The following is a 72,089-nucleotide window of genomic DNA, read 5'->3' as shown; positions in this document are numbered from 1 at the left end:
GAGCCACAGGAGCCATAAAACTTTGAACAATGGCATATAGTTCCCTAGCGTTGTTATTTGCTGCTTCAATATGAGTTGAAGAGAATAGCCCCTTAGCCTGTTTAATTGAAGAATAATAAACCTTCTGCTTATCCCTGAGCTTCCTCTTATCCTCCAGACTATATCCACCATTCCTCCGTGACCGTTCCAAGACCTTACAGTCATGTTTCAATCCCTTTGACAAGGCATTAAACCAAGGTTTAGACGGGGATTTTCTCGTCAACCTATTCGGACAAGGAGAAGTCACCCTTGCCACTGCTGTCGAAACCCAACTGGAAAGTTCTGCCACCTGACCATTAAGATCTCCAACCAATTTTGGCTTAGAGGCTTCCAGGACGGTGCTAAGTACAGAAGGGTAAATTTTCCCAAACGAAGAATTATAGCTTGGAGGTACTGTGGGTTCAGTTCCAGCTACCTCCCAAGAACAGTATGTTATATAATGATCTGACCAAGTCACCGAACAGGTCTCCACCTCTAAAATCGGAAAATTGGAACAAATAGGATCAAGTACATGTCCGGCCTGGTGTGTAGGGAGGCTAAGATGTTGCTTAAGCTGAGCAAACAGCAACCCATCCAGCAAATCATGTGTGTCCTTGCTATCTATACAATCCAGATGTATATTTAAGTCTCCAAGGATCAGGAAGTTAGAAAATCTGATCGCCCTGGAGGCAATAGCATCACCCCATTCTTGGAGAAACGACCCTGCCGGTCCTGGGGGTCTATAAATCAATGACACTCCAAGAGTGAAGTGTGCAGACATCTGAATACTAAAGTCAAGTGCTTCACAGCTACTCCAAGATGAAGTCTCTATCCTGTGCAGCTTCCATATATCTGTATATATAACCGCCACTCCCCCTCCTCTTCCGACCATCCGATCTGCCCGAGTGATTTTGTATCCCGGGGGTATGGCTAAGGTGACTATCGGATCGGAAGAGGAATCAAGCCAGGTTTCTGTCAAAAATAATAAATCAAGTGAGCGTTCCTCCAAAAGATCAAACACTTCCGCATAGTGTTTTCTAAGGGACCGAGCATTAATGGAAGCTGCCCTGATCAGACCTGCTGGTGGCTGTTGTTCCCGACCCATAACAATCCCCTCTTTATGTACCAGGCCTGACTTCAATACCAACCCACAGGTGTGGCAAACATGCTCATCAATCCTACTCACATCCCAACGTTCCGCCTGACAGCTGTGGATGGGGGCCAAAGCCAGCAAAGAGGCCGCCGAATACCTCCTACACCGTCCAGCAGATCCGCGGGCAGCATATCTGGCCCTGGTCGCTTCCGGGGCGCTGACAGGTGCAGACGGGCTTGCCTTAGGCGCGCCTTCGGCGTGTCCGCTGCACTCATCCGCTGTGCTCCCGAGAAGCGTGCAAGTAAATAGGCTCTGGTGCAAGACAGCTAGACCGCCAACTGACCAAGATGGCAGCACCTCTCGGCACCAGCGGGAATACGGAAGCTCCGCGTACAGTCAGAGCAATGTGCAAAATGGAAAATAATTCCTCAATTTTAAATTGCGGGTATGCGGGCAAATTAGATATGTTAAAAAGCGCAACACAGGAGGCAAAGTATAAAAACGAGATGAGCAGCGAACAGGTTAAAAAGTAACACACATACGATAACAACAAAAGTTTGTGCCAGAGCAGTCCTACCCCAGTATAAAGGATTTGTAATGATTAGCCCGTACAGTCCAAACCCCACCCACTCTTCACAGTTCCCCTAGAAGCTCACAATTACGCCAAACCTCAGCAAAAGGTAGACCCTCAGGTGAAAGTATTTGCCGGAGCCTCAATGACTCCTGGAAAGGTTGCGACATGGTTCAAAAAAAGGAAGTCGGACCAGCTATAAAGAAAGGGGTTCCAAAAGGGACAAAACAGATGTGTTTTACAAAATGTAGTACCAAAAGAACCCTAATGTATTTTTGACTCAAGCATTGTGTTCCTCCAACATCTAGTAAGGACTATAAAAAAAAATATAAAGCAATAGTTAAACAGGCGGTTACAATCATAAGGCTGTAAAGAGTCATTTAGGCCGTATTTTTTCTTTTTTCTAATCTGTATTTCTTTTTATTTGTCGTAGAGCCAACACAAAAGACCGGCGCCGGAGTACCTCAAAAGGTTAAACGTACGTCAATGCCACTAAATGATATCACAGAGATCTGTCAAAACGACCCTACAGCCAGTGAAAGATGCCCAGTGTGTCATAAGAAATCATGAGCGGACTGCAAACGCAGGACTCGGAGACACTTGTTACTCTAACCCCCTACACTGGTTTACCAGCAAAACCCACAACCAGTACAGGAAACGCGCATCCAGGAAGGCCATTTTTAGCTAGGGTTGTAGACCTCAAAGGGTGAACACTTCCAGTCACAGACACACAACAGCCAGGGTCATGTAAAAACAATAGAGGCGAGCTCACTCTAAAGAAAAATCTAAATCTGAAAGAGACTATTAGTTATAGATTCCTTACCTTATGAATTACTGCCAGGCGTCAGACTGGATCCAGAGAATTTTTTCACCAGCAGTACCCCTGTGCATCGAAAGGACGGCGTCGGTTGGCTCCACGTTCGTCATTGGCGTCGTTGTCGCTGGGATGACATTGCGGCAGCTACTTAGACGCCGCCCTTGCGCGCTGTCAGTTCTTTCTTTTCCCGCTCCAGACAGCGCCGATCCAGAGAGAGTGGTACCTCCAGTCACTTTTTGGCTGACTTTTATCGATGCCGTTTTTGAGTCTTCGACTCCTGGTGCACATCAGGGATGCCCGGTTTCAAGGCTTGCGGTTCCTGCCGAAAACTGATGTCGGTGACGGATCCGCACAGCGTGCGCCCTTGGTGCCTGGAAAGCGACCACAATCCCAAGTTGTGTTCCGACTTCCGGACCATGAATCTGAAGCCCCGGAAGCTTTTCGAGGCCCATCAGTTGGCTCCGTGCCATTCGAGGTCCCGGTCGCGCGTGAGGCCGAGGGACCGGTCGTGGAGTCACCACCACTCGTCTTCAAAGTCTTTGCACTCCTCAGGTAAGTCGAAGCACAAGAAGCAGTCGAAGAAGCATCGTCGCATTTTGACTTTTCCCCGTCCGTCGGCTGACGCGATGAGGGATGCGGGTGGTGCCCCTCCCGCCGCTCTGTGTACGGATCCCGAAGGGTTGGCTCCGAGTTTCCCTCCCTTTCCGGGACCCGGAGCGACCCCTGCCCAACTTTGAACTTTCTACAAAGCGATGCATGCCACCTTTGGGCAGTCCGACTCCGCTGGTGTGCCCTTGGGCCCCACACACTCAGCTGGGACCCCCGGGCCTTCGACACCGGACGCTTCAGCCCCAGCACCGCAGGGTCCCCTTGGATTCAGGGCTGGATCCAGATTGGCGCCAGTCGACCTCATAACACCTCCGCCGGCGTCCATTCAACCGGCACCACACCCGCAGCCGATGCAGGTTGTGTCCCCAGCCAGCATTGACCCCAGCCTCCATCCCGACGTGGGCATGGAGTCAGACCGACATCGACCGACGCCAGATCCGGTGCCGATGGGTACTTTTGTACCCCTGTTCAACCCCGGTTCTTTTCGGCCAGATTGGCAACCAGAGGAGGGTGTGGAGGACTGCGAGGGGTCTGGGGACCCTTTAACTGACCAGTTGGAATATGATCCGGACTGGAGAGAGGAGTTGGGGGATGCCAGTGGTCTGGACACCTCCCCAGACCTTGGCATGTTATCTCCTCCTACCGTGGCTACGGAGGAGGGAGCTTCTTACGTTGCGTAGGGCGGCCAAGGTTCTCAACCTCGAGCTACCTATGGTGGCAGTCAGAACTAACCTCCTGACAGAGGCGCTTCAACCGGCAGCGAGCACTTCGGATCCCCTGCTGCCATTTAATGAGACCCTCACTGACCTCCTTTTGGGCACCTGGTCCAGGCCCAACACAGGGGTTTCTGTGGATAGAATGATTGCCTGGCGCCACTGCCCAGCCCCGGGCGACCCCACTTTCCTCTCCCAACACCCCACCCCTGACAGCTTGGTGGTCCAAGCCTCTACATCCAAAGACGCATTCCCTAACGCACCACCTGATAGAAAATCCAATAAGTTGGACCATCTTGGTAAGAAGATGTTTTCTGCGGACTGCGGTCTGTGAACACCGCATGTCTGTTGGGCCGTTACACACATTCTGTGTGGGATACAGTAGCACTAGTCCTGCCACAGTGCCCGGAGGAGGCCCTGACCGTGCTCTCCCGTGCAGTTGCAGAGGGGAGATACGCAGCCAAGTTCACCATCAGATGTGGACTGTATACCGCCGACTCGCTAGGTAGGACAATTTCAACATCGGTAGACCTTCGACCCTACGCCTGGCTGAGGTCGACTGGCTTTTCCGGGGATGTCCAAGCTACCCTTATGGATTTGCCTTTTGATGGTCGTCTCCTGTTCGGGGACAAAGCAGACAACACACTAGAGCCATTCAAGGACTCTCAGGCTACGGCCAAGTCCTTGGGCCTCTCCACCACCCACTCTGTGCAGTCTGCTTTTCTCCCCTTTCGTGGCTACAGAAGGGGTACCCGACCATGTTCCGCCCAGAGCCACAGGCTGGCGCAAGCTGTTCAGCCCCTGCACGGGACCCACCGCTGTGGGTCTGGGGGCCAGCGAGTGGGCCAGTCCACCACCGCCCCCTCTGCAGCAGCCTCCAAACCCTCCTAGTCCGACCTTTCAGGGCCGCCAATCACCAGTGGGCAGAAGGATTTGCCATCACCTCCCCCTCTGGCGCACCATCACGTCGGACAGGTGGGTTCTGCAAATAGTCCAAAGGGGTTACTCCCTCCCCTTGGAGACTACCCCTCCATCCATGCCACCTCAGCACCATCACATGTCGGAGGATCATCTGGCCCTTTTACAACAGGAAGTTTCGGCTCTCTTGGCCAAGGGAGCCATCAAGCGAGTTCCTGCCCCAGAAGTAGGTCTTGGTTGCTATTCCCACTACTTTCTGGTGCCCAAGAAGGACAAAGGCCTGCGTCCTATCTTGGATCTCAGGAACGTCAACTGCTTCCTCTGGAAGGAGAAGTTCAAAATGTTAATGCTAGCTCAGGTCCTGTCTGTCCTCGACCCTGGAGACTGGATGGTAGCGTTGAGCTTGCTTACTTTCCCATCCCTGTCCTGCCGGCCCACCGGCGTTACCTGCGGTTCACGGTAGGCCACGAGCACTTTCAGTTTATCGTGCTCCCCTTTGGCCTTACCAGCGCCCCTCGGGTGTTCACAAAAGTGATGGCGGTGGTCGCAGCTCATCTGCGCAGATCGGGGTTCCAGTCTTCCCCTATCTCAATGACTGAGTGTTGAAGGCGGGTTTGCCCCAGGCAGTCGTCTCCCATCTCCAGACTAAGGCAGACCTCCTGCACTCACTGGGGTTCACCATAAACGTGCCGAAGTCACACCTGATTCCCGCTCAGAAGCTCCTTTTCATCGGAGCAGTTCTGGACACGACGCAGTTTCGGGCTTATCCTCCCAAGCAGCAAGTCCGGGATATTCAGGCTATGATTCCAATCTTTGAGCCTCTATCCTGGGTTTCGGTCAGAATGACCCTGAGGCTGCTGGGCCTTGTGGCCTCCTGCATCCTGCTGGTGGATCATGCCAAGTGGCATATACGGGCTCTACAGTGGGACCTGAAGTTGCAGTGGGCACGGCATCAGGAGAATCTGTCCGATTGCGTTCAGAACTCTGAAGGCACTGCACGTCAATTGCAGTGGTGGCTAACGAAACAGGGTTGGGTCACTGGCAGATCCCTCTCACTTCCCCAACTGGAGTACACTGTGGTGACGGATGCACCACATCTAGGGTGGGGTGGCTACATGGGAGAGGCGGCGATCAGAGGCCTCTGGTCTCTGGTGGAGTCTGGGCTCCAGATAAAACTTCTGGAGCTTCGGGTGTCCATCTTGCCCTGAAAGCATGATTTGCCATCACCTCCCCCACTGGCGCACCATCACGTCGGACAGGTGGGTTCTGCAAATACTCCAAAGGGGTTACTCCCTCCCCTTGGAGACTAGCCCTCCATCCATGCCACCTCAGCACCATCACATGTCGGAGGATCATCTGGCCCTATTCCAACAGGAAGTTTCGGCTCTCTTGGCCAAGGGAGCCATCAAGTGAGTTCCTGCCCCAGAAGTAGGTCTTGGTTGCTATTCCCACTACTTTCTGGTGCCCAAGAAGGACAAAGGCCTGCATCCTATCTTGGATCTCAGGAACGTCAACTGCTTCCTCTGGAAGGAGAAGTTCAAAATGTTAATGCTAGCTCAGGTCCTGTCTGTCCTCGACCCTGGAGACTGGATGGTAGCGTTGAACTTGCTTACTTTCCCATCCCTGTCCTGCCGGCCCACCGGCGTTACCTGCGGTTCATGGTAGGCCACGAGCACTTTCAGTTTACCGTGCTCCCCTTTGGCCTTACCAGCGCCCCTCGGGTGTTCACAAAAGTGATAGCGGTGGTCGCAGCTCATCTGCGCAGATCGGGGTTCCAGTCTTCCCCTATCTCAATGACTGAGTGTTGAAGGCGGGTTTGCCCCAGGCAGTCGTCTCCCATCTCCAGACTACGGCAGACCTCCTGCACTCAGTGGGGTCCACCATAAACGTGCCGAAGTCACACCTGATTCCCGCTCAGAAGCTCCTTTTCATCGGAGCAGTTCTGGACACGACGCAGTTTCGGGCTTATCCTCCCGAGCAGCAAGTCCGGGATATTCAGGCTATGATTCCAATCTTTGAGCCTCTATCCTGGGGTTCGGTCAGAATGACCCTGAGGCTGCTGGGCCTTGTGGCCTCCTGCATCCTGCTGGTGGATCATGCCAAGTGGCATATACGGGCTCTACAGTGGGACCTGAAGTTCCAGTGGGCACGGCATCAGGAGAATCTGTCCGATTGCGTTCAGAACTCTGAAGGCACTGCACGTCAATTGCAGTGGTGGCTAACGAAACAGGGTTGGGTCACTGGCAGATCCCTCTCACTTCCCCAACTGGAGTACACTGTGGTGACGGATGCATCACATGTAGGGTGGGGTGGCTACATGGGAGAGGCGGCGATCAGAGGCCTCCAGGTAAAACGTCTGGAGCTTCGGGTGTCCATCTTGCACTGAAAGCATTCCTTCCCTCTGTCCGGGAAAGAGTGGTGCAGGTGTTCATTGACAACACCACCGCCATGTGGTACTACAACAAACAAGGCGGGGTGGGGTTGTGGACCCTATGTCAAGAGGCTCTCCGTCTCTGGACATGGCTGGAACATCAGGGCATATCCCTGGTGGTTCAACACCTGGCAGGTTCACTGAACGCCAGGGCGGACAAACTCAGTCGCAGGTGCATGATGGATCACAAATGGGATCTTCACTCAGAGGTGGTGCAAAGTCTCTTTCAGCAGTGGGGAGAGCCTTGGTTAGAACTATTCGCCACTGAAGAGAACACGTAATGTCAGCAATTCTGCACGTTGGAATTCCCAAGGCAGCACTCACTAGTCGACGCTTTTCATTGCGAGTAGAGTTGCAGTCTTCTATACACTTTTCCGCCTATACCACTTCTGCCCAGAGTGCTGAAGTAGTTCAAGCGCGACCGGGCCCAAGTTATCCTTGTGGCTCCAGATTGGGCACGAAGAGTCTGGTATCCCGAGCTGTTACACATGGCTATCAATCCTCCTGCCTCTTCGGGAGGCTCCTCTGTCGCAGCAGCGGGGGACGGTCCTCCACCCGAACCTGTCCAGTCTCCACCTCCTTTCATGGAGATTGAGCAGCGACAGTTGACAGCTTTCGACCTTCCTCCTGAAGTCTGTGATATTTTGATATTAGTCCCTCCACTAAGACGGTATACGCCTGCAGATGGAACAAATTTGTGGCATGGTGCGCGGCAAAGGCTGTGGATCCCCTTTCTGGCCCCCTTTCTTTCTGAGGTTCTCTTGTTCCTCCTGTCTTTGGCCCAGCAGGGCTCTGCTCTGGGCACTTTGAAGGGCTACCTCTCAGCCATTTCAGCCTTTCTTAGGCTTCCTGATCAGCCTTCTCTTTTCAAGTCCCCTTTTGTAAATCGCTTCCTTAAGGGCATTACTCATCTTTTTCCTCGTGTTCCCTTCATAATGCCTCAGTGGGTCTTGAATTTGGTTCTTACTTACCTTATGTGTACTCCCTTTGAGCTGCTTCATAACTGTCCGCTCAGACTTCTTACTTTAAAGACTGCCTTTCTGGTTGCCATCACCTCTGCTCGCAGGGTGAGTGAGCGCCAAGCTCTTTCTTCAAAGCCTTCTTTTCTGGCTGTTCATCCGGACAAGGTCATCCTCAGAACCAGGCCTTCCTTTCTTCCCAGGGTGTTTACTTCTTTCCACATTGGTCAATCCATCACTTTGCCCACCTTCTTTCCACCTCTGCATCCTTCTAAGGAGGAAGAGTGGCTCCACAGTCTGGATCGAAAACGTGCGCTTTCCTTTTATTTGGATTGCACCAAGCAAATCGGGGTGAAGGACCAGCTCTTTGATGGCTACATGGGTGCCAAAAAATGTTGGGCCATACACAAATGGACCATCCCTTGGTGGGTCGTTTTGTGCATCAAAGCTTGCTACTCTTTGGCAAAGAAGGAGCCTCTAGTGGGATTGTGCGCCCATTCCACCAGGGCAACAGCAGCTACCACTCTTTAGGACGAGGAGTCCCACTCAATGACATCTGTCAGGCAGCTACGTGGGCATCTCTGCACATGTTCACAAAACACTACTGCCTGGACAGCCAAGTCCGGAGAGATGGCTTCTTTGGCCGTTCTGTTCTCCAGGACTTTCTGGTGTGAACTTGGTTCGCAGACCCACCTCCGGTGTTGGTATTGCTGGGGTATCTATTCACAAGGTAAGGAATCTATAACTAATTGTCTCTTTCAGATGAACACGTTACTTACCTTTGGTAACAATATATCTGTAAGAGACATAGATTAGTTATAGATTCCTTACCGCCCCACCCATCCTCCCTGTTCTGCGAACTGACTTCTAGGGTCAGGCAATCCCTTTCAGGGCCCTAGTTTTGTGCACCAGTGGTTAGTGTCTTGCATGGCTCTGCGCTTCTGGCATGGAATGTCGTCTAAAAGAACTGACGTCAACGTGCGAGGACGGCGTCTAAGTAGCTGCCGTGACGTCATCCCAGCGACCACGACGCCTACGACGAACGTGGAGCCAACCGACGCCACCTTTCGATGCGTAGGGATACTGGCGCCGAAAAAATTCTCCAGATCCAGTCTGACGCCTGGGGGTAATTCACAAGGTAAGGAATTTATAATTAATCTATGTCTCTTACAAATATATTGTTACCGAAGGTAAGTAACTTGTTCATCGAGTTGCTTTTCCTTAAAGAAGAAAAACCCCACGGTCTCTGACCTACAAACCGTCCCTTTAGATCTATCCTTGAAAAAACAGTGTCATCACACAGCCATGTCCCTATAATCTTCATGCAGGTAAATGTTCACCGTCTGAGAGGGTGAATGTCTATGTGCTCCCCAGAGGATCCCCAAAACTGACAATAAATATCTCACATAGCCTTTGGTACTAAGGGCTTCAAAACTGTCATCCAAAAGAGGACACACCTTTACAAATCACACATACTCTATTTGACGAAAGGCTTGAAAACTATCATCCAGACCATGACCCGTTTTCTGCTTGTATAGGGCTTCTCAGAGGGCTACCCGGGGAACCACAACAGCCTATAAAAATCTCACAAACCCTAGTTGACGAAGGGCTTGAAAACTATCATTCCCAAACGGCCACATTTTGTGTAGGTGCCGTATTTCTCAAGTGCCTGCCAGGGGTGCTAGCAAGTTCTGAAAAAGGCAGCTGCTCAAAGTGTTCCTTCTAATGCAACCTGTTCCTAGCCCCAACGCTTCCTACACCTCTACTGCACATAGCTATTATGACCAACATTTAAATTCAACATATCCTATGTCACCGGTTACACCTCCAGGTGCGTATGATCCCACCAGACCTGTGTCAAGTTTAAAAACCTCCATCACCCGCTTCAACATACCCCGATGATAGTACAGGATGGAGCGAATGTCATAATAAGATCTTTGAAAGAGAGTATAGTGGTGAGGCGTCCTCAGGCGCAGCCAACGGATATTCTGGTGGCTCTTCAGATTAGGAATTGCTTTTATTAATCCCCCCAATTTCCAGACCTTCAGAACGGTGTTAGTGGCGGTAGCCTGAGAGTGGTGCTCAGAGAGATTCAGAGTAATCTAAGTCCCACCCTTAATGTCACAGATAATGCCCCAGAATATGGGTTTTTAGCTCAACAAGCTGTACTATGATATGAAAGACAGGTTGTCAGAGAACTTAAAGCCAATCTGAACTCTAACGCCATAAAAATGTGAATGACAGAAACTGAGAACCAATCCTTGAGGGATGTACAGCGGGAAAGAGGTATAGAAGAGAGGTGATACAATCTTGTGAATCAGCCGCTGCAGATGTATCAGCCGCTGCAGATGTAGAGGTTATTTCATCTTGAGGTCTATGGAGCTCCCTAAAGAGCGGGTGTTCCAGCTTTGTTAATAACTCAGTCCAAAGTTCTAAATATAAAAAGAAGGTACAAGACATCCTTACTAAAGGGCAACGTTTCTTGCGAGTCTGCATTGTCAAAAAGAAGTTAGAACCCCGGAGACAGGGCCTAAAAGTTCCAAATACCATGTCAGTGCATCCGAAAATGGCACAAATTGGACCCCCAAAGACAAATTTAGAAGGACAAAGGCACTCCAGACATTTCAAGCATTTGTGGGTCAAAGCTGAGAGACCCGGAAACATCGAATACAAAGACGGTCTAGACGTAAAGGTTGTAGCGGGGGGATGAGAAAGAGCATTTTCAGCAATTATTCCTGAGAACGTTCAATCCGGCTCTGGTGTGCTGCCTAAAAACGGGTGAGCCGGTAGGAACCAAAAGTGGGCTAAAAGCGGCAAGCAGCGTAGGCTTTTAATCAGTAAATTAAAGAGAGCCAGAATTTGTGCTACAAGGAGGCTTAAAAAAACACTGCTTAAGAATCGGAGTCCCCTCCCCCAAAATTATTCACCAGTGAGTTCAACATCCAATGGAAACCAAACCCTCAATCTGAGGATTCAGATATGGTGTTTTTAGAGAACGTCCGAAGGTATCAGTGAAATGTAGACAGATTCCACACTACACAGTATTACAACAAATTCCGGTTTGTTAACGTAGAACGCATAAACTCATCTGATCAGGTTTTTTTTTAGCTATTTGGCAGTACAAACGCTCGTAGAGCGGATGTTACACGATGGGCCAAATGATTTCTTTCAGCTCTCCTTTCAGGGACAGGGTATTGACTGCCTTTTTCTCACCAGGGGAAAGCCCCACGATGTGTTTGACACTGTGGAATTTTTAGAAAACCTCTCTGAACTTTTACTGAGTAAAGCAGAAATAGCAGCATTTGGGCCTTTTTAAGTAGTCATCCTCATTGTTTGGGGTCATGAGGGGGGCATTTCCAGACCTTTAAGTGTATCTTCTACAGTAAAGTAATTGTAAAAAAAACTGTGGTTGTTGCTCAACTTTACCACCAGCGCGACCAACACGTGTCTGGCGGCTAGTTACTAATGGATTGCAGAACTACCAACGCAGTCGTCCTGTCTAGAGTGGTTGAAGCCTATGCTGTGATCAAAATACCTCCCAACAGACTATTAGGCTTTGGAGAGCTGGGTCTTTTTGAAAACTAATTTGCCATCACTGTAAAAGTTCTTTACTACAGCAAATCATGGAAGTACTTCACATCCAGAGAGCCTGTGAAAAGTAAGACTGTTTACATTCTTCATCATGAAAATCACTTTTATTGTATCTTGAGCCTGAAAGGTTTTCTAGGACATGTGCACCCATTGCCATCACATCTATAACACACACACAGCTCATCAGTTTGAAATGCACCGTAAAATGTGTCAAAGGGGGGGGCGTGGCTTGACACGGCAACATGGCGGTTGCACTTTAGGAGTGCTCCCCACCCCTTCTGCCATCCACTCACCATCCGAGGTCATCGATGCTCTAAATTCTCGCAATTACCTCTTCTGCAACCTCAGCGCTGGCCGCAGAATCTCCTGACCCGCCGCCGTCCCCCTGGAGTCCCAGGAGAGCGGCTACATCTCCGGTGTGGCGGCCGGCCCTTTGGCGCAAGATGGCGGCCCCACCCGCATCCTGCTAATCTCCCTGGGACCATGGCTGCGCCCGACGGACGACCCGCCTGAGAGGTTGAATTCCGGACTCTCCACTGCTGGCGGCGAACGCTGCAGCCTGGCCCGAGTTGCGGGCTCTTCCTAGATGCCTGTCGGCCCCCTCGGAGCTGTCTCTCCTCTCTGGCGGATCCCGGATCTTCGCTCTCTACAGTGCGCCATTGTGTTGACCCGGGGCTCCGCGGAGCGCTTCCATCGGATCTCTGGGGCTGCAGCCCCCCCCACCGCACATAGCGGCTGGTGGGGACCTTGAGGCGGGCCATACCCTGTGGGACCCATATTCACACTATACCCGCTCTCTGTGGCTGAATAGGCCCCAGGAAGTTCCGAAGTTCTACACCTTGGGCCTCCGAAACTGTGGTCTTGGTCTAGGATCGTCGCTCCCTTCCCAGGGTTCTGGCCCTGCCGCTTGTCTGCCAACTCCCCTCCGCTCTGAGATTGGCCAAGATGGACCGATATACCACCGCAGAGCATGGCTCCGGAGGGGATCCCCCTGACACCCCTTCCGGCCCAGGGACCGACCTCTCGGCCATCTTACAGGCCATCCGCGCCTCCCAGGCCTCACTGGAGGGCAAGATCGGGGAGGCCCTCGTGGACATGGCCCTCATACGCCAGGATCTCCGCAATGACACAGCGAGAATCACCGAGGCGGAATCCCATATTTCCAACGTGGAAGATGAGCTAGGTCAGCTGAAGACCCAGATGTCCGCCCTTCAGAGCCACACCTCCGAGTTACACCGGCTAGCCGAGGACGCTGAAAATCGCGCACGAATAAATAACCATCGCATCATAGGCTAGGAAAGACGGTGTCCTTCATTGAAACCTGGCTCAAATCATGGCTGACGCCCTCTCCACTTGGTTCTCGGTAGAGCGGGCCCACTGCTCCTTGGCCCCCTGGCCCTCCACCGGTGCCTCACCCCGTCCCATCATCCTCTGCCTCCTGAACTTCCGAGACAGAGACATCATCCTTAAAGAGGTGCGGCTCCATGGCCCCCTGAAATTTCAAAACCACACCATCATGCTTTTCCCCGACTACACCAGGGAAGTCCAGGCACAGCGCCGCACCTACTCGGAGGTCAAACAAAAGTTCCGCAATCTCGGCCTTCGATACAGCCTCCTTTTCCCGGCTCGTCTCAGAGTGGTCTTCCAAGACAAGACACTATTCTTTGACTACCCCGAGGCGGCCCGGACATGTCTAACGGAGGAACGACCCCTGAGGACCCAGCCCCCCCCCCTCATCCCGGATGTCCCCCCCCACTTCATCCTTCTCTCCCTAAGCCGCAGAGATGGCGTACAAGGTCCTGCAGGAGGAATAACCGCCAAAGAGGAATCTCACACTCCCCCGCCCTCTGGATCCTCCCTTCCTCCAGGACTGTGCAGTCGGGCTGACACTCCAGATCCGTCAGAAAGACGGCCCGTTTCACCCGTCTCCTCCCACCCCCACGGGTCTGACTCGGACCTCTCCAGAAGCCCTCTACTGCCTAGCCTGGGAGAACGTGCCGCACTGAACTCTACAGGCTCCGACGGAACTGCTGCCACCTCTGGTTCACTCCACTCCTCGTAAATTCAAGATGCACCGATGATAGTACTTTATCCGCCATATATAGAAGGGGTCGCCTTAGCCACGCATCCCCCAGCTAAATGTTTTAGATTAGCCTTTGTTATAATGCTTTCATTCCAGAAGTGTAGGGAGGGGGGAGTTGGGGAGGGTTGGGAGGGCGTTGGAGTTTCAGCTCCATATTTAGGTCAGCTCACAGTTCCAAGCGAGCCACAGTTCATTGTTTTTATTCAGCGCCATGTTGCACATCCAAGTCTTCACCGCCTCCAAGGTACGCAGCACCCAGCGCGCGCCCCAGTCTACCTTTGGCCAAACGCATACACAGCGCTCATTAGGGGGTTACTCCTTCCCTGACCCCATCCCTCTTGCCGCACAAGTAGGCTCCATGGCTAACTCCTGTGGGTCGTTCCATGTCCTGTCTTGGAACGTAAATGGTATGCTAGACCGTGTCAAACGCACTGCGGTCCTCAAATGCGCCCAGCGCCATGCGGCTGACGTCCTCTTGCTTCAAGAGACCCACCTCCTAGGTAATCAATGCCCTTTCCTCACCCGATATGGCTTTGACAGGGTGTGGCACTCCGGCTTCAGCCGCGGTGCTCGGGGTGTAGCCATACTTATACGCAGGGGTCTTCCCTTAACCCCTACACAGATCACTACTGATCCCCAGGGACGATTCGTGGTTGCCTCCAGAACCCTCGAAGGACAAGTCTTTAACTTTGTTTCTGTCTACGTTCCCCCTGCTACCCTCTCTATTACCCTACGCTGCCTCACGGGACTCATCTCCGCTCTACCCCAAGGGCGAACCGTCATTGGGGGCGACTTCAACGCAGTCTTGCGACCGCAGCTTGACTCGACTGGGCCCCCCTCCTCAGCACGCTTATCTCAAGCCTCCAAACTATCAGACTGGACAGAAGCCCTCGGGCTGTGTGACGCCTGGCGGACCTGGCACCCCCGTGACCGTCAATTTACCCACACCTCCGCAGCCCATCACACTCACTCCCGCATAGACTTACTTCTTCTCCCTGCGCTTGACTGTCTCCTCATTTCCCATATCTCGATTCTCCCCCGTGGACTCTCTGACCACTCACCTCTATCCCTACGCATGGGAGAGCCCCAGGGGGGCTTCCGGCCCGTATGGCGACTGAACGTATGGTTTCTCCAAGACGAGCGCCATAAAGAGGCGCTTGGGCTGGAGCTCCACCATTACTTCCAAACCAATTGTGGATCGGTCCCCTCCCCGGACGTGGTGTGGGAGGCTGGCAAAGCAACCCTCCGCGGGGTGGCAAGAGGACTAGTACACGCGAGACAGGCAGATCAGACCGCCCGCCTAACTTGCCTCGAGGCGCAGGCTATGAGATTGGAGAGGGCCTCGGCGAACGCACAGAATGCCCGTTCCTCGAGGCAGCTTATGGCTCTCCGGGACGAAATCTGACACATCTCCCTCGAATCTGCCAAAACGCTGTGGCGCTCCTCAGTAGCCTGTGTCTATGGATGGGGAGATAAAACAGTAAGCTCCTACACAATCTGGTCTCTTACCCAAGAGCCCACAGAATAATCCCTGAGATCCACGACTCGGCTGGCACCCCAAAACGTGTAGCGTGAGCTATCGCACAGACATTCGCCCTTTACTACTCCGATCTGTGCGCGGCTCAGCACCCCGTGGCCTCCCTCACGACACTGTTGGAATGTTCTGATGTCCACCTTCCCAGCCTTACCCAGGCGGAATCCTCGGACCTGGATCTTCCTTTCACCCCGGAGGAGGTCCATAGCACGATATCCCGACTGAATACCGGACAGACGCCGGGCCCCAATGGCTTTCCCTTAGAATACTACGCTGCCTTCAGGGACTCCCTCGGTCCCCACTTACTGGAGCTCTTCCGTTGCGTGGTCGAGAAGGGTGCCTTTCCCCCCCGAAACTGAAACTGACTTAGCCACTGTGGTAGTCATCCCAAAGACCCAGCCACCCTCCCCTTCCTGTGGGGATTACCGCCCCATATCTCTTATCAATACCGAGGTAAAAATCTTTGCCATGGTGCTGGCACAACGCCTGCGCCCCTTTCTCCACAAATTGGTCCACCCGGACCAATGTGGCTTCATGCCGTCACGCGGTACTCGGCACTGTATACGACGTTTGCATGTGGCCCTGGCTCACCGCCAACATCTCTCCCCATATCTTCCCTTATTACTCCTCGACTTCGAAAAAAGGCCTTCAACACGGTCGACAGGTCCTATTTAATGGAGGGTCTTCAACTGATGGGCTTCGGTCCCCTTTTTCTACGAGCTGTTCAGGTTCTTTATTCGAACCCGCGGGCTAGAGTTCTTGTCAACGGGGCCCTCTCTGACGTGTTCCCAATTAGAAGAGGCACGCGGCAGGAGTGTCCACTTTCACCCTTGTTGTTTCGGCTGGCTATGGAGCCCCTTGCCTGCCTCATCCGCTCTGACGTGGAGGTCCGGGGCTGGTCCTGGGACCCCCATCACGAGGATTAAATAGCCCTTTACGCGGATGACGTCCTTCTCTTCTTGGCCGACCCAGAGTGTTCCGGCCCTCGCTGTTTGCAAATACTTCGAGACTTCGAGGACGTTTCTGGTCTGCGCCTCAACCCGGCCAAATCCACTCTTGTTCCCCTCCACATATCGAGAGCTTGCTTTGACTGGCAATCCACTATCCCTATCAAACGACAGTCCTTTAAAAACCTAGGAATTTGGATCGCCCTCCTCCCCGACGTGGAGTGGGCCCGGAATCTCACCAAAACCAAAACGGATCTGAAAGCCTTACCGCTAAATCCCCTTGGCCGTAGCGCCCTGGTCAAAATGATGATCCTCCCCCGTTTCATGTACATTTTGCAAGATACTACCTTCCACCTTCCGGGGAGTTGGTTCCGAGACCTTGACCGGGCCCTTACCCGATTCCTATGGGGACAGGAGAGGCCCCGCATCGCCCTGGCACATTGTTGGATCCCAGCCTATGGCGGCGGCATGGGTGTGACCAACTTACATCTCTACTATCTTGCCACCAGACTCCTTGTGGTCCACGTTTGGTACACGGGTGGCTGGTCCGACCCAGCCTACCAGACGGAGCTAGGACACATGGACTTCCTGCAGTTACATGCCTACCTGTACGGCGCCCCCATTCCCTTAAGCACTCCCCTCGATAACCAGATCTGTCCTAGTGGCATGGCGCACTGCCCTTAGACACACCCACTGGGACAAGAAACTCACCCGACAAACACCTTTATGGCAGGGCTCGTGGCTCTCTGAGACATCTTCCCTCACAGGCTTCCAGTCCTGGGACCGCATTGGGATTTCGCTCTTGGGGGACGTTTGGGCAGGCGATCATATCCGATCCTTTGCCGAGCTACAGGCCCGCTACTCCCTCCACTCCTCCCAGGTTTACCGCTATTTGCAACTCCGTCACACGCTTGCAGCACACATTTCCACCGGGACTTCACTGCCCGAGTTTAGCCCCCCAGAGGGGCAGGTACTGATGGGGAATCTGGGGAAGGGAGGGGTCTCCAGGATATATCGCTCCCTGGTCAACAACACTCCTACTAATTTAGATGCACTCCGAGCCCGTTGGAAGGGTTGGATAGGTCCCCTGGAGGAGGCGGACTGGTGTGACGCTTTGATGGCCCCGAGAACCCTGATAACCTCCTCCAGGCTCTGCCTCATTCAACTCTACTACCTCCACACAGCTTACCTCACCCCGACACGGCTGCACAGAGCTGGTTTGCGCCCTTCCCCTGCATGTGCCCAATGTGGTCTGGCCCCAACCGACTTCTTCCACTTGGTGTGGACCTGCCCGGTCCTCACCTACTTCTGGTCCAAGATAGAGTCCGAGCTTACACACACTTTAGGCTGGCAGATCCCCCATGATCCCATGCGCCTGCTACTTGGAGTCCTCGATGGCTTGGACGGCTCTCGAGCCGATAAGCTCTTCCTGGGTACAACCCTTGCTGTAGCCAAGCGCGACATAGCGGCTGCATGGGCAAGCTCCAACCCTCCCTCCCTGTGTAAGTGTCGACGGGGAGTGGACTGCTGTGCTGCTCCAGAGGAGCCCTTGTTTGCGTCGAGGGGCTGCCCGAACAAGTTTCAGAAGGTGTGGGGCAGGTGGCTGAATTTAATCCCCCCTTGATGTGTCTGCTATCCTCCAAAGATACGGGCAAATGTAATGGACCATTATCAAACATTGATGGTTCTGTAATTTGTTCGCTCCCTCTTCTGGAGTTGCGATGCTGTGGTTGCTGCTTATGGCGATTATGTACCGATGCTTATGTGCGCTGAATTTTGTTTTGTCTCATTCACCAAATGCCAATAAAAATTTGATTATCAAAAAAAAAAATGTGTCAAAGATGATCAAAAGGTGAGATGTTCTAGATGTAATCTATTCTGTTGCTCGCAAAACTGCTTGAGCATACACAAGGGTTTTTCAGTGCATCTCTGTTAGACCTGGCACCTTGGCGTGAGTCTCCCTTCCACTTTTTGTCGCTGTGCCTCATGTGTTTTGCTGGTGTTAGCTGCTCAGAGCACTGTGCCACTGCCAACCAGTGCCACAGTGCAAGTGTCTGGTTGTGTGAGTGACAGGGCTGGGGAAACCCAGAGGGGCAGGGCTAGGTAGCCTGGTGGTGAATAGGAAGATTGGCAGTCAGATGGGTGGGAGGAGTACACCTGGGCTCTGAATAGGGTTGTGCTCTGCTACCACAATGCTGGCTCCACCTCCTGCGGAGCGGCTGATGTCTCTGCCCTGCACCCTGAATAGAAAGGCAGAGTCATGTCAACAGAGTGCTCAAGAACTGGTTTGGACTGGGCAAAGGCCCCTCTACCCCAGAGGAACAAAGGAATTAGGGGTATAAGTATTGGGACCCTACTCCCTAGAAATGAGATCCTGCTGAAACAAGAAGAACCTCTACCAGAGGAGAAGGAACTGGGAAAGCTGTAGGAGGAGTACTGTCCCTGACCTGGGGGATTGGCCTGCAGTGGTTGCCTTGCTGCTGAAGGAGAGGAGAAAGACTACTAAAGACTTTGCTTCAACTTGTGCTTTGAAAAGATCTCTAAGGGCTTGAACTGAGCTTGCCCCCTGAACCAAGTCCCAGGACCAGTGGACTTCACCCCCAGCTCACCAGAGTCTTTTGGAAGTGCCTGCTGCTGTTGTTGGGCCTTCTGAGGGACTGCGTGTCGCAAGGAGCTGGAAGCGCGACGCAAGGAAGAGAAGCGTGCCGCCGTCGGAGCCGCTGTCGTCGCATCTCGCAGAGAGTGTCGCCGCTGCAGCATCGCATCGAGCGGAAGCGTCTCGCATCATTCCGGAAGTGTCTCGCAACGCCGAAGAAGCGTGTCGCCATCGCAGCCATCGTAGCTGTCGCATTGCACCGCATCGAGAGAAGAGTCTCGCATCGAGAAGGAAGCGTGTCGCCATCGCAGCCATCGTAGTTGTCGCACTGTACCGCATCCAGAAAAGCGCTTCGCATCCACGGAGAAGCGTGCCGCCGTCGGAGCCGCTGTTGTCGCATCTTCGAGAAGGGGTGTCGCCGCTGCAGCATCGCATCGAGCGGAAGCGTCTCGCAACGTCGGAGAAGAGTGCCGCTGCCAAGGCCGTTGTCGTCGCATCTCGTGAAGGGTGACGCCGCTGTAGCTGACGCATCGAGTCGAGTCTTCTCGCAACATCGGAGAAGCGCAACGCATCTGGAAGATCCCGTCTTTATTTCTTTTGCACCAAGAACTTCAAGGCATCTGCATCGCTGCAACACTTTTGTTGCCCTGCGTGTCGCATCTGAGGTACATTGACTTGAAGTGTCGCATTTAAGAACTTAAGAGAAACTAAGCAATCTTCTACCAACTAAGCAACCGTATTGTGTATTTTTAATCGTTTAATGGTCTTGTGATAATCCTATATAAAGAATCCTTATTTTTAATATAAATACCTGTGTGGTGTCCATTTGTAGTGTTGTCACTTGGTTACTGTATGTGTTCACAAATGCTTAACCTATAACGCTCTGAGATAAGCCTTGTCTGCTCGCGCCAAGCTACCTAGAGGGTGAGCAGGGGTTGTTTTAGTAGTGTAACCCCTTACCCTTACACAAGTACCTACCTGTGCCAACCAGAGAACCCGGATTCTAACAATCTCTAAAACAGACTGTGTGGGGCGTGGGCGATACAGAGCAGCCGATCACGAATGCAAAGGTATGAAATGCCCCTGGTGTATGGCGTCTTTTCCTCCAGGAACAGAACACGTTACATGAAGAAAGGCTGGACCCAGACCAAAACAGAAGACCACGTAGTCTTCGATATAGAGTGTACCCAAGAGACCAGAGTACACCAGCCTAACTATTTTTTCGCATGCCATTGAACTTCTTAGGAAAACTGTGAGTTTGAATGGCCTTCTTGCGTGAATAAATTCCTTAACACATGACTCGTTCTTTATTTTGCAAAATATGATTTGTGAAAATATGCCTATAAAACTCATCACCCTGGTCTCTAAACTGATACTGCTAAAGGCTGTACCTTTACATATAAGGTTCATAGTTACTTTGAATTTTCTGCCCATGAAATTGAGCCAGTTGCCAAAAGCCTTTGGTTTTCCAGGTTGTAAAGATTATTTCCCCCACTTTTTTAACACCTGGGTAAATCAGAATTATGAGGGTCCCTTGCCTCTGCCTGACCGTAATGGTGTTGAGTATATGATGCCAAAGGAGAAAGAGATTTCTACAGTAGTGTAGAGAAAACTGTAAAAAGAAGTTTCATTTTCAAACCAAGTAGAAAGCTTACTGTCAGGCAGATGTAATGATCTTGAAAACAGCTTACAATCTCTTCAGAGATGTTGTTGTAGAGATGACAAGATAAGGTTCTGAAACCCAAGATGACAAACTCCATAGAGTACATCGACCCTTTTCAATATGTCAAACTGGCTTCGGTGTGTATGTCTATCTGCAAGCACATGTTTTTACAACCTGAAAGCATAGCTCTAGTGCTGCCCAACCTCTATAACGGTAAACTGAAGCGTTATTCTACCTCCTCTAATCAGTGGCTCACGTACGTCTCTGACATGAAAAACATCGTCATCCAACACGCCTTACAGGGCGGTGAATACCATGTGGGCCATTTTTTCCTAGATGAGTACTCTGTAATTAACGTCACGTCAATGGCCTTTGAATACAACGGTTGCTTTTACCACAGTTGTCCCCACTGCTACAAACCCCAAAAGTATAATAAGCTGTTGGGTATCAAATTTGAACACTTGCACAGGTGTACTCTGTTAAAGGCGCAATATGTTGAAAACTGGTTTTGTTCTGAGATCCCTCTGGGAGTATGAGTGGCTCGAAATGTTAACATCAGAAGCAGAACTCTGCTCCTTCATTAAGAGCAATAAGTTACTTGAACTGTTGGAGCTCTGCAACGCCTTATTTGAGAGTCGTACAAGCGCTATACAGTTGACAAGGCTGTGGGAGGCACTGGGATTTGTCAACCGAGCCAGACAACAGTTAGCCAAGCTGTGTCTCAATTCCGTAGGGGGAAGATTTACACAGCGTGCAAACTTGTCCAACATGACCATCATCACAGATCCTGTGGGGCGAGGAACATGGCTGCCGCGAGTTAGTGCCGGTCGGTCTCTCCCCCTCCTGACGGAAGGAAAAATCGCATTATAGCTGGACGAAGCCTCGAAATGGTGAACTCGGGGGGTGAAGCGCAATAAGTTTACGGATTGATTTACCTGGTGTGCCTTAGCCTCTCCGGTGATCTCTGGCTCGCGTTTTGAGGTCGGCTCCCGCTGCGACGATTTTCGCTGTGGCAGCGGTGGTTGGAGCCGCCGATCCGCCGCTGAGAGGTGGGATCTGGGCAGTGGCAGCGTTGCGTATTGCCAGGCGCCGTCGCGCGGCTGCCAGGATTGGCTTCCCCGGATGCGGAAGCCCCTGTACGGCCTCAGCTGCGGTGGCGGTCGGCGAAAAAGTAAATGCTCCGGAAAACGGTAGGGAAGACATTGAGGAGAAGCAGTGCCCCTCGCAAATGACCCCGGTAAGAAAAAAGAAGAAGGGGGCGCGGGGGCTGCACTTAGAGGGAGGGAATGTAGGGAATGAAGCTGGTAGCGGTAGTGGAAATCCTGGTGCTCAACAGTCCTTAGGGAGCTCAGGGAGTTTTGTGGCTGCAGGTGCAGAAGGGAGGAGTAATAGCAGCACCCTCAATAGATATACCCTGCATCGTAGAGGTCTTTGGGAGCAGGACTTGCCCCGCACTGAAGCGCCATTTAATATATTACAAGTGGAGAAAACAACTATTCGACCTCAGGTAATAGAGAAAAAAAATAAAAAATCCACAAAATCTTTAAAAACAAAATATAATAAACCCAAGCTAATTAACCAAGTGAGTACTCGGGTTACGCCATCTCTCCGTACTTACTTTAAAGTTCAAGCCGAGACCCGAGTCCAAACTACCCAGGCCCCCCATAATTACGATTATGAGAGACAAAACGACGGTTTGGGAGCCATGGAGCAGAGAAGCGGCATGATTCGGCTGGAGAATAGGTTTTCTAGCTTAACAGAAATGGAGGACGCATCAGCAGCACCACAAATCAGTATTGTAGAACAAGACTTAGCGCAGCAAAATTTAGAAATTATTAGCGCTAGCTCCAACTCCACTTCTGCTTCCAGTTTAATTCTAATCCCTGCTATAAGTACTTCCCCAGATAAGTTGTCATATCAATTAGCCGAGCAGGGAGTAGGAGCAGGAGGACAGGTGACAGGGCCTAGTTCCACCACAGAGAATCTACTCCTAAATCAGCAAAAGATCCAGGGGGCCTGTGAGTCGCTCGAATTAAGAATCAACAAAATAATGGGTAGAGTGGAAGTAGTAGAAGCTACATTTGAAGACCTCTCAAGGCAGGTTAAGGAAAACATAGTGGAGATCAAGAGACTAAAATCGAAAGAAAGAGCATTCTCGGACAAACTGGAGAGTTTGGAGAACAACGCTAGAAGGAATAACCTTCGGATTCTAAACATTCCAGAAGATCTTGAGGGAAGAGATATAAATCTTTTGTAACTGATCTCCTAAATGACTTCCACCCTGAGATTGGGAGGTCGATTCTAGAAAACGATATCCAAAGAATTCACCGAGATCCCTTTACTAAAAGGCCCGGTAGGAAAAACCCCAGGAAAATACTAGTAAACTTTAAAACATATTCCATAAAAGAAAAGGTTCTTTCAGAAGGGTTTATAACAAGGGGGATTGGTCTTTCCGCATTAGATCGGATAGCTCACGCACCACACAGGAGAGGCAGTGGGAATTGGGAAAACAGATAGAGGAACTGAAGGCCTTGGGAGCCACTGCAAAGCTCCAATTCCCCGCCTCTCTGAAGGTGATGTGGGAGAACAAAATGTTTAATTTTAGAGACCCCGAGGAAGTCAGCACTTGGATTAATCAGATTAAAGGCTCGTCCAATTAATGACTAAGTTACAAATTTTATCCTATCCGTCAGGGGAGGGTGTGAGCCCATTGGAAAGAGGCTTAATATGTCTCTAGAGTTGAGGGAGGGTTCCCCAGGGAGGGACGGGGAGGGGGGGTTTAAGAGAAGGCACATAAATTACAAAACTCAGAAAAAAATCCTTATCACAGGGTGGGGGAGCATATGGAAGAAAAAAAAAAAAAACGTCCTCAGTTACAAAATACTGCTCTAGAAACCATGACATCGTAGGTAGGAAGATACTCTTAATGGATCTTATGATAAAGTATGGATAAGTATGGATAGAGTACAAAACTTAAAAATTCTATCCTGGAATGTGAATGGGCTTAGGTTTTTTGCTAGAAGGAAGAAAGTTTTGGAATATTTGCGTATTAGTAATCATGACATCATACTCCTTCAGGAATCATATCTTACTAAGGAAGAGTGGGCTGGAATACTTAAAGATCATAAAAGGATAGAGCACTGTTTCTATTCAACACAAATGACGCCGACAAAAGGTGTAGCTATTATTTTTTATAAAAATACCCGAGCAGTTATTGGGAATGTAACGGCAGACACTCATGGTAGGTGGGTAACCGCCAGGGCAAAAATTAATACAACTTGGTTTACGTTTGCCAGTTACTATGGCCCGAACACTGACGACCCAATTCATCTTCAGTCTTTGTTCCTCCATCTGGGAGATGTAAATGACCGAATCATTATGGGAGGAGATTTTAACGTAGTTTTAAATCCTAATTATGATTCTATGTCTAAAAGAGCTGCGGGGGCCACACCAAAAACTCGAAAACTCCTACAACAACTAATGACTGAGGGAGGACTCATGGATATATGGGGTGATCTACATCAAGGACTGCAGGGGAAAAATTTACTTTTCATAACATGAAATGTGGCCACCTTTCAAGGATCAACTTTTTTCTGGTGGATCATACCACCAGTAAAGATACAACTAAAGTCACACATTTGCCAGAACATCTGTCCGACCATTCGGCTGTACTCTTGGAAGTTGCTCTAAGAAAGTGCTCTTTACCAAGAAGGTGGACTCTGAACCGTGCAATACTCCTTGATCCCTTAATTATTGATAGGTTAAAAATAGCCACAAAGGAATTTTTTATATTTAACGTAAATTCAGCTGCCCATCATATCGTCTGGGATTCATATAACGCCTTTTTAAGAGGCTTATTGACCTCTCTCTCTATAACATATATAAGAAAGCAAGGGAGGATATTGAGGTAATGGAAGCTAAAATCGCTCAAAAAACAACAGCATTACAACGAGCGCCAAATGATCCAAATAGAATACAACAACTATCTCTAACCAAGAATGAGTTAATAGACCACCTAGAGGCAATAAATAAAAAGAAATGGGAGGCAAGTAAACTTGCCCCTCATGAGTATGGAGAGGGTTGTGGTAGATTCCTAGCATGGAAAACTAAATCAGACTACGTCCGAAATATGGTGAAGAGCCTCAAATGTTCAAGTACTGGGACAATTATTGAAGAGGACTCAGAGATTGAGGAGGCTTTCGTCCGCTTCTTTCTAGATTTATATTCTGAAGACTTAACTCCGAGTGAAGAAAGCCTGGAAGCTTTCTTCCGAGATCTTCAACTCCCTACTCTTTCGACTATTGATAGCAATAGTCTAAATAATCAAATCAGGTTAGAAGAAGTGTCGCAGGTTATCAAAAACCTAAAAAAAGGGAAAGCAGCTGTCCCTGATGCCATCCCGAATGAAGTTTATATCATTTTGAAAGAAGAGTTAACACCTTTTTTACTCCAACTCTTTAATTCTGTGTTTTCCCTGGTTCAGGAGTTACCGGCATCTTGGAACGAGGCCATGATTACAATTATTTTAAAACCTAATAAGAATCCACAACTCTATGAATCATATAGATCTATTTCCCTTTTAAATGTTGACCACAAACTCTATACCCAACTCCTCACTAAGAGGCTAGATAAAGTCGCTGGTTCCATAATACACCCCGACCAAAGGAGCTTCATGAAGGGGAGACAACTGTATGAATTAACCCACGACCTTATTGGAGCAATAGATCTAGCAAATTTATATGAGATTCCATTGGCAGTTTTAACATTTGACGCTGCTAAAGCTTTTGATAGGGTCAGTTGGCCCTTTCTAATAGAAGCAATCCAACGCTTCAATCTGGGAAAAATCTTTGTAACAGCAGTAAAGGCTCTCTACAATAGCCCCTCTGCTAGGATTCTCGTTAATGGGATCTTAACAAAACAATTTAAAATTTCCTGTGGGACTAGACAGGGTTGTCCCCTTTCGCCCCTTCTCTTCAATATGTACATCGAACCATTGGCATGCAAATTAAGATCATGCCATAGTATTCCCCCCTTTGGCTGTATGGGCTGAGAAATAGGTCTATATGCGGACGACCTTATGGTCCTGACAGGAGATTTAGAACAAGTACTTCTTGAGATCTGGGATCAGTTGGAGAGATTTGGGAAAGTCTCGGGATATTCCATAAACCAGCAGAAAACTGAGCTACTGATATGGAATTCCCCTTATAAAAGTGATTTGGTAAAACACCAAATAAGATACCTTGGGCTTCAAATTATAAAGAACATAGATATGATAGCTTAGTTAAATTTTGATAAAACGGTTGCAAGTGTAAGACAGCAGTTACAGATATGGGATCTTCTCCCTCTTTCTATTGTAGGCAGATCTAACCTGCTGAAAATGTCAATTTAACCTAGATTTACCTTTTTATTTGATACTATTCCCTTAGAATTCTCTAAAAGTTGGTTTAAGAAGGTACAAGGCTTATTCTCCTCCTTTATATGGGGTAGGAAAAACCCTAGAATTTCCCCCAAAAAACGTAGGAGGAAAAAACCTAAGGGTGGTATAGCTACTCCTGATTTATACCTTTACTACTGCACTTTTCATCTTAAGAACTCATGCCAACTCTTAAACGATAGTCAGACCTACTCACCTCTCTTTACAGCCTTAACACTTGCTCATAATATACAAGCTGACACCTTTCTTTTAAAATTTGGACATCCGAAATTCTTCAAAAAGGTTAGATTGAAGATTCTTAAAGCAGCTATTAGAGTATGGATTCATGTGAGAGCACTACTTATTCCCTACTATAATGAAGAAACGCCGATTTGGGATTCTCCGGGTACTCCGGCATGCCTTCAAGACGCTCTCACACTCCCCCTTCGTAGAGCTGGGATACTAAGATGGGGAGAGCTAATAGTGGACAATGAGTTAATCCCTTGGCAGTGCTTCTCTACTTTAACTAATAACTCGGTTTCTAGAATCAAGTATCTGCAAATTCTAAGTTGGGCCAAATCAATAAGTAAAGAAAAGGCTGGGAACGGAGAGCTGGTCAAAGGAATCAGCACAAGACCAGCACGAAAGGAAGTAGCAGCATGGTACTGGCTAATGATCGAGACTGGAGAGGAAAAAATGAATTATTTTGCAGAGAGCTGGAAGAAGGACATGCCGGGTGAGGACCTCGAAACTCTCAGGCAAGTATCTATGTCTACTCTTTGGTCATATGTGAAAGCTGCCCCCCTAAAAAGAAATCATCTCTTTACTGTCCATAAGGCTTATTGGACACCACTGCAACTTTCTAAATTGGGGAATAGAGCGGCAAAGAAGTGCCCGAAGTGTGATGAAATCAACGTAAATGAGGTACATATGTTCTGGCAGTGTCCTTCGTTGGAGCTCTTTTGGGAACACGTGAGTAAGATCATCTCTGATATTATGGGGAAAGAGGTTAGATTAACCGTACCTACTGTCATTTTTGGGTAATTCCAAGGGGGATAGATAACCTGGCTCTATCAAGAAATCAGAAGGCACTTCTTTTTGTCCTGATCCTTCTGGCACGTAGGGAAATTTGTATAAAGTGGATCTTACCTATTTCACCTACTAAATCTTAATGGATAAGCTCAGTCCAGCGTATTTCAACTCTAGATCGAGCAAGTAAGAGGGTTAAAAAATTCTGGGATTTATGGGATAACTGGTTTACAATTTATATTTACAATCAATAGGTTTTAACTTAATGTGTATTGGTCTTTTTTCCACCATCTTTTGACCTTCATAGATCTGGCTACTCATCATTTATTATTGGATTTATTTAAGTAAAGAAATATAATTTATACACTCCTAAGTCCAATGATTATGAAATTGCTCATTGGGCTGAGATGATGGGAAGCTAGCTAAAGCTAGGAGTGAATCCCCTTTGAACGAGGAGGAGCTTTGGTCATATCCGATAAGCCCCTTTTGAAGACACCCCCCGGGGGCCAAATATACCCATCCTTCAACGAGAAGAAACCGGGGGTAGATGTTCCTTCTCTTCGGGCTAAATTATCGGTCTAAGAAGCTCAATCTTCCTGAATTAAGAGCATGTTTTTGTAGTATGAGGACAAATTTTAATAAATAAATAAATACATCATCACAGATCCTGACAAACTGTTTAAATATCTTTTAGCGTCATGTTATGAGGTGTCCAGCTGTAAGTTTATCGATGAGGAAACCGCAGCACTGTGTTGGAAATGCACAAGAGTACACCACATGTTTTAACAATATAAACATCTTCATAGCCTGTTTATTAACCGCTCACGCTTGTTTAGAGCTTTACAATGTGATGGATAAACTTCGGAAATGGTGTCTGTATCACGATACCGACTGTTATTTTTGTGAGCAAATTAGGGGATGAAGATCCCCAACTCGGTGATTGTCTAGGCAATTTGACAAGCGAGCTAGAAATGGATGAGAACATAATCCAGTTCACATCATCCGGTTGCAAAATGTATTCTTACAGAACTTTTAAAAATACAGTATGTATGAAAGTCATAGGCATCACCTGAAATGTAAAGAGCATCAAAATCAATTTTGACAGACTAAAGGACATGGTGAATGAATACTCTACCTCCAGCAACCGTGAAAATCATAAATCAATTGTTGTAAAACAACTTAGTATAGTTCAGTCCAAAAAGCAGTGGGAAATTACAACCCAGCCATTGCATAAAACCTTGAGCGTAGTATTTGATAAAAGGGTCCTGACTGAGGACTACAAAACCCCAATGTGGAGTTATTGAAGGTGCATTAGAGTCTCGCAACTCTGACTATGGACACCAGGTTGCAGCACCCATTCTCCTGCGTTTTAACAGGCCCCTCAAATTGCAGTAAAAGCTATTTTATAAAGAAACTATTAGAAAATGCTCCCAGTGTTTAATCCCAAACCCCTTACAATATTGTTTGGCTTTATTCATGCTGGCAAGCTTTTATTCAGAACTATCCCTAAGGTTCCCCCACATCACATTTATAGAAGGCATTCAGAATAATCTCAACGACGATGTATTGCTACCTACAGGCCTTGTAAACATGGTGATTGTAGATGACCTCACGAGCGGATGTGGGGATCACCCTGAGATAGAGAAAACTTTTACTCAATATTCACACCATTGCAATCTAAGCATATGTTACATCGTTCAGAACGTGTTTTACAAGGGGAAGAGCAGCCGTTCTATAGCTCTCAATGTCTCATACCTGGTTTTATTTAACCCCCCACAACCACAAGACAAACAACAGAGCTCCATTATTGCTAAACAGATGTACCCCGGAAACAATTTTTCTTGGAAGCCTTTAACAACACTACTGAGAAACCCCACGGTTACTTACTGGTAGACTTAAAACCCAATACTCTAGTAGACTACAGCCTGTGTGCTGGTATTTTCCCATCAGATTTCCCTGTCGCCGACCCATTTAAAACCACGCCTAAAGCCTATAAAAATATACTTGGTACCATAACATCAGCTGGAACAGTTGGGGACATCTACGGGTGACGCCTGGGATATCCGTAATAATGAGACACAGCGCTTGGATGCCGAGATTAAAAAGATTTTCAACCATTCAGATTTAAACAAAGCTGGTCTTTACTCCTGCGCTCTTCAAATCTTTCTAAAATATTACAGGTAGTTGAATACTCAAAAAAACCTGACTCACTCTTTATGCCCCTGACTCTTAACAGCCTCCACCACCTCCTTCAATGCCTCAAGAACCACCACCATCCTCAGACAGAGTTGTTGAAGAACTTATATAAGTCCAAGGTACAGCGTGACCGCACTAAAATGTCAGCTTCTAAAGACCTGTCCTCGGGGAATGAGAGAGACTACTTCCTCTACAAAGGTCAACTGGTTTTTGGATCTCACATGTACTAGGCTGTTCGAATATAGATTTAAAAAATATCTAAACGCCAAACCCTCAGACATTTTACTAATAATTATTTACAATGCTTCCCACATGTGACGGCGAGAAAGTCCCGTACCTGTATTTTATTATACTCCAACATCGCAACAGCTTTATTTACATACTTGAATATAGGTTTTGTATAGATGCTAGGCTCAGGGGAAACTGCTGCATTGTCAAACAGTGTAATCTTGTCTTTATCTAAAAAAATGGTCGCCCAGTAAGTTCATTCCATGTAGTGCGGATCAGTGTTTCGGACCCTATTTCACCAGGTAGAGTGTTGATTGGAAAAACACTGAAAAACTGTTTCTTAGTGTATTTATGACAGCATAAGAAATCCCGAATCTGAAAGGTATCCATTTTACAATATTTTAAAGAGAGTCGAAAAAAATCTGCCAGGCGTGGTTGATCTGAATGACATTGTAGAATACAGAGAATACAGTCATGTTCACATTCGTAGCATGTAGACTTTTTGTCTTTATCCAGATCCGTTTTTGCACACACCTGCTTTCTGTCTCTTTTTCTATGTCACCCCCTTTCCTTCTCGATTGGTTGCTGCATGCCATGTGGTCAGTGTGGTCACTATTTAAGGACCACCCTGCCTTGACTCTGTAGTGTAGTTCCTATTTCCCTAATAGGTTCTGCCCATTGGAATAATATACACTATAGTTTTGGCATAGGACTGAGGTCAGTATGCCCCTATTGAGTATATTAAACTTAATTACTTTGTGTGCCAGCTAACTCAGAGGCCACTAGAAACTTCTTGTGAAACAAGAAGGGAGTAGTTTCTGGCAACCGCATAAACATGACAACTTTGTTTTCCTTTAGAATCGGAACACTCTCAGAATCGTGGAAACAATAGATAACAGTTTCACTCAGCTAATCGTGCATGCTTAGTTTCTGCAGAGTTTACACAGAAAGAGTAGACGGGCGTTTCAATAAAAGGATTTATTGAACAGTCTTATTTCTCGTGTAAGAGATATGTGCTGTTACAATCATAAGACAGTATGCAAGATATATTATGTACAGCGTAAAAAGTAGAAAGAAATAATACTGCGCTAGCATTATCTTTTAGCTATGACACATATATTTATATACACAAATAACATAGGCTAAAAATGCGAGTACTCATACGATGCATTCTCCAACTAGTTCTACCCCAGTGTACCTAAGTGTTGGACAAGGTAAGAAGTAGGTGCTGTATTTTATAGCATGGTATGCTATAGTTTGTATGCCAAGTTTGTATGCCAAGAGTCCCTCTAGGTTCTTGTCAGCTCCATACCTGTTCTGCTTGGGTTGTCGGATCAGATAGAACCCGCTCAACAGAGCCTTTCTAACCCAGCCAGAACGTCACCCCCTCCCTAGGGCCTATTCACAATAAGTAACCACATATATATATACCACCTAAGGACAGGGAATTCCTACTATATATATATATATATATATATATATATATCAAGACCTCTTATAATACAAGTGGCGGCCTCGCGATCCAAGACGGACCCAGGACTTCCTACCCAGACGGCAGCCTTAGCCTCGCGGTCCCAAACGGACCCAGAACTTCCTACCCAGACGGCAGCCTTAGCCTCGCGGTCCCAAACGGACCCAGGACTTCCTACCCAGACGGTAGCCTTAGCCTCGCGGTCCCAAACGGACCCAGGACTTCCTACCCAGACGGCAGCCTCAGCCTCGCGGTCCCAAACGGACCCAGGACTTCCTACCCAGGCGGTAGCCTTAGCCTCGCGGTCCCAAACGAACCCAGGACTTCCTACCCAGACGGTAGCCTTAGCCTCGCGGTCCCAAACGGACCCAGGACTTCCTACCCAGACGGTAGCCTTAGCCTCGCGGTCCCAAACGGACCCAGGACTTCCTACCCAGACGGCAGCCTCAGCCTCGCGGTCCCAAACGGACCCAGGACTTCCTACCCAGACGGCAGCCTTAGCCTCGCGGTCCCAAACGGACCCAGGACTTCCTACCCAGACGGCAGCCTTCACGAGTTCATCCTATGATCACTATAACATACGACAAGGGAATCAGTGTATCAGATCACACAAGAACTGCCAGTTTGAGCACAACCTGTTCTCTGGTTCGAGGGGCTCCTTTCTCCCTTATTCAGCTACCACTTACCGGATCAGGGTTAACATCTGTTCATGTCGAGTTGCAGCTGACTAGAAGAATAGGCTACCCTCTTATACAAGAACACGCAGCACATGTTGATTTATTACAAACTGACTTTATTATATATATACATATCATATACGCAAGCACATAATGTAACACATAACCTGTAAAGAAAAAGTGAAAGATTAGGTTGTACACTCTAATAAGAAAGGGGTCGACATCACCTTAGTCGTGTGTAGCCTGCACTCAATGGTCATCTAGGTCCCCTTCTCGTCTGTGCCTCGGCTCGCCTGGAGATCACACCTCCGTAGCTCCCTTCTCCGAGTCACTGGGACCTCTTCCTCGTCGGCTACTCTCTCCTCTCTGGCAATTCTGCTAGAAGAGTATCTGTCTCTTGGTCTTTCTCCGCCCTCAAGTTTGTCATCTGTCTTCCCTGGAATAAGTAGTAGCTTTTCTGCTAACGGCTAGGTGCCGCCTATGGATTGAAAGAATAAGTGCCAGTATCTGCCTCAGGCTTTCACTAATATAGAGGTGCATTTTCTCATGGAAAATTCCAGCCCGTAACCTGCCGCCCACCAAATTCTTGTACCTCCCCGTGCTAAGGACACTTTCCCAGCCGGCCGGCCTGATGTAGCGTCTTCGGCATGAAGAAAAATACAATCCTTCGATAAGGGCCGGTCTGAACCGGTTCTCTCCAAGCGAATAACACCTCATAACTAAAACATCCCCTGTAACCTAGAAACATCTCAAGCTGCTGGAGCAGAAAGAAAGATGGAGTCTCCCCCGTTTGAGGCCTACCAGGCCTGAATTCAACACGGCTCCATGAAATACCCTCACTACAGGGCAGGTTATCCCTAAGACTAACGAATCTAACCCCTAGGATATGTGTGCAAGCCCTAATCTATGGGGAAGAACACAGGATCATGTCGAAGTGCCTAGTAAATAGACTTCATTCACTACTCTAACCCTTAGGCTTGAATGGTAATAGACTGAAGTCACCCTAATCACCCATCAACACAATAGGGCCGGGAAAATCGAGCAGTACATTTCACCCTTGACTTCAGTCCATTATACATTCATTAAACCGAACTAACATCCGTAGAGGAATAATATGAAACAAAACTAACTGACCTATGTCTAGTACCAAGTGTGCAGAATTGAAGTAGTGAAGGGATACACTGAATAAAACAACAAATAGAGATCAAAACAGCGATGGTAAGTAGAATACCTCCTAATATTCGACGTAATAGATACAGGTCAGGTAACCAATTAAAGAGCCAGTCAAACCAGCCCTGGTCAATGTGTTTTCTCACTTCCTCCGTCAAATCATGTAACCTGTCAATGTGGGCACGAATAGATTGTGTATGATCAGACAAGTTAAAACAACAAAGACCCTCAAAGTCAGAGCAGTCATGTCCATGTTTAAGCAAAAGATAATCAATGGCCGCTCTATTTTGCAAGATGGCTCTACGTTCACCCTGGGCGTCTAACAGCATATCAGATAGGACTGTAGAAGTATGATTAATAGATTTTACCATCCAGCAGGCCATTTTCTCAATAGATTTAGCATTATAAACCGCCAAAGCAGGAACACCAATAATTGAAATAGCCAAGCTAAGGTATTCAGACTTGGAATACAAATGCAAAGATGAGTCACAATCCTCCTGTAACATCACTGTATCTCGAATCACACGAGAATTGGCATTCGGATGTGACGAGAACATTAGTAAACTGAGTCTTGTAATAGCACAGGGGCCACCGGAAATATTCGCGGGGACATATGGCCAAGAAGTATTACCACATGAGAAAAGCCATCCGGCAGGTAGCAACATCGTGCGATAATGACTAGGGGTAACTACCAAACTCTTGCAAGTCATATTGTTCATAACCGAAGCACATGTTTTCGGTGTCCTTTGAAAGCACAAAGTTCGCTCATGAAAGGTGAAGGAAGTAGCACCTTTCAATTTCAGCTGTAGACATTCAGAGATTGCACTAGGATTACATGTAAGAAAAAAGCATATATCACCTTGTGTGATATTATAGGTAACTATTTGGGATTGGATGGGGGGTATCCTGTCCGGAAGTTCCGTACATAAGGGGCAATACGTGTGGGTGGCAAAATCGCCCAGAAGAACATTGGGGCGAGCCTTCGAAATGTTGAAAATATTAGTTAGGGTTTCCAGTGAAGCAGGGACAGCAACCAGACAGGTCGCTAGGATATCATGTACGGATCTCATCGGCGTCAAACAAAAGTGAGGGGCATCGGTCACCCTTTTCGCCAGTAGTGTCCAAAAGTTCGATGACGAATCCCACGCAACAAAGGAACGCGACACTCGGGCGCGTAGCTCATCCGGGGTTGACGGGAGTCCTCCTCCCTCGTCGAACCAACCCGAAAATAGTCCTGCGACGACACATCCTGCAGCAACAGTCCAAAGAATGATCTGAAAGAGAATCAAATGCAGGCATTAATCATTCTCGTAAGTAACATTTGTCAGCCGGGACTGCTTCCCAGCTATCTTTCCCTGGTCTCATAACTAAAATGGTATTATCATGACCGGTGGCGATGACCTCTGCCTGTTCAGGGGGAGTCTTAGGCGACTGCACCCAAACCCTGGCCCCAGGGTTATCTGTGGAGCCAAAACCTTTCTGGCCTCGTACAGTTAGCAAAGTTGGGGCAGTGCCTTTTACCATCCCACCACTGAAGACAGGCATTATCAGTAATTGAGCCACTCGGTCAGTTCGATGGATCAGCAAATCAGCCTCACTGCTATTTAGCAGGAGCACCTTAATCTCTCCCTGATAATCGCTGTCAATGACCCCTCCAAGTACCTGAATGCCTTTTACGGCCAGCCCCGATCTAGGGGCGATTAATCCAAAATTCCCGGGTGGTATATGAACACCAACACCGGTCGCGATGATGACCCGATCTTTACCTTTTAGAACGGTGTCATCCATGGCATGCAAGTCTAAACCTGCCGACCCTGGGGTCGCTCTACATGGAGCCAAAGCTCCGGGAGTAATCTCCCAGTACATCACAGTCTCTCTGATTTCATTTGGCTGAGCATTAACATTCGGAGGGAACAAACGCATAAGTGGAGATTCAGCATTTAGAAAAGGGCGATTATTCAAAATTAATAGTGCTTGAGACAAAAAGTCTCGCCAATTCTTATATTTGTCATCAGTTAGTTTACGCAGCTGCCCCTTCAGCAGACCATTCATTCTCTCCACAAGACCTGAGGCCTGTGGATAGTACGGGACATGGAACACCCAGTCAATATTGTTTTCCACACAGAATTCCTGTACCAATCTTCCACGAAAATGGGATGCATTATCAGATTGAATTTGGAATGGCACACCATAATACATGATAACCAATTCCAACGTTTTAATGGTATTCAATTGGGTAGCTTGCTTACAGGGAAGGGCTACCAACAAGCCACTGTATGTATCAACAATTGTGCAAACATATTGACAATTCCTGCTCATGGGAAGTGGACCAATGTAATCAATTTGCCAAATTTGAGCGGGCAGTTTCCCGCGATGTAAATGACCTTTAACAATTTGGGGCACTTTGCGCTGTCTGATATGCTGACAAATGGGACAATGTAAAATAACATTCTTGATCAAATCCAAGGGAATATAAATTCCTCGATCAGCAGCCCACCTGCAAGTGGCTTTCTCTCCAAAATGTCCTGCCTTCTGGTGGGCCCATTTCGCCAATCCCGCCATATCAGAATCTTGCCTGTCCACCACTGCCTCAGCAATTTTAGATTTCTCATCTGCAATGTTATGAAAAAATTTGTCAAGAGAATCTATAGGGGTGTGAGCATCCACATGGAAGATTGTAACAGTACTCTGTGGGAGCATCTCCCAAATCTCTTGCCATAACTCTCTTCCCCACAACTGTTTTGAATGCAATTCCCAATTATGAGAATGCCAAGTCGGTAACCAAACTGCCAATCCATTGGCAGTAGACCAAGAGTCAGTGAAAATATGACATGTGCCGGGTAATTCTTGTTTCAGGACTTGATAAACAGCATACAATTCAGCGAATTGGCTGCTCTTACCTTCACCAGTTGTGCTCAGCAGTTTCTGCGTGACCGGATTATAGGACACCGCTTTCCAGTGCCGTTTCGGCCCTATGAACCTTGCTGAACCATCCGTAAACCAGACATGGTTCCTGTCCTCTACGGACAAATCATCAAATGGTCTACCCCACTTGACAGGAGACTCCTGTACTAAAGGTACGGAACATACACTCTCAGTCTCAGTCGATGGCGCTCGCGCCACCTGCTCATGCAAAGATGCAACTCCTTTCTGTCCCACACGTGCCCTGTCTTGTATATACCATTTCCATTTAATCACACTCGCCTCCTGAGCGTGTCCAATGCGGTGAGTTTTTGGCGAACTCATAACCCACTGCATAATAGGAATCTCAGGTCGCAAAACTATATCATGTCCCAAAGTCAATTGCTCGGTATCCACCAGAGCCCAATAACATGCAAGTAACTGTTTCTCAAAGGGTGTATAACGCTCACTAGCATCAGGTAACTTTTTGGTCCAGAAACCTAACGGCACTCTACTTCTGCCTTGCTTCTGCCACAAGCTCCAATTCGCATAAAGGCCCTGTACAGACACATTTAAATCTACCTCCCCATCACGTACGGGCCATAAATCCAAAGCATGTTGAATTGCCTCTTTTGCTAGGTCGAACGCATCTTGCTGTGGTGTATCCCAATCAAACGCATTCTTTTTACGGGTGACACGGTACAAGGGGGCCAATATTTGACTCAAATGAGGAATATGCTGACGCCAAAAACCAAATAAACCAATGAAGCTTTGGGCTTCCTTCCTATTCCTTGGAACTGCAAAATCAAGAATCTTCTGTTTAACCTGAGGGATCACTTCACGGTGCCCTTCATGCCAATTAATACCCAAAAATTTCACAGCCTGGGACGGGCCTTGTAGTTTATCCGGATTGATTTCCCAACCTTTCTCACGCAGGCACTCAATGACTCTGTCCAATTGGGTCTGAACTTCCTCTTGTGTTTCGCCTTGGATCAAAACATCATCAATATAATGACACATCTGAACCTGTGGATGAACTGGTACGTCAGCCAAATGCTCTGCCACCAGCCGGTGACATATAGTAGGGCTATGCACATAGCCCTGAGGAAGACTCCTAAACGTCATTTGACGCCCATTCCACGTAAAACTGAACTGTTCCTGACACTCAGGGGCAATCGGGATCGAAAAGAAAGCATTAGCAATATCAATTGACGCATACCATGTACCCGGATGTTTTTGGATTCTTTCAATTAGAGTAATAACATCCGGTACTGCAACAGTCAAAGAGGGTGTGTGTTTGTTCAATTCTCGATAATTAACAGTCATACGCCAAGAATTATCACTCTTACGTACAGGCCAAACAGGATTATTCCAAGCAGAAGTAACTGGGGCTATAACACCTGCATCCACCAACTCCTGAATAGTGGTACTAATCTCCTCATGACCACCCGGAATACGATACTGCTTCTGACAAACCACTTTTGTCGCCTGAGGAACTGTTATGGGGGGCATTCGTAAACGACCAACCCGTATAGGCCTGGACGATATATAATGCGTAGTTCCAAATTGGTAACATCCATCATCTAAATGCAAAGTCATTCCTTTCAAAATATCTATTCCAATTATGAATTCCAAGAGAGGCACCACTAGTACAGAGTATTCTTTTCTAGGGATTCTACCTATTCTCATTTCAAGTAATGTTTGAATTGCGGGAGTTTCCTTTCCACCTAATCCGGTAATTGTAAAAGGCTGACCTTTAAACTTCTTTGATTTACCATGAATAAGAGTGGCCTCCGCTCCTGTATCTACCAATGCTCGGGCCCTTTGGATATTACGATGTCTCCAATAAATTTCAATATCTACATAGGGTCTATTATCTCTGTGAGCCCATCTGTGTACTGGAGCTTGACCTATTTCCTAGTCATGTTTACCGCATTCTGTGTACCAGGATAAATCAGGATAAAGACTCTCACGTTTCTTAGGTATAGGTGCCTCCTGTTCATATCCATTCCCAGTACGAAATGGATTCGTGTCAGCAGCAGTACAGTGCTGGTTTCGATCGGCCAGATTATGACGATCCTCTCTCCTCCTCAACTCAGGGGATTGATCCCTATCATCTCTACGTCTGTTGTAAATATAATCATTTTTTCCCCTCTCCCTTTCCTCTTCTCTCTCTCTGTCTCTCTCTCGACGGGGGGACATATCACGTACATAACGTCGGTCATCACGACGAACAGAGCGCCCACGGCGGTCATCATCACCGCTACCGTCAGAACCACCGCGATCACACTCAGACATCCGAACACGCCGGGCACCCTCCTTCCGATCCAAGCCACGTTTGCGAAACAACTCCCACAAACGAGCAGTTGTCTCACCGTCAATGTCCTCCCTCCGCACACCATCAGCCAAAAGACCAGAAAAGATATCACGTCTAGTAAGCTTATTGTCACCAGGAGTACGAGTGTCAGGCCGGGACTGACGTTCAGGTTTAAACCACTCGCCTAACTCACCGAGTTGGCGTACCGATTCCAGTACTGTAGATAACACGTTACCAGTTTGATTAATCAATAAAGTCATCATGACCTGCTTATAAGCAACAGGGGAAGAACGAATAATACGATTCCGCACAGAAGATGTCAATGAACCATCAAGCAACCTGTCAGCAGTACCTAGAAAAATCGCCGTTTTCATCACCTCTTCTTTGAGACGTTGTGCAGCGTCGCGCAAAGTATACCACTGTTTGTCATTTACAGGCCAATCAGACTCAGTAGGGTACTTTATATTACAACCCTCAGTCGCCAATTGAAGTAAAGAAATTTGACCACCACCATTATAGTTACGAAAATGATCCTGTACAGTAGAATCCGAGCTCAAGGAACAAAACTTCAAACAATCACCATTATCCAACATAATGCCAGCAGCGCCCAGTTCATAAAGGCGCACCATCCATGTGAGTAATGTCTCACCAGCTCGCTGCCGAAATCGCTGCAAAATATCACTAATTTCCTGTTGGGTAAAGTCCTCTAAAGAGTCTAAAGAAATACCCTGCGGAGCAGCAGGAGACTGCTGCAATTTCCGACGAAAAACTGGATGCACCGAGACCGCGGGGTGAGCATCACAAGGAGCTCGACCAGTACACGTAGAGGAACAATCAGCGGAAGAACCATCAACCCCGCTCGAAGGACGAGCGCAATCACGGGGTGCACCATCAGGGGTGCGAGAAGCAGGCTTACAATCATGGCGGGAGCGGGAGGACTCACATTTAATAGATTCCTCACCCGAGGAACAAGAATCGCTCGAGTTCCAGATATTACCATCCCATTCATCAGGATTCCAATCCAGTCCGGAATTCGCCACGACCAGGCGCACCTTTCGCGTCGAAACCCGGCCGCGCCGATGTTTGTATTTATAACGGGCAATTCGCACAGCCGCCCTCTCGGCAATAGTCTGATAAGTCTCAAGTTTGTCAGTAAGCAACTTATTTTGACACCGCAATAAAGTATGAGAATTCTGAATCTCAACAAAGTGCGCTTCCACATCCTTAAAAGAGATCTGTAGCTTCAACAACCTCTCATGCAGAATTCTGTACGCAGACAGGACAATCCAACCTCTGCGCCCTAAAATGGGAATCTCCTCACCCTTCGAGATGGGTGCCTTCTGTAAACAAGTAATCACATTAGCCGGCTCCGCCAGCTCCAAAGAAGAATTCCAATTCTCACTCAAACCAGTAGAATCAGCCCACTCCCGGGCTAAGGCTTCATAAGGCGTTGAATCCCATCCGGGAATATCAATGGGCAACTTAAAAGTAGATTTTGACTTTTTAGAAAACATTGTGGAAAAGAAAGAAGAAAGGAAAGAAAAAGAAAAACTATACACACAATTATACCACAAATAATATACAAAGAAAACCACGCACACGCCGAAAGCAAACACGAGACAACACGACGCACACAGGTTTCGAAAACGGTTCGTGACGCCAAATGTTCTGCTTGGGTTGTCGGATCAGATAGAACCCGCTCAACAGAGCCTTTCTAACCCAGCCAGAACGTCACCCCCTCCCTAGGGCCTATTCACAATAAGTAACCACATATATATATACCACCTAAGGACAGGGAATTCCTACTATATATATATATATATATATATATATATATATATATATATATATATCAAGACCTCTTATAATACAAGTGGCGGCCTCGCGATCCAAGACGGACCCAGGACTTCCTACCCAGACGGCAGCCTTAGCCTCGCGGTCCCAAACGGACCCAGAACTTCCTACCCAGACGGCAGCCTTAGCCTCGCGGTCCCAAACGGACCCAGGACTTCCTACCCAGACGGTAGCCTTAGCCTCGCGGTCCCAAACGGACCCAGGACTTCCTACCCAGACGGCAGCCTCAGCCTCGCGGTCCCAAACGGACCCAGGACTTCCTACCCAGGCGGTAGCCTTAGCCTCGCGGTCCCAAACGAACCCAGGACTTCCTACCCAGACGGTAGCCTTAGCCTCGCGGTCCCAAACGGACCCAGGACTTCCTACCCAGACGGTAGCCTTAGCCTCGCGGTCCCAAACGGACCCAGGACTTCCTACCCAGACGGCAGCCTCAGCCTCGCGGTCCCAAACGGACCCAGGACTTCCTACCCAGACGGCAGCCTTAGCCTCGCGGTCCCAAACGGACCCAGGACTTCCTACCCAGACGGCAGCCTTCACGAGTTCATCCTATGATCACTATAACATACGACAAGGGAATCAGTGTATCAGATCACACAAGAACTGCCAGTTTGAGCACAACCTGTTCTCTGGTTCGAGGGGCTCCTTTCTCCCTTATTCAGCTACCACTTACCGGATCAGGGTTAACATCTGTTCATGTCGAGTTGCAGCTGACTAGAAGAATAGGCTACCCTCTTATACAAGAACACGCAGCACATGTTGATTTATTACAAACTGACTTTATTATATATATACATATCATATACGCAAGCACATAATGTAACACATAACCTGTAAAGAAAAAGTGAAAGATTAGGTTGTACACTCTAATAAGAAAGGGGTCGACATCACCTTAGTCGTGTGTAGCCTGCACTCAATGGTCATCTAGGTCCCCTTCTCGTCTGTGCCTCGGCTCGCCTGGAGATCACACCTCCGTAGCTCCCTTCTCCGAGTCACTGGGACCTCTTCCTCGTCGGCTACTCTCTCCTCTCTGGCAATTCTGCTAGAAGAGTATCTGTCTCTTGGTCTTTCTCCGCCCTCAAGTTTGTCATCTGTCTTCCCTGGAATAAGTAGTAGCTTTTCTGCTAACGGCTAGGTGCCGCCTATGGATTGAAAGAATAAGTGCCAGTATCTGCCTCAGGCTTTCACTAATATAGAGGTGCATTTTCTCATGGAAAATTCCAGCCCGTAACCTGCCGCCCACCAAATTCTTGTACCTCCCCGTGCCAAGGACACTTTTCCAGCCGGCCGGCCTGATGTAGCGTCTTCGGCATGAAGAAAAATACAATCCTTCGATAAGGGCCGGTCTGAACCGGTTCTCTCCAAGCGAATAACACCTCATAACTAAAACATCCCCTGTAACCTAGAAACATCTCAAGCTGCTGGAGCAGAAAGAAAGATGGAGTCTCCCCCGTTTGAGGCCTACCAGGCCTGAATTCAACACGGCTCCATGAAATACCCTCACTACAGGGCAGGTTATCCCTAAGACTAACGAATCTAACCCCTAGGATATGTGTGCAAGCCCTAATCTATGGGGAAGAACACAGGATCATGTCGAAGTGCCTAGTAAATAGACTTCATTCACTACTCTAACCCTTAGGCTTGAATGGTAATAGACTGAAGTCACCCTAATCACCCATCAACACAATAGGGCCGGGAAAATCGAGCAGTACAATACCTTAAGAATCAGAGAGGTTGGAATCTCTATCCAGTTCTCGAACTCTAATACCCCGCAAAGGGAGTCAGAACACTGGAAGCTGGATTCTCTGCGAGCAGTGATGACAGCGTCTTGTCAGTGCATCAGGCTGGGACACGGGCTCCTCTAAGTGGAGGTCTCTTCCTTGCTTGCCGTCGTGCCCAGCAGTATCAAGTCTTGCAGCCGAGCCGTGGCTTGCCATGGTACGGGAAGGTATATTTATACCTGGAAGATGTTTAGGAATGTTTGCATTGACGTAAAGTCAGGCAGAGGAAGACGTCATGAATGAACCTTTAGGGTATAGCGGTTCATGCATAATAAATGAGTTCTTGGAGAAATCAATAATCCTGAGCTAGGGAAACTCCCAACAGCTTAAGGGTCTGTTTCCCTAAGAACTCGTTGTGACGTTGGGGTGGACGGATGTAGGTGACAATGCCTGTATTTGGATAGCATGGCTAATGCCTAAATAAGGACTGGGATCCTATGCCTATATAAGAGAAATGCAAATTGTGCCTATATAAGGACATTGATCAGGAAAACCTATATACGGACACCTAAAGCGGAATACAACAACTCCAGTGCTTGGCTTATTGGATTTCCCCTTGATTCGGGGCTAGAGAATACGCAAGAGCGTGCTTCTCTCAATCTTCCGTTTGCAGTTTTGGCGTGGCAGGAGCCGCAAATGAATACTTTAGATCCATCTGACTGCCAGCGAAGTCTTTGAACTTTGACCACCCCCAGGTGCACAGCAGGAGCCGATAGCACCTCTTTGTCCCGCAGACCGCAGATGCAGTTTAAAACATACCCTCTTTTTCTATTTGAGCAAACGGCATGAGCCGTTTACATTTCCCAGTTTAGAAACCACGGACATGGTTTGCTCCAGCTTTGCCTTTGTTGGTGCACGGCAGGAGCCGTTAACGCCACCATTGTTAATAGACCGCGGACGCGGTTCTCGTCTCTTCTTTCCCCTAAAGTGCTCGGTAGGAGCCGTCGACGCCGCCTCCACTACCTTCCCATTATTGATCCAGGAAGTGTTTTTCCTTGTCTTGTTTCTGTGTTGAGCGCACAGCAGGAGCTGTCAGCGCTGGTTTCTTTGATAACTACGTACGTAGTTATCTTCCCGCATTTCCCTTGGTTGTGCACACGGCAGGAGCCGTCTACTGCGCATTTGCTCTCCCAAAACAGCAGAAGCGGTTTCAATACGTTCCTTTCTTTAAGGGTATAAGGCAGGAGCCGCTTATACCGTTTTCTATCTCCAATCGCAAAAGAGGCTCAAATATTTCAATCCTTCCTTCTCATATAATTAATCATATTAGCGGTTCCGTTTTTTCTCATCTCGTTTCTACTACATGGCAGGAGCCTGCAGCACCACTACATCTTGGATTCATTAAAAGGAACAGTACTTTGGTTGTCTTCCTTTCCCTTCTACACCACTTCCCTTGAGAATGCCAAAACCTCCTGGAAAAGACTATTCAGTTCAAGGACTTGAACTTATATTCTACAACTCTATTAAAACTGTGGTGAGTGCACTTATCCATTTCTCCTAATACCACTGAAGAAACAGTCTTAACTAGTGTCTGCTCCTCTTTCCTCTTCCCTCCTCTAAACGACCCTCTATTGTTTGTTTTACAGACCTTGAGCTGCTCCTGACACCTACACTCCTACCATACAGACGCTGTCTGCGATTCCCTTCATCCTGGCCACGCCACTTCCGCACTTCACACCTATCACCTTTATCCTCGATTCCCAGAGCAATCAGGTGTGGTGTATTTCACGTCCCTTATCCCTTGGGATCAATCGCCCATACTGTTGTAGTCGGTGTGGAGGATTGGTCTGTGTTAGAATCCGGGGTCTCTGGTTGGCGCAGGTATACACTTGCGACAAGCAGGGACCCTTTTCATCTAAGTCAGGGCAAAGGATCACCTCTTTAAAAATAACCCCTGCTCACCCTCTAGGTAACGTGGCGCGAGCAGTCAGGCTAAATTTCCAGAGGGCATAAGGTTAAGCGTTCAAGTTGTCCCACACATTAATCACCACCCCACCACACAAAAGACACAAGGCTGTATTTATCCAAAATAGAAGTCTTTATATAAAAGGGTTTTCTTTCAGGCAGGTTGCATAAATACAGTTCTCTTAGCGACTCTCAATCCAGTTACTTTCAAATGCTTAAGGGTAGTCCACAGGTTTTAAAATGGCACAGTTCTCTTTAAAATAAGTTTCCTAGGTCTTCTGGGCACTTCGTAGCGCCTTTGGGGGGCTCTGGGCAAGGTTTTGACAGGACCTTGCCGTTTCTCACGCTTCCCGCGTGAGCCGGAGTACGCTTGCCAAATACCACGCTTCTCGCGTGAGCACCGGCAATGGTTTTCAATGCGGTACGGTCCGGACTGCCAGGGACGCTCCGTACATAGATGGAAGCACCAGTACGGTGCGAACGCGGCTGAGTTCTAAGTACAGTGCGAACTCAGAGTGGATCAAAGGCAGTACAGTGCGAACTCAGAGTGGATCAAAGGCAGTACAGTGCGAACCAGGGCCCTTGTACAGTGCGAACCAGGATATTTGTACAGGCAGTACGGGGCAAATGTACGGTGCGAACCAAGTCCGCCAGAGGCCAGTACGGTTCAAACCTCGTACCTGGCATGCAAGTACGGCTTGAACCAACGGGCCAGACTTCCAGGCTTCACAGCTAGGCACGGTCCGTACGAAAGCAAGTACGGGCCCTACTTTCAGCGCGCTTGGCACAGTACCTGATTCCTTGGGGGCAAATGTTCGCGGCAGTCTGTGGACGTCGCTCTCGAGTGTCCCACGTCGCGTCTCGGTCCCGGCTCCTCCGTGGACACGGATGCTTCGTGGGGGGGGCACTCCTCGGTTCACAGCACACCAGCGAGGGCAGAGGCAGGAGGGGCAGCCTGGGGCGAGATTTCAGCACAGCGCGCTCTCGGCTTTCTCCAGATGGGGCGAACAGTGCGCCCAGGGCCTCACGATGATAGCTACGGCCCGGGGGGCCGTAGGGCTCGGTGATCGGACCCAGGGGTCTCCTCTGTACTTTGCGAGCTACGGCTCAAGGGGGCAGATGCTTACTTTGTTAAGGCTTTGCGGGCCGTCACGGTGCTCACAGCTACTCCAGCGGCAGAAGTCGCGTTGCTCAGCGAGATGAGGGCACAGGGTTCTCCGGGGTCAGCAGTGCAAAATCACCCACGGCAGTCTCTTCTTCCTCAAAGGGGGGGTAGCGCCCAATGTTCCTGGGGCGCAGTTCAGGAGGCAAGTTCTCTAGCAAGCCCTTGGAGATAGTTCAGCACAAGTTGAATCAAAAGTCTTTTCCTTGAAGTCTTTTCCTCTCCTTCCAGCAGACAGGCACCCACTGCAGGCCAGTCTCTCAGGCAGAGAGACAGTATTCCTCCTTCAGCTTCTCCAGGTCCTTCTCCTTCAGGCAGAGGTTCGTCGTTGTGTAAACAGGATCTGATTTCTTAGGAGCCAGGCTCCTACTTTTATAGTGCAATTATTTTGTTCTTTAGCGCCAGGGGGCCTGGGCCTGGCTCAGTCCAGTTCTGGAGCACTTTGTTATGGTGACTCTGCTCTTTCCTTTCAGCAGCAGGGCAGAGACATCAGCCGCTCCACAGGGGGCGGAGCCGGCTTTGTGCTGGCAGGGCACAGGTCTATTCAAGAGTCAAGGTGTACTCCTCCCACCCATCCTGGTGTAATCTCTCTACCCACCACCTGGCAGCCAGCCTGTCTCTTGGAATTCCCCAGCCCTGCTCCTTACTGTTTCTAGGCAGAACACACACACACAGCGCAGAGGCGGACTAAATGGCCAGATCAGTAAATACTAACTTTCTAAAAGTAGTATTTACAAACGCAGGATATTAAAATAAACTTTACTAAAAGAAGTATTTTATTATTCTGAGTTCAGGCATACTAAACATAACTTTCTACCATGCTCTATGAGTCCACTGGGATTACAGGGTGTAGTAATTCCAGTAGCCCATTCTGGCCTATGGAGAGCAGGTAGCCTTCAATAGTGAAAAACGAAAATGGCTGTAATTCACTAGTAAGACATGCCACACACATCAGGGCATGTCCTACCTTATGCCTACAATGCACCCTGCCCTTGGGCCTACCAGAGGGGTGACTAATATGTAGTTAAGGGAAGGTTTAGGGACTGGCAAGTGGGTGCACTTGTGCAGTCAGCGCGGCAATACCAGACTGCGCGCAGGTACTGCAGTGGCAGACCTTAGACACATTTTACTAGGCCGCTTCTGTGGGTGGCACAACCAGTGCTGCAAGCCCACTAGCGGCATTTGTATTTACAAGCCCTGGCACTCCTGGTGCACTTTACTAGGGGCTGACAGTAAACCAAATAAGCCAATCATGGACACCAATCAATGTATACACTTTACAAAGGGAGCACTTGCACTGTGGCACTGATTAGCAATGGCACAGTGCCCTGAGCAGCTAACACCAACAAAACACAATGAGGCACATCAGCAAAAAGTGGAAGGGAAACTCACGCCAAGGTGCCAGGTCTAACAGTCTGAAGGTGAGAGGGGGGCTCTCTCCATTTCTGCAGTTCCTGGTTTTCAGGTGAGTGGGATTGTGACAAAAAGCCAAGCCCACGAAATTTACACCTCCCCAACGGACATGGATCAGGAGGAGAATGTCGAGGCCCGGTTTCCTGCTGACACTATTCCCAATACCTCAGTGCAGGAATTAGCTGCAGCTTTAGTAGTTATGCAGACGGAGGTCCAAACTCTCAGACAGGAGAATCATTCTCTAAAGAATGAACTCCTCAATAGGCAGGTAAGCACAGCATGGGGTTCTCAGTTCGGTGCTATCCCCAAGACATTCCGTCATGTGGTATAACTCACCACTTTCCTTTTTGATAAACCTCAATCAAGCGGTGAGGCTTCACCAGCTAGCATTACCATAGTTACTCCCGTTCCTGTTCCTTTAGCTGCTCCCGAGAGGTTTAACGGGGAAAGCGGCAAATACCGCAGTTTCATGAACCAATGTCATCTACTGTACATGTGTCGTCCCACTGCCTTTCCTGATGATTCGGCCAAAGTGGCGTTCGTCATATCCTACCTTATGGGTACCGCTGCAAATTGGTCAATACCGTTATTAGAAACAGATGACCCTCTGTTACATAATTTTCCCACTTTTAAGGAACAGATGAGGAGGCTTTTCAACAAACATACCTTTATGCAGGCCAGTGACACGGAACTGCTAAATCTTCGACAGGGTAGGAACCCTCTGCTTTCTTATGTAACTTATTTTAACAGATTAATGGCCGAAACCCATTGGCCTCCGGACAAGAGAACTTCCTTGTTCTATTGGGGGCTTAATGATGAAGTGAAGGATGTTCTATCACAAATAGTTGACCCTCCTGAGGACTGCACAGAATTCATAGACCTAGTTATTCAACTGGACCACTGCCTCTGTGAAAGACATGGAGAGAAAGGGAGACATGAGAACCCTAGTGTCTTGGCGTATAAGAGTGATAAGAAAGAAGACCATAGAACACCCCCAGTCGACCCAATGCAAATAGGAGGGGTCCGAGGGCCATTATCCCGGGAGGAGAAAGAAAAAAGACGCAATCTTAATCTGTGTCTTTATTGTGGAAAAGGGGTCATTTTGCGCGAGAATGTCCTATTCGACCAAAAACCCCTGTGCATAGAAAAACGGTAGCCATTGCCCAGAATCTCCAAAGCAACTCAGTAACAAGGGTGCCTAGACACTTCACCATTAGTGTAACTCTGATCCTTACCAATAGCAATCGAGTAACATTATCAGTACTTTTAGATTCAGGGGCTACAGGTAATTTCTTGGATAATCAGTTAGCTTCTTCCTTGGGCATTGTCTGTATACAGAAAAAAAACCTGAACCCGTAAGAGCAGTAGATGGGACTGAATTATCATCAGGACTCTTTGCGAGACAAACTGCCCCATTAACCCTAGTCTGCGGCAATGGTCATTCCGAAGACATCTCCTTTGATCTAATAAATACCCCATCGTTCAGAGTGATTCTAGGGGTACCCTGGTTACAGATGCATAATGCCAACATAGATTGGATACGAAGAACTGTGACCTTAGACTCCAGTCACTGCATCCAACAATGTTATCAAGAAGCTATAGATTGGGCCTCTCCTCTGGTATGTGCTTACTGTATCATTCCTGAACAAAGCACAATCCCTCACATCTATCAAGGATGCGCTGACGTTTTCGATAAGATAAAAGCAACTGCATTATCTCCTCATCGCAGTTTTGATTGTCGCGTAGACCTGGAACCTGGAGGAGTGCTACAGTGTAGCCGAATGTATGCCTTATCAGAACCAGAAACCGCTCACTTAAAAGATTATTTAGATGAAATGTTAGCATGTGGATTCATCAGACATTCATCTTCTCCAATCTCTTCTCCTCTTTTCTTCATATGCAAGAAGGAGGAAGGTCTTCACGCTTGCATAGATTATAGATCCCTTAACAAGGTTACCATCAAGAATAAATACCTGTTACCACTCATCCCCGTACTGTTAGATCAAATCAAAGATGCCACTGTGTTTACTAAGTTAGATCTACGAGGAGCATTTCATCTTATCCAAGTACATGAGGGGGATGAGTGGAAGATGGCGTTCCAAACTAAATTTGGTTTATTTGAATACTGCGTAATGCCTTTCAGCCTGTGCAATGCCCCTGTATTAATGAGCTATTCCAAGATTTTCTGGATCAGTTCTTAATAGTATATATAGACGATATTTTGATTTTCTCAAAAAACCCTACCGAACACGAAGAGCATGTGCGACAGGTGTTACAAAGATTAAGAGAACATCATCTGTTTTCCAAACCTGAGAAATGCACATTTCATGCCTCTAAGGTAGAATTCTTGGGTTTTGTAATTTCTGAAACTGGAATACAGATGGATAAAAAGAAAGTAGAAGCCATCTTATCCTGACCTACACCTACTTGTGTCAAGGACATACATTTGCTGTTGGGGTTTGCACATTCTCAGACGTGGTAACACCCATAACTAGATTAGTCAAAAAGGGGGTACCCTTTGTTTGGTCGCTGGAAGCTCAAAACGCTTTTGATGTTTTAAAAGCAAAATTTACCTCTGCTTCTGTCTTGATACACCCTGATCCGGCTATTCCTTTTTTTGTTGAGGCAGGTGCACAATATGCAGTAAGAGGGGTTTTATCACAGAGAGACACTAATGGTCAGATGCATTCTATCGCTTTCTTCTCGAACAAATCATTGCCTGTGGAACAGAACTACACCATCGCAGAGAGAGAATTATTGGCCATTAGAAAAGCCTTTCAGGAGTGGAGACATTATCTCTGGGGAGCTAGACACCCCATAACTATATATTCTGATCATAAGAACCTTGAATTATTTCGCACTGCTAGAGCATTGACCCCCAGACAGATGCGATGGGTATCTTTTTTTAATGAATTTGATTTTGTAATCACTTACCGGCCAGCTTCACAACAAGTCAAAGCAGAGGCTCTATCCCGTTTATGTGTGTTACTCCCCCATAAAAGAACAGACCCTGATCTGGAAGCACTAATACCCCCTGGTAAAATATTAGGGTACGTTTCGTTTGACCAATTTTATATTGACCTGGAGAAGACATTAACCGAAATCGATATGACCCCTGGGTTAGCTCAACCCAATTATCATCTAAAAAAGGGTTTGCTTTATCATGGGGAACAATTGTACATTCCGACAAACACCGTGACCAGGTATTACAGTGGGTTCATTCTTCCGCGTTAGTAAGCCACCCTGGCATTCAAAAGACCAAGGATATATGTAGCAGATGGTTTTGTTGGGAAAACATGGCGAAGGATGTACAATATTATGTTTCATCTTGTCCAATATGCGCTACACAGAAAGTACCCCATACTACGCCTAATGGTTTATTGCAACCTCCTCCTGTTCCCCCTTATCCATGGCACACTGCGAGTATAGATTTTATCACAGATCTCCCTATGGAAGAGGGCTTCACCAGTATTCTTGTAGTAGTGGACTCCTTTACTAAAGTCGCACATTTTGTGCCCCTTCCTAAGATCCCTACCGCTAGTGAACTAGTGTCTATCTTCATACAAAACGTTATACGTTTGCATGGAGTGCCCTCAGTTGCAGTTTCCGATCGAGGTCCCCAATTTGTTTCTAACTTTTGGCATGAGATAGGGGCCTTTTTAAAAATGAATCTGCGTCTGTCATCCGCCTATGATCCACAGACGGATGGACAGACGGAGCGAGTGAATCAGACCATGGAACAGTATCTGCGCTGTTTGTTAGCAACCTTAACAAGTAGTTTAGTAAAAGCATTGCCGGTGGCCGAGTTTGCTTTACAACAACAGCTTACACTTCGCATTAGACATGTCTCCTTTCTATTGTGCAATGGGTTTTCACCCTAGAACAGTGCCTTTGCAACCCACTTTTAGAGTCCCTGCGATGGATACCCTATGTACTAATCTGAAACAGATATGGAATACTGCTCAATCCCAGTCACTAGTGACCAAAGAGACTATGAAGAGAAATGCAGACAAGCATCGACTCCCTGCTCCTTTTTATGCCCTAGGAGATAAAGTGTGGTTGGCCACAAAATAATCTAAGATTAGCAGGACTAAAGAAGTTGCAGCCATGATTTGTTGGTCCGTTTGAAATATATCAGATTATCAATCCAGTGGCCATGAAACTAGAACTACCGGATGAATATTGCATTCATCCAGTGTTTCATACTTCCCTTCTCAAGCCCTTTGTTTCCACAACTCATCCCATGAGTCAGCCACCCTCATTGATAGTCAATGACCAAGAAGAATACAAAGTGAATCGGATAATGGATTCATGGAAACAAAATGGGAGATTGTATTATCTGGTGGATTAGAAGGGATACCCTCCTGAGGAAAGAACTTGGAAACCTGCCACGTTTGTTCATGCTCCCCTCTTGGTACGGAGGTTTCATGCTCGTAACCCTTCTAAACCTCGCCCTGTTAATAGACAGGTAATGTTACCACTTTTTGTCTTTATCCAGACCCGTTTTTGCACACACCTGCTTTCTGTGTCTTTTTCTATGTCACCCCCTTTCCTTCTGGATTGGTTGCTACATACCATGCGGTCAGGGTGGTCACTATTTAAGGACCACCCTGCCTTGACTCCAGTGCTTGGCTTGGCTTTCCCCTTGATTCCGGGCTAGAGAGTACATTTACCAGTTTGGAAACCACGGACGTGGTTTACTCCAGCTTTGCCTTTGTTGGTGCATGGCAGCAGCCGTTAGCGACACCATTGTTAATAGACCGCGGACACGGTTCTCGTCTCTTCTTTCCCCTAAGCAGTTTTCCTTGTCTTGTTTCCGTGTTGAGCGCACGGCAGGAGCCGTCAGTGCTGTTTTCTTTGTTAACCACGTACGTGGTTATCTTCTTGCATTTGCCTTGATTGTGTACACAGCAGGAGCCGTCTACTCCGCATTTGCTTTCCCAAAACAGCAGAAGCGGTTTCAATACGTTCCTTTCTTTAAAGGTATAAGGGAGGAGCTGCTTATACCGTTTTCTATCTCCAATCACAATAAGAGGCTCAAATATTTCAATCCTTCCTGGAGGTGCACGACAGGAGTCGTGAGCATCTCCTCGTATTATTTTTTTTATTGGCATTTTCGAAAGAAAATACAAGAACTCAAAACTACAACAAGCCAGTACACTAGCTATGCATATACCGGATTAAAATCTACACAATCAAATCATTGCAGGTGTTGTATAATATGCGCCCATACCATGAATATCCAACAGAAAAATAAAAAAGACATCCGCATTGCATTGTCAAAGTAAAAAGCATATGGGGAACGTGATCACAAGATAAAGCCTTTTCTCATATCATTTGCACTGCATGGAGGTTAACTGTAAGGAAAGACAGTTTTCAACATTTCACAATAGCCCAGCAGTTGACTCTGTGTCGAGACGTTTCCATCTGACTCCTGCCTCTCCCGGGCCCAAGTGATGAATGGCTCCCAGATGTCTTTAGGTCTTGAAGTGGGAGGCATTAATTCCAAGAATGTGGTTAATTGGGAGTGATCATATGTGACGTCCCTGATCCACTCCTTAATGGAAGGTAGTTTCTTATAACGTTACATACTACTAGCTGAATATTCGAATATGTTTCGATGCTGGCTATGGATTTGTTGATGACACTGCGAAGCTGGAGTAATAGCCGTGAGGAAAGCCAGCATGGATGCTCAAGAGTTCCTGTTCATGCATTATAGTAAATTTGGCCTCATATATTGTATAGATATACATGTTCTTGGGTAGAGGATTTCAATAAGGGCTACCTCCCAGTCCTCTTTTAAGTCCACAGGTTCGGCCAGTTTCACAGTATAATTAGAAATTTGACAGAGAGCATGACCTTCAAGGAGTTGGATGGCAAGGTAATATAAAATGATTTTATCTCCATATTGTTTCCTTCAGAGAGCCCCTCGTATTTGCACACCCTGCAGGGAGCTGGCCAGCACCCAACTGTTAAATTTCTCGGGTGACCCCCTCCATTTGAGAAAGGCCTGTCTGCTAGCCCCGCTACCTTTCTGTTTCAGATTCTTTACAATCATGTACACCCTGTGTGGATCATCCGGTACCTTTTGTATCTCTTCGTTGTAAAAGGCACCCGACACGGTTTCGCCATTGTAGTCCTTTAACCTGTAAATGTATATACCTTTTTTAAGCTCCACACCCTCCACTATAATTATTTGATCCCTAAAATTCTGCTGGTAGCTCTTCGTAAAGACCCCTTTCAACTTTGAAACCCTAACATGATCACCTTCTTTTAAAAGATGCTTCTTTACCTTGGCAGCGAAACGGCCCCCATACACCGATCTCCACGCTGCTAAGGAATTATTAGTCGTTACCTCTACAGGAGATGTTTTGATGGTTCTGTGATAACTAGTGTTATAAGCATCCATAAACGCCTGTAGAACATCCACATATCGGTAGGTGTGGTAGGCTGTGAAATATTTTCACAACTTAGATTTTAACATGCTGTTAAAACGCTCTATAACAGCAGCTTTTACCTCCGTGTGTGTTACAAAATGATGAGCAGCGTGCTGTTTTAATAAAATCTGAAACAAGTTGTTTAAAAATTCTTTTATGGCGTCTGTTTGCAGTTTTTGAGAGATTCGTCCCTTTCCTGAAGTTGGCTATAAAGGCCTTGGTGACACTAGCGTCACTTTTATTGCTTAGCACTTTTGCTAAGGCGTACTTGGACAATACAAATAAGACCGTTAATATATATTGAGCTCTGTTATTATGCTTGGCTAGATCTTGAAGACTGATTATGTCTGTCTGCTATTGATAGACTAGCTGCGCATTAATGATAGTCAGTCTCCTCTTAAAACGCCTGCTGGCTGGCTTGTACAGTGAATAAGCCTCTTTCCCAGATAACCAGGTCTTCACAGCACTCTGTTTACCATCTCATTTTCAACTAGAGCCCATCTAAACTTCCGACCCCACTTGCATTGTAATAAAGCTACCTTAACCCAGCCCCAGACATGTAAATAGCCCCTGCATCCAATGAAATGAAAGATGATGGTTTTGTGTAAGGGCATTTTTTTTAATTAGAGGAAGCTAGTAACACACAAACAGGGCATACTTTACAGTTTCATGGTACAAGTCTTGTCGTTGGACAGTTTGAATTTTCACTATGTATACATAATGACACATGCTACATACATTACTAGGGGCCTGGCAGATAATTTGCCTCAGCGGCACAACTTTTGATATGTTTACAGCTATAAACTCAACCATTCTAGACTGGACTTCCGGCTCACGCCTCCTATAACGTTGTACTCTGAGCATTCAAAAGATCATATAATTCTTTGTCTTCCAATGCAAAACCTTTATTTCAGAAATGATCTTCAATCAGAAGCTCCAAAGCGATATGTAAGCTGGTCATCGGTGATAGTATTAACTCCCTCATTCGGCTTTTGTACGCGCTCCAGTATTCATCTGTTATAGGTAGCCAAGCATTGATACACCAGTTGGCTATGCACATAGGACTGTCACACGGCATCGCCATGGGTGGCTCACCAAGCTTCAGATAGCAAGGAGTTACAGGCTGTATTTCAGCTATTCTTTTTTTAAGCAAAATCAGTACCAATCTGGCAATACATATGTATCCTGGACATAACCCTGAAGCATCGTATGCATCGACATTCAAATGCTTGGCCTGAAAGTGAGTAAGTATGTAACGTTAAATAATACAATAATGACCAATACCGGGGGACTCATCATTATTAAAACTGTTTTCTTGGGGCTAACAAGCCAACTTGTAAATATTGCACATACATATTTCCATAGCCCTTTCTGCATCCTTCTAACAAAATACATACACAAACCTTTCATACAACAGAGTTTTGAGCTTGGCTTGCTCACTCATCGGATATCTTGATCTTTTAACCTTAATCCTATCAGGGTGGACATTTTTCTTTTCCTTGGACAAACCATACACCATCCTAAATAGTAAATATACTTTGTTCAGGTCTAGCAAGCTACATCTATGATGAATTGTTTTTGAAAGTGTATGAGTCATATAGACCCTCGTGAGCCTCCTGCTGTTAAAAATGTTATGGCTGTTAGAGAGGTTATAATAGTCACGTTTGACACACGCTCACAACAATCACAGCAAAACATTTAACATATCATATGGCATTGTTGGGTATGCCTCGAGCTTCCTTTTCAAAATCTACGATATTATAGGTACAAACACATTTGTTATGCGGCTCTGTGTTTTGGAAAGCATAGCAGTAGAAATTTATGGTGTTAACCTTTGGTGACATCCCCTCAACCACAGTTGTTTTTGCTGATGCTTTCTACAGTTCAAAAAGAAAGAAAGACAGACTATTAGTTAAAAATAAAATCTAACCGTATATACGATATATGTAAGTATCTAAAACAATTTTTATTAACCTAGTCATTTTCATGGGACATGGCAGCAGTTTTGAAATCTTGAGTCTCTGAGGTCCATCGAGGCATAACCGGCATCGGAATTTATTTATAGTTCTTTTTACACATCGTGGCATAGGCGTACCCGCCGTCGCCACTACATTTACCACAGTCCTTTGGGGCAACTTGCTGGTGTGACGAGCAGTGTGCGACCAACTTTTGCATAAGGCATCGGAATTTATGTGCAGCTGTTGCATGTCGATAGCCTCCGGAGCTGATTCCTCCCAAAAACCCATATCTTCATAGACCAGTGAGTTGAGAGCTGTTATTGATTCTTTTACAGTTTCTATGTCTAGGAAATAGTTTCTGGCATTTGCTTCGTTAGTCAAGGCTTTGCTGTTGGAGCTCTTAATATGGGATATCAGTTGTGGCAAATCCTTGAGGCAGAGCATTTACAAACGCCGTCAGAGCTCCTCGTCAAAACCCGTGATGTCATGCCCAACTTCTTTAGGGTCGCTCTGCTGCATGTTCTGCTCCATTGTCGCTGGTGTCGGGCTATGATAATACCATACGATAGGATAAACCACGATCAGAGGGCGTCTTTTTGATCAGGTGGGTGTATCTCTTCATAATACCAAGCAATCTCTTTCTGGAAGGTAGATCCTGGGTTTGGCATAGGTTGCCTAGGGGCTCCTTATGTGTATTCTAAGCATAAAAAATGTGGGTGACCTCCTCCACATCACATCATGGTCACCTAATCTCCATGGGCTCTGGTTCGTTGAGGGCTGCCGCGTAGCCCTAACCACGTTGTAGAACCATAAGCAAGTGACTATCAAGTGACTATCAAGTGACCAGGGTTGATGTCACAACACAAGTGACCCAACACCGTCACGTGACCCCTGAATGTGACGTCACTGCAAGGGAGGGACCACAGGGGCCTGGAAGTCCAGGTAACTGAAGTGACATCACTTTCGGGGTGGGATAACTGTCACTTTTTGCATGATGGAAGATCTCCCTTCCTTCTACTTATGCCTCAGCAGCTTCCTCAGTAATGAAGATTTTCAAAAACCAAAATCGGCATTGGCAAAACAAAAGGCTGATAGCCGCTCCCTGACCTATTGGTGTTGCCACTGCTTGTTGTGTATTGTTTGGAGGCTCAAATCATAGAAAATGCTTAAGCCACATTCCCCTGCTTCCAATAGTAATTCAGTGGAGTCCACAGAGGTCACAAGGTTAACAACTCCTGCTGTATACTTTAGACAGCTTTTATATTAACTCTTTCATTTTTAAGAAGTGTGTGAGATAGGTACACTAACATTTGACACACTATAGTTAATCATTTATAAAGATACAGCAATTAAAGAACAATCCCTACTTTCTTCAATGTGATTCAATCAGAATCCTTATTGTATTTAGTTATTTAAAACCATTACAACAGTACATAATGATTATCATAAAAACTAAGAGATAAGAGCATTTCTGTAGTTAAGAAGTCACGGCAAACACAGGTAGGCACCAGCAAAAGAACTTTATTTGCAACAGGGACTGCGCAGCAGCCAACAGAACAGGCAACTTAATTTAACTGCTCAACATATTCAAACCCAGCGTTCGAGGTTCTGTGGTGGAATGCAGCATCTGATTGTTTTTCAATAGACACATCAGCAGAACTGCTAAACGAGCGACAGGTGGGAGCATATCCAATCAACTTAACAACCCTGGACATGTTCCACCAATGTTTGTTGTTCACCCTAACAGCATTTCCACAAACCCTCCACAACCATGGGCTCAGAAAACTTAGCATCTCCTTTTTTTGCTATAAACAGGAATATTCACGTGCACAGTGTCCCCAACAACAAATGTACGAGGAACTGTTCTTCTCCTAGCATCAAAATAAGTCTTTTGGCGTAACTGAGCTTTGGAGACATTTTCCGTGACGAGTTCGTCAACACCCACAATGGCATCCATCTTCACCCATTTAGACATCCATCCAGGACACACCTTGGAGGAAGGCTTCCTTTCAACAATTCAAAAGGGGAAACCTTGGTGGAAGAGTGGGGAGTGGTTCGGTAGAACCATATCATGGAGTGCACAGCATTCTGAACAAGGCACTTGCTAGCTACAGCCCATTGTACAAAGTTATTCAAAACCCTGTTCAATCGTTCCACAAGGCTGTTAGTTTGTGGGTGATAAAGAGAACTCTTGTAGTGAGCAATACCACCTTGTGCTAAAAAAGCTTGGAATTCCTGACTGACAAACTTTACCCCGTTGTCAGAAACAATGGTAGAGGGAAAACCCTCCCGCAGGAAAATGTTGTTGAGGAAATTGATGACATTTTTGGAATTCGGCTCGCCAAAGAAATGAATCCCTCGCCACTTGGAATAGTAATCAATGGCAACAACGGCAAAGCGAGAGGAGGGAGGAAGAAGGTTGAAAGGACCAACCAGATCAATAGCAATTTTCTCCCAGGGCCTAACTGGAAGATCAATGGGTTGGAGAAGAGCACCACAAATCAATCTTCCTCTGAGTTTATCAGGAGGAATCAACCTATCACCCCGTACCAGGATTCCATCCTCCACAGAAAGTTCAAGCAAGACCTTAACAAAGGTTTGCAAAGAGTACGGTGCATTCTTTTACTTTGGCCAACCACCTTTGATACACTTCATGACTTGATACAGCAAGACATCTTTAGATAACTCCTCTCTCCATTCTTGCTCACCCACAGCACACGTCACCCATAGCCATGGTGGCAATAAAACAATTGTCCAGATCATCGTCACCTGAAAAGGAATCCTCCTCGTCACAGGAAATCTCGAGAAAAAGTCCACAGTGCCATTCTTGTTAACAGACAGTTAGGAAACTTCAAAATCATATTGTAACAACTTAGTGGACAAACTGGCTATTCTGGGAGTGTGTTCTTTGATTTTGTCCCCAGAAAGGATGGAAACAAGGGGGCTGTGGTCGGTGCGTAACACAAAAGTGTTGCCCCAAGTAAGGATGACATTTTCTGATGGCCCACCAACAGGCCAACAGCTCTCTTTCAATGACAGAGAAATTCAACTCTAGACCACGCAAAACTCTTGATGCATAACCCAAAGTATTCTCCGTACCGTCTTTGGTTTGTGTGAGTATAGTGCCCAACCCAACACCGCTGGCATCTATGGTGATGGTGCACCTGACATTGGGATCAAAAAGTTTGAGAATATTTGAACCAACTAACTGGGTCTTGATCCATTCAAAAACTTATTTATGGGTAAAACCCCTGATCTGTCCCAACCCTCCCCGAAAGACGGAGGGAAAACATCAGAAAACATTTTCGGAATAGTCATTGGAGGAGACAATAGAGACCTGTTCCTTTGTGTGCCAGGCATAAGAACCATCTGAAAGAGACCTTGATGGAACCAACCCAGAATGGACAAGCCCTTGATGGCCACATGCACCTTACCGAGGATCTTCCTACCTTTAAATTCAAGAATATCTTCAAAGTAAATAGCCAACTCTATCCTCTGCCCTTCATAAGAAACAGGAGCCCTGTCAGGAGGTACCAAAGCACGATAACCCCACACCTCGGGAAACATTTCCTGGGTGATCATGGTTATTCTTGCACCTGAATCCACAAGTAGACACACTTTATCTCCAATGCCAATCTCTACATAGGGGTCAACACATTCGGAGATGTCTCCCACAACAACAGACTTCTTGCCACCCACCATAACCATGTCTCTCAGCTCATCCTGAATAGTACGGTGAATGTCAGGGTCAACACGATACGCATCAGACACATTCGCAACAGAGGGGGTGTTGTCCTGTTTGCCAAACTGCGGAGTAAAACTACCCCGTTTACAACTTTGACAGACTTTGGCAAAGTGCCCTAGCTTTCCACAGACCTGCACATAACACTCTTGGCCAGGCACACTCTGCCCCCTTTGACATATGAGAGGTGCCCACCGCAGGAACACATGTTATGTTGTTTGAAAAATGAACCTTTGGAACGTGGAGCAACATTGTTTTTAAATTCTTTGGGTCTAACTGCCTCCAACAGTTCATTAGACTTGCCCTCTAACTCTTTGACCAAAGCTTTTGAGACCTCGATGCTCTTCGCAATTCGAATAGTCTCTTCGAGGGAGGGATTACTCATGGATACCAGCTTCTGCTGGATAGTCTTGTCGAATCATTTACAAATTTACTGGTCCCTGACCAATTGTTCCGTAAATACCTCAAATTGACACTCAGCACTCAATTTATGGAGAGCAGACACAAAAGCATCAACATCTTCTCCAGATCTCTGCTCCCTTTTGAAGAACTTGTGTTGAATGACAACCAAACTGGGCTGTACGTCACAACGCAACTTCAATTTCTATACTGCCTCAACATATTCATCAATATCTTCCTCCTCATGGGCTAGTACGAAAGGTGTCATATGTTTGAACACTGATCTACCTTCAAAAGCTAAGGAGTGCAGAAGGAGACATTTTTTTCTTTCCTCCCTATAACGAGATGCTCCAGCAGCTCCCAAGTAAGTCACCAAAGCGTCATACCAATTTTTCTATGTTATTGGCGGGTTTCCAGGCACCTTGAGAAAGGGAGGTGGGGGAGAAACATATTGCATGTTAGTTGTAGAAAGGATATGTCTTAGCTGATTATTGATTAGTTGACAAAACACCAGACAAGGCAATAAAAGTAAACAATAGCCACCAAAATGGACCTTGAGAAGAGCCTAAAAATGCGTGCAGATTAATAGAAACAGGTATGGCATGCCAGGTGTGCGTGTCACCGTTCGGCTGATTACCGATGAAATACAACTTGAGCTAGACAGACCAATCTGTGACACAGAGGGTGTGAGTGTCACCATTGTTGAAAACAACCATGCAGCACATAGGAAAATGACAGGTGTGCGTGTCACTGTAGGTGTTTATATCTGGCTTGATGTAGCGCAACTGAAGGCAAACTGCAAGTGACACGCAAGGTATGAGTGTTACCGAAAAAGGAAAAGGTTAATGTGGAATAAACAATGCACCGCCGGAAGATTGTACACTGACACGTAAGGTGTGACAGGTTTAGAGCAAAACGTGTAGATTGGCTGAAACGCAAGCTGACACGCTAGGTGTGCGCATCACCAAAACTTGCGGCTGACTGGTATGGAACAAAACCATGAAACTGCCTGGAACGCAAGCTGACACGCAAAGTGTGCGTGTCACCGGTGTGTGCTTCATTAGATAGGAGCTTGCAACGCAGAAACCAGCATAGGCGAAAATTGGCAATACAAAATGGCTGCGACGCTGGCTACGGTACGTGCGTAACGTGCGTTAAGACGACACAGCGTTACCTCGTCCTAGGCCCGGAATTAGTCGTACGTGCGCCTGACCTGAAAATGGCGCCTTGTGTGATGCAACGTTGCTTCTAAAATGCCTGCCCCCACGTAGAACAAAGCTGTTGGTTGCACTGCTGCTTCGGGACGGCAAATACATTGCGTGCAAACAGCACCTCAAGGTGTCCGCCCCTGACAGGCCACCACAAGCTAAGGGAGTCAGGCGGAGAGTCGCTGGAACGGCTGGAGGATCACAAGGCAGGAGAATCTTCGGAGTGAAGAAGACGATATTCAGAGAGCCGATCTCAAGAGACTCCGTGGTTCCGGCAGTCCACTGTCACTCGTCGCCACCATAAATGTAGTGAACAGGTCGCATACATGCCAACATTTCAGAAGAGCAAAGTGGGAGATTTAAAAAAAATAAATAAAATCGGGAGAATGGGGCCTTCAAACGGGTTTCTGTCATGTATGGACTTTGGAAGTGTGCTGCTGCAGGATCGGACATTTGAAAGCAAATTCACGTGTCTTTTCTTATCACCTTTCAGAAGCATGGAGCGCAATGGCAGAGAAAGGAGGATGCAAGAGTTGTGCACTGGCCTGGCAGTGCATACACAACCCCCCCCCCCCCCCCCCCCTCAGCCCGGGTTGAAACAGCTTCCGGGCACACACACAGCCGCCCTCCCCAGTACTTCACAGGTGTTTAAAAGACCATTCGGTTGTTAATGGGTCCTTGTTGGTTTTTCACCCCTTCTAGAGCCCCTGCATCGCCATTCTGACTATTGCTGGAAGAATTAGCACGTTACACAATACCAAGCCCTGTCTGCTGAAACCCAGAGGAATTGGGTTTTTGCTTGCAGGAATCGGGAGGCGGGAGACTAGCCTTCAAATCGGTAGTCTCACGCCTGAATCGGGAGTGTTGGCATGTATGAGGTCGCAGCAAACACAGGTAGGTACCAGCAAAAGAACTTTATTTGCAACAGGGACTGCACAGCTGCCAACAGAACAGGCAACTTAATTCAACTGCACAACATATTCAAACCCAGCGTTCAAGTTTCTGTTGTGTAATGCACACACGCAAGTACCTGTGAGGGGTGAGCATTCCACAACAGAGGAACATGCAGTGAGGAAAGCTACTACAATTTCCAAATGCTAATTTTCAAAAACTTAATTTGATTTATATACACTATGTACTTTTCCCAATTATCATTCATGGACACAGTTCTAATATAAAACAACACTAAACACAACACATTTTTAAAACCATCAATAATTCATTTCTGCCTTAAGTTATTATTATAAAACAGATTATAACCCATATTCTTAGTCCTGTAACCCCATATTTAAAAAGTTCCTTAAATAAAGTGGCTATAAACTTTACTCCCCTACAAGCATGTACGGCTGAACGTCCACTTAGCCAGATGATGACGGCTTGCCAGCATGTACGTATTTCCATATTTCTGAATAATGGTTTCAGAAGAATCTTCCTTTGCACCAATGGAACAGGACAAACACATAATAGTTTAATTAATGTTTCGCTCTTATATCCACATAATCTACAAGAAAGATCCCGAGGCTGTTTACTCCAAAATGGGACGAGGTTTTTAGTTTCCATAATACCGAACCTGATTAGTTGTGTTCTGCCAGATACCCTTGAAAACCTATGTTGGAGTACGAATGTATTGCTGCCCAGGCATGTCTACTTAGTGCAAAGGCATTTTTATCTGTTAGATTTGATGATATTCACATTGCAGATCTTAACACTTGTTTGAAAGATACCTTTCCTAAAGTTGCTCCCCAAGCTTCTTGTATACCTAAATCTTTCATAGATCAGGTTCAATAATTTCCCCAGGATCCTTTTGTAGTACTATTCAGCTGTTTCTCTATTTCCTTCCAGCATAAATTGCTGATAGACCCTTTTTCTGCTGCTCGCAGTCTCCAACACAAATTTATAAAGGCACTTTCACACTGTTGTTACCAATTTTTTTTGTCCAAACTCTAAACGTATTTGTGCAGGTGAGACTGATTTTGGGATATTAAATACAGATCTATAGACTTTTATTTGGCTTCTATTCAACGTGTCTATTTCCAAACCACGCATAAATTCCATACCATAGGATAATGAAGGTAGTAGCTGGACCGCCATAACCTTAAGTAAGTATGTTAACAACTGACAATTACATTTTTGTTTTAATTTTTTTAATCCATATGTTAATGATTGTGCCTTAGTCTGAATAGACAATAAATGGGATTTACCGGTCATTTACTTATCAATAATGAACCCCAAAAATGTATAGGAGCGCACTTCCTCCAATTTATTTCCTTCCAACCACCATGGATGATTTTTTAACTTAAAATCAACCAACCAGATTCAATCAATAAGTGAGCATTAATTTGTTCAAAATCTAACTAACGAAGCAGTAACTATTACACACATTAGGTGTGAGAACTGCTGTTACGCATTAAATTCAGGGAAGACAAAATATTAGGTTTTAGCTGTTCTCGCGTATGCTTTCTAAGTAGTAGGGGCAGTAGTATCTAAAGGCACCATAGCAAGATGGAGTATACAAACAATTACATTTTGCTACAACTTAGCAAACAAAAAGTTAGATATTAAACCAATCCAACTGTAGATTTGCGGTCCACATGCTAGTGAGTCCTACAGACTCTACCCAGGTCGATGCCCAGAGGTAAAAAATAATAATAATAGGGATATTGGAAACGCTTTCAGACTCAACCGCTACAAGGGGGGAAATGAACAGCTTGTGAATCGAAAACCATTGTTACAGGTAAGATACTAGATGAGAACCTTTTAACCCAGTAGCATACTGTGTTTTCATGTTAGTGTAGTATTCAAAGCATAAACTGTAGTGTGCTGCCTAGGGCAATACCCATTGTTAAAGGCCCTGAACCTGATTTATAGGCCTGAGCCACAGGCGACAACCTATAACGAGTGTTAGGGCCTTTAACCACACTTGGCTTCCTCTCCTACTATTCACTGACTTTAAATGTGCTTTGGTCAATGTACAGCACTTCACTGACTCATGGCTAGGTGTGTGCTACAGAAATACCCCCCCACACACACATGCACACACACTGTTTATAGGAGAGTGGCATCGACTGCATAGTTGCCCCCAACTTTTTGCTGATGTTTTGACTGTTTTATGACACTAGCCAGGCTGTGGCCCTGCTATCCAGGACCCCAGCCTATCTTCTTCTTCTCTAAACTGATGTGAGTACCCTAGGTACCTTCCAATTGGATACTGAGGACACCCTGTCAGCCCCTTGTAGATGGTACCCTAAGTACCCAGGACATGGGTCCCCCAGAGGCCTACCAGGGCCTGCAGCATTTATTGTGCCACCCCTGGGACAGCCATACCAAATGACACCACCAGATCACTACTGTAGTCTGGGTAAGGTGGTGCTTGCACTCCTTACAGGGATATAGGCATCCTGTATCCCACTTAATACAACACATATATCCTCATAGGTCACCCCTAAAGCAGGCCTTGCTAATCCTACAAGGCAGGGTGCTGAGATATGTGTGAGAGGGACTCCTACCTGAGTAGGGCCCCTCTGCAACCTTCGTAAAACCATTGCTGGGTTGTTTGTAGTGTAGCCATACCATATACTCTTAACCGCATTATAAGTAAATCGCGATAGCGTGATAACTTGAGAATGGCTGCACAGAACCATATTGTGTTTGGTGTCAAACATGTAGGAATCATACCCCCAATCCAGCCATGGAACTGAGGGCATGATTCCCCCCTGCTAGAGGGGCGATATGGGAAAAGCGGCAGAATTTAGACACCAATTTAAAAGTGCACACGTAGTACAAAATGGATGCTACCCGCCACCCACACGACTCTGGCTGCCTGTTGCTGGGCAGAACTCCAGCCATGGCAGCTGGACAATAGGGATCTTGTTGCAGGGAGGTGCTCCCACCTCCCCAGACAGACTATGTGGATTGGAACTGGGTGGGTGCACCATAGGATGTCTTTCAGACATGTACGTAGGCTTCTTCAGTGCCTATTTCTGCATACACCGCCTCAAACCGGTTCAGGGGCATCCTGTCCCCTGCCCAGGCGGGAAACCATACAAAGGGGAGAGGGTGTAGCCACCCTTTCCCGCCTGACCTCTCATTGGTGGGCTCTGATCTGGACACTCCCCTAATCTTTGGATGAAGGTGAATACAGGGTCCCCAGAGCCTCAGATTATTCTTGAACTTCACAGACTTGAACTTCGACTTGCTGCCGCACAGCTGACTGAAGAAATCTCCCTTGGGGTAAAGGAGTAACCCCCCTGCTTGGCAGGCACCTGAAACACTGCAAGTGACCCGGTTGGAACCTCGCTGCTCCTACGGACATCGATGACTCTTTCTTACCTTGAGGTGGGTTTCCAAGCATCCCAGAGGCCAGTGAGTGTGCACAGCAAAGCTCAGCACCGTGGACCCCGTGTGTGCCGAGATCCCCAATACCCCAGGAACACCAGCCACCACTTGCACAGCACCCGATCCCGACAAGTGGGGAAGTTGTGCTTTGGCCCATTATTGAGCCAACCTCTCAGCATCATCTGTGCCGAAGATCGACGCCCTAGCCTGCTCCGGCGACCCCTGGGCGCATCTTTACGCACGCCAAATTGCTGCCTCCCGCGGTCCCTTGTCTCTCAACTGGTGGGCCCTAGCGGAGGTCAATCTTCGATTCCAAGAGTTCCCCTGGTTGCTCCAGGCCTGCTCTTCAGTCTCCTTGCTGGAGACCCCGCTCAGACCTCGTGGGTCTGCACCAGTAGCAGTTTTGTGTTTTCTGCGTGGGTTGTGGTTGCCAAGACTTAGTGGATCCAATCCGGACACTAACACCGCAGCGACCCTCATCTTTTGTGGGACAGTCGCCCTCCAGAAGCTGGCCTTCCTTGACGCCTCCTGGACCCCGTGGCTGATGATCCAAGCTACACCTGTTCTACCTGGAAGCACCCAACATTGAAGGGCTCCTTCTCTTGAGCCCCCCTGGTCACTGTGCCGTGACCCAGACTCTGTCCCCTCTGCTTTCAGGTCCTTCTCTTCAAGATCTACATTTTCATTCTTCACGACATCGACGACGCTTCTTGCTAGCAGCAGTTCTTCACGTTTTGCCATTGAAAATCAGCCCGCGACCCGACATCGAAAACGACCTATGCACCCGGCTTCCCTGGGGCAGGTAACAGTGGTACCTCGGTACTGTCGTGGGTGTGGGCCCTTCAAAAGCTTAACTCTAAAGTATTGAACTTGAACTCCTGCTAGAAGTGTTTTTACACTTGTAAAATTCAACCGCAACATTCTCCATAGGCTTTAATAGAGATCCCGACAGTAGCTTTAGCCACTGCACGCGTCTCCCGTGGGTCCCCTTCCTCACTACCTTGGGTGGTTTCACAAGGGGCCAGCGACCCTAAGTGCCCTAGGCATTGTCTGTAGAATTGTCGTGGTTCTTATACCACTTTTTTGATATATGGTTTGGTCCCCCCTGGGGCCCTATGATTCCAGTGCTATTTATTGTAACTATCAATGCTTGTTTGAATTGTATCTTCACCTCTAGCCTCATAAAGAGACTAGTGGGGTTATTCCTAGAATAAATACATATATTTTATATATATACCTGTGTGGACTACTCTTTCATTTGGTTATTCAAGAGGTTATCTATGGTAAAACAATAAGCTTAACACTCCTTCAAGACTTCGCCTGAAGGCTGCTCTCAACAGCTACCACTAGGATAGCTTTCTTTAAAGGTTGTGTTTAACCTATCACCATAAGAGTCGAATTGGACTGGTACAAGGTGTCCCCTATAACTAGAGGACAGCATATGCCAGGCCAACTTCTCACATTGGTGTGCAGCGGTTGGATTCAAGCTTGCCATTGTTTTACCAGATAAGAAATTGAATTTCTAAAGTGAAAGCCACTTGGTACTAAAGGTACATATACATTTAAGCTTAGAATACAATAAGTTCTACTGAACTTAGGAGTTGTGTGTAGAGGGCTTAGCACACCTTGACTACAACTCAAGAAAGGGTTCAGTAGGCCACACCTAGTGTAGGTAGATACACCAGTACCACTACACTATAAATGTCTTCAGGATCAGGAGCCCATAAGGCTCTGGAAGGACCCTCAAGGGTCCCAGTCAACAAGTATGACAACCTCTCTTTTGCAGAGCTTAGGGAGATGTGCACTACTAGGCAACTGAAGACAAACAAAGGTGCCAATACTCAACGTCTCAGGGAAATCCTGCTCATTGCAGACTTCAAGCAGACTCTAGTGTCTGAGGGGGTAGACAGGTTGGGTGGGCATCCTGCTGAAGAGGACACGCTAGTGGTAGACTCTGATGAGGATCAGGAAGAGGAAGTTGAACTTGACCTGGATGAATCAGACCACTCACAACATGGAGGTCATGGCCCAAGAGGCACTCCCTCCATCCCTTATGGGAGAGTGGTGGATCCAAACAGAAGTAACAGATCCCCCTCAGAGGGGTCTAACCATTCTGGGAGATCCAAAAGGACCTCTGCCTCTTCTCATAGAAGAGAATCCTCCAAGGAGAGGAAATGCAGACTGATCCAGTTTGAGCAAGCCAAGCTTCAGCTCAGGAGAGAACAGTTAGCATTAGACAGGGAGTCCCTGGAGCTTCAGAAAGCTTCAAGAAAATGTGGTCTAGAGACCCCTGGTGGCAGTAATAATGCCCCTAGAGTTGGAGAGAAAGCTCCTGACAATAGGAACCTGCATAAGATTGTGCCCCTCAGTCAGGGGATGACGTCCATAAATGGATCACTGCACTTGAGAGGGCCTGTAAAGTTCAGAGGGTCCTAGTAGAGCAGTGGGCAGCAATCTTATGGCTCTCCTTTGCAGAAAAAGGAAGAGACAAGCCCCTCTCTGTCAGAGAAGAGGATGCAGATGATTATTATATCTTGAGAGATGCTTTAATAGATGGGTTTGGCTTAACCACTGATCAATACAGGTTAAAGTTCAGAGATACCCAAAAAAACACAGAACCAAGATTGGGTAGACTTTGTAGATTGTGCTACTAAAGCTCTGGAAGGTTGGTTAACTGGCAGCAAAGTAAATGATTACCAAGGATTGTACAATCTCATTATGAGGGAGCAGATCCTTAACAATTGTCAGAATCAGCTCTTGCATCAGCACCTGGTGGACTCAGATCTGACCTCTCCCCAAGAATTGGGAAAGAAGGCAGACAAATGGGTCAGAACCAGGATCAAGCAAAAGGTCCAGCCCTTGGGGGGGTGCAACTAAAAAGGAAGATGCCAAAAACTCTGAGAAGGGTGGGGAAAAGGGAAAAGACCAGCAGTCTTCAACAGGCCCCCAAAAATCGGCATCTGATAATTCCCAATCCAACAAAGCTAAGCAGCCAAGGAAGCCATGGTGTAAAATCTGTAAACAGAAAACCCATTGGACTTCAGACTGCAACAAGGCCAAAGACTCCACAAGTACCACTACACCTGCCCCTAAGGCACCTGTTCCCCCTAGTCCAGCTATAGGTGGTGGTACACAGAACAAGGGGATAGTAGGGTTGACCCTGGGATCTGGAGAGGAATCTGGCCTAGTCAGAATGCCTACTCAGGCTGTATTAGTTTGTGATTGGGACCTGTCCCTATTTGTGAGTCCTAGTGGTCTAGGCAAATACAAGCAACAGCCTAGAATAAATAGGAAGGAGGGAGTCTCTAGCTTACAGGGACACAGGGGCTAGTGTCACCATGGTGACTAAGGACCTTGTGGACCCTAGCCAGATCATACTTGGAGAAACTTACCAGGTGACCAATGCAAGTAATGTCAGTACTAACCATGCTCTGGCAGTTGTTAACTTCTCTTGGGGAGGGGTAACTGGCCTAAAGAAGGTTGTGGTGAGTGCAGACCTACCAGTAGAATGTTTGCTAGGGAATGATTTGGAGACCTCAGCATGGGCTGAGGTGGAGCTAATTAACTATGCAGCAATGCTGGGTATCCCAGCAGAAGTGTTTGCCCTGACAAGGTCTAAAGCAAAGCTGATACAAACTGAACAGGCCTTGGATCCTGGAAAAATGGACCAAGGACCTTCCAAGAGGAGGAGTAGCAGGGGTAAGGCAGTGCCTTCCCCCCAGGATCAGTCTGAAGAGACTCTTTTAGCAAAAGAGGATCTGACACCTGAAGAAGGAACTGTCCCAGAGGAGCTTGAACCTGATCAGGTTGAGTTCTTGGGGACAGGGGGACCTTCTAGGACAGACTTGAGCCTGGAGCAGCAGAGCTGCCCCAGCAAGCTGCTGCTGAGGCTGCCGGGAATGCTAGTGGAAACCATAAAATATATTGGGATGATGGACTCCTGTACTCTGAGGGTCGAGACCCCAAGCCTGGTGCAGCCAGGAGGTTGGTCATACCTCAGAGGTTCAGGGGTTTCCTACTCACACTGGCCCATGATATTCCCATGGCAGGACACCTAGGCCAAAATAAGACTTGGGACAGAATTGTTCCTCACTTTCATTGGCCTCAAATGAGTGAGGACTGTAAGAGTTTCTGTAGCTCTTGCATTACCTGCCAGGCCAGTGGCAAGGCAGGTAAATCCACAAAGGCCCTCCTGATACCACTACCTGTGGTGGGGGTTGCCTTTGAACGGGTAGGGATTGAAATAGTTGGTCCCCTTGACCCACCAACAGCATCTGGGCACTGGTTTATTCTGGTGGTAGTGGATCATGCCACCAGGTACCCAGAAGCTATTCCCCTTAGGACCATCACAGCACCTGTGGTGGCAAAGGCCCTCCTGGGAATCTTTTCCAGTGTGGATTTCCCTAAGGAGGTCTTATCTGACCGAGGTACAAACTTTGAGTAGTTACCTCAAAGCAATGTGAAAGGAGTGTGGTGTCAACCACAGGTTCACCACCCCTTATCATCCTCAATGCAATGGGCTTGTTGAGAGATTCAACAAGACCCTCAAGGGTATGATCAAAGGGCTCCCAGAAAAGCTTGGGCGAAAATGGGATGTTCTTCTGCCCTGCCTTCTCTTTGCATACAGGGAGGTGCCACAGAAGGTGGTTGGTTACAGCCCTTTTGAACTTTTGTTTGGTCACCCTGTTAGAGGGCCACTCTGTCTAGTGAAGGAGGGATGGGAGTTACCTCTCAAACCCCCTAAACAGGATATTGTGGACTATGTACTTGGTCTCCGCTCCCGGATGGCTGAGTACATGAAGAAGGCGACCAAAAACCTTGAGGCAAGTCAGGAATTGCAAAAAGCCTGGAATGACCAAAAGGCTGTACTGGTGGTGTACCAGCCAGGACAGAAGGTATGGGTGTTGGAGCCAGTGGCCCCAGCAGCCCTCCAAGACAAATGGAGTGGACCCCATACCATTTTGGAAAAGAAGGGAGAGGTCACCTACTTGGTGGACCTTGGCACTCCCAGAAGTCCCCACAGGGTACTTCATGTAAACAGACTGAAACCATATGTGGACAGGGCTGACATGGTCTTGCTCATGGCAACAGATGAGGGACTGGAGGAGGAGGAGAGTGGCCCTCTCCCAGACCTGCTCTCTCACAACCCTGATGATGGGTCAGTAGATGGTGTAGCCTTGGCAGGCAGCCTCACTGCCCAGCAACAGTCTGACTGCAGACAAGTTCTACAGTCATTCAGGCATATGTTTTCACTGACTCCAAGTCAGACCACCTGGTGCACTCATGAAGTGGGCACTGGTGACAGTCTGCCTGTGAAGAATAAGATCTACAGGCAACCTGACCATGTCAGGGACTGCATAAGGACAGAAGTCCAAAAGATGTTGGAATTGGGAAGTCATTGAGCCCTCAGATAGCCCTTGGGCTATCCCAGTAGTCCTTGTGCCAAAACCTCACACCCAAGACGGTAAGAGAGAGATGAGGTTCTGTGTAGACTACAGAGGACTCAATGCAGTCACTAGGACTGATGCACATCCCATTCCCAGAGCAGATGAGCTTATAGATAAATTGGCCTCAGCCAAATATCTGAGCACATTTGATCTGACAGCTGGCTACTGGCAGATAAGGTTAGCTGAATCTGCAAAAGCCAAAACTGCATTTTCTACCCCTGGTGGGCATTATCAATTTATTGTGATGCCCTTTGGTTTGAAGAATGCACCTGCCACTTTTCAAAGGTTGGTGAACCAAGTCCTCTCAGGCCTGGATGACTTTAGTGCAGCATATCTTGATGACATTGCTGTCTTCAGCTCCACCTGGGAAGATCACCTGATCCACCTGAGGAAAGTTTTGGAAGCCCTGCAAAAAGCAGTACTCACTATCAAGGCTACTAAGTGCCAGATAGGGCAGAGTCAGGTTGTGTACCTGGGCCACCTTGTAGGTGGAGGCCAGGTTCAACCACTACAGAGCAAAATCCAGACCATCATGGACTGGGTTGCTCCAACCACCCAGACTCCGTTCCGAGCTTTCTTAGGCCTGACTGGTTATTACAGAAGATTTGTCAAGGGATATGGATCCATTGTGACCCCCTTAAATGACTTAACCTCTAAGAGGATGCCCAAGAAAGTTCAGTGGACTGTCAGCTGTCAGAAAGATTTTGATGACCTAAAACAGGCAATGTGCTCTGCTCCAGTGCTCCAAAGCCCCAACTACTCCAAAGAATTCATAGTTCAAACTGATGCTTCTGAGGTGGGGGTAGGTGCTGTGTTATCACAACTGAATAAAGAGGGCCAGGATCAACCAGTAGCTTTTATTAGCAGAAGGTTGACCCCCAGAGAGAAACGTTGGTCAGCTATAGAGAGGGAGGCCTTTGCTGTGGTCTGGGCCTTGAAGAAGCTGAGGCCATACTTGTTTGGCACTCACTTCATTGTTCAAACCGACCATAAGCCCCTTCTATGGCTAAAACAGATGAAGGGTGAAAACCCCAAACTACTCAGGTGGTCCATTTCCCTACAGGGGATGGACTATACAGTGGAACATAGACCTGGGAGCAACCATGCCAATGCAGATGGCCTCTCCAGATATTTCCACTTAGAACATGAAGACTCAACTGGTCAAGGTTAGTTTAATGTCCCTGCGTTTGGGGGGGTTATGTAGGAGAGTGGCATCGACTGCATAGTTGCCCCCAACTTTTGCTGATGTTTTGACTGTTTTGTGACACTAGCCAGGCTGTGGCCCTGCTATCCAGGACCCCAGCCTATCTGCTTCTTCTCTAAACTGATGTGAGTACCCTAGGTACCTTCCAATTGGATACTGAGGACACCCTGTCAGCCCCTTGTAGATGGTACCCTAGGTACCCAGGGCATGGGTCCCTCAGAGGCCTACCAGGGGCTGCAGCACTTATTGTGCCACCCTGGGACAGCCATACCAAATTACACCACCAGACCACTACAGTAGTCTGGGTAAGGTGGTGCTTGCACTCCTTACAGGGATATAGGTACCCTGTATCCCACTTAATACAACACATATCTCTTCATAGGTCACCCCTAAAGCAGGCCTTGCTAATCCTACAAGGCAGGGTGCTGAGATATGTGCGAGGGGGGACCCCTACCTGAGTAGGGCCCCTCTGCAACCTTCATAAAACCATTGCTGGGTTGTTTGTAGTGTAGCCATACCATATACTCTTAACCGCATTATAAGAAAATCGCGATAGCGTGATAACTTGGGAATGGCTACACAGAACCATATTGTGTTTGGTGTCAAACATGTAGTAATCATACCCCCACTCCAGCCATGGGACTGAGGGCATGATTCCCCCCTGCTAGAGGGGCGATATGGGAAAAGCGGCAGAATTTAGACACCAATTTAAAAGTGCACATGTAGTACAAAATGGATGCTACCCGCCACCCACACGACTCTGGCTGCCTGTTGCTGGGCAGAACTCTAGCCACGGCAGCTGGACAATAGGGATCTTATTGCAGGGAGGTGCTCCCACCTCCCCAGACAGGCTATGTGGATTGGAACTGGGTGGGTGCACCATAGGATGTCTTTCAGACGTGCACGTAGGCTTCTCCAGTGCCTACTTCTGCATACACCGCCTCAAACCGGTTCAGGGGCATCCTGTCCCCTGCCCAGGCGGGAAACCACACAAAGGGAGAGGATGTAGCCACCCTTTCCCGCCTGACCTCTCATTGGTGGGCTCTGATCTGGACACTCCCCTAATCTTTGGATAAAGGTGAATACAGGGTCCCCAGAGCCTCAGATTATTCTTGAACTTCACAGACTTGAACTTCGACTTGCTGCCACACAGCTGACTGAAGAAATCTCCCTTGGGGTAAAGGAGTTACCCCCCTGCTCGGCAGGCACCTGAAACACTGCAAGTGACCCGGTTGGAATCTCGCTGCTCCTACGGACATTGATGACTCTTTCCTACCTTGAGGTGGGTTTCCAAGCATCCCA

This window comes from Triturus cristatus, chromosome 1_1 (assembly GCF_964204655.1).
Source record: "Triturus cristatus chromosome 1_1, aTriCri1.1, whole genome shotgun sequence".
Taxonomy (NCBI): Eukaryota; Metazoa; Chordata; class Amphibia; order Caudata; family Salamandridae; genus Triturus; species Triturus cristatus.
This window is presented reverse-complemented; position numbering follows the sequence as displayed.